Source organism: Mytilus galloprovincialis, chromosome 12, assembly GCF_965363235.1.
Source record: "Mytilus galloprovincialis chromosome 12, xbMytGall1.hap1.1, whole genome shotgun sequence".
NCBI lineage: Eukaryota > Metazoa > Mollusca > Bivalvia > Mytilida > Mytilidae > Mytilus > Mytilus galloprovincialis.
The window spans coordinates 27,610,093-27,682,181 of record NC_134849.1 but is presented as its reverse complement, the minus strand read 5'-3'; the positions used below and the strand labels follow the sequence as shown (position 1 = coordinate 27,682,181).

Sequence of the window (72,089 nt, the reverse complement as noted above, 5' to 3'; positions counted from 1 at the left end):
CGAAAGTGGAAATTCCTGTCAAAAATTGATCTAAACGTCCATTTTTAAAAAAGAAGAGCACAATAATTTGTAGCAGGGGTAAGACATTTTTTCATTAATTACTCTTCTCGGATTAGACATAATTTATTTGATAGATATTTTCGTTGATATTTCTATATATAATACTAGTACAAACGGGAAAGATATATTGAAAAGATATATATAAAATACCGAAACCAAAGAAATGCAAACAGTTGAAAGTCGTAAAATTTATTACAAATACGTAACGATATAAAACAACTGTCATATTCTTGAAATTTTCAGATTTATTTGACATGTTTACGTATTTAATCCTTATCTGTTTAAAACAAATACATTTTTTTTAAAGAATAAAATGTTAGTTTTTTTAAGTACTAACACTGAAAATAACAAGACAAGACTGAGATTTAATACAAAATTTTCGTTCTAAAGAGTATTCTAAGAAAAACATAGCTTTTTTGTATGATATATGAACTGTTGTTTTACTTTCAATTATTTGATAGCATGTTGTCTTGGTGTGTTACAACTCTACACTATTCTAACTTCCTACTTGAACGGATTTTATTATTAAAAATCTTGAATCGTACGATTAAGTACTCCTTTTAATATTCGATCTCGAGTTTGTGTTATTCTCCTAAATTAATTTGTAATTCATTTATCAAGTTCATATGAAACGTATCCGTATGAAAATCACAGTCAGTCAGGAAAATTGTCATTTTTATATTATAGTTCGTTTATGTGTGTATGTTACATTTTAATGTTGTGTTTCTGTTGTGTCGTTGTTCTCCTCTTATATTTGATGCGTTTTCCTCAGTTTTAGTTTGTAACCCGGATTTGTTTTTTTCTCTATCGAATTATGAGTTTCGAACAGCGGTATACTACTGTTGCCTTTTTTCAGAATTTGACGGAAGGTTGAATGTTAAATTTCATTCTTTATTTGTTTGTAAAATTCGAAAATATATTGGTTTTAAAAAGGTTAGAATGCATAACAATTAAATATCATAATGAGCATTTATAGTCTCATTGTCACTGGTATTAAAGAGATAATCGTAACTGGAAGTATGACTATCCCAATATGGCGACGGCAGATATAGGTATAATCTTTACAGTCATTTTTCTCAAATGTAGCATGTTTTTGACAAATGTTCCATGAAATGTACTCTAAGAGACAATTGTTTTTGGAGCCTAAACTTTAAATGTTATTATTTTACGTTTCTTTTAGTTTAGTTCATTTTTTTCCATGCTGTACATAATTTTATTTTTCTTATGCAATTGTTATGTAAAGATGATGTCTTATTTTACAATGTACCGAGTTTAAGTCTGAAAATGTTTTATGAATATTTGTACTTGTCTGTATATATATATATATTCATATATATGTTGCTAGATGCATTTGTGGATACCCCGTATATCTACTTACCACAATAACTGACTCGACAGCTGCTTTATTTTCCATAGGTGCATGTATATATTAAAAGGTTATGCATATTGTTGTCAGCTAAAAATAGAGATCTATAGTAAATTTGTCCTAGATATTAACCTGTAAGTTTCTTCATTTATTTTAATATCATCGTTAAACTGGACATTTGCATTTTAAACACACAAAATACCATTGAAATGCTGAAAGACACATTTATTATGTTTCAGTTATTATTATCCGATAAGGAAATTACGATTATCAAAGAAGAAAAATGCCATAGAGTTACGATTATCATCCCGCATTTTTCAACGGCAATTTTCAAAGCGCTTAGACAATTCCAGTGCACCGTTACGATTCAAATATGATGTAATGGTATAGAAAAACCTTGCAGCTAAGTAACTATTGTCAAAAACATGCTACATTTGAGAAAAATGACTGTAAAGATTTTACCTATATCTGCCGTCGCCATATTGGGATAGTCATACTTCCAGTTACGATTATCTCTGTAATACCAGTGATTGTGTCATATTTATTATTTAAATTTATTGTTCTGATCACATATCTATACATATAAGTGTACTATATTGCCAAAAAATAGGAGATTTAAAGTATAACGACGTTTGAAATACATGATTAGGTTAATTTATGGGAATTCCTGCTACATGTTTACAACTATTCGTAGCTTGGGTAAATAGTTTTCTCATTAAATATCCTCTCATGATTCTACAATTTATTTCTTAAACATTTGTATGAAATTAAATATAGTATGGATTTTTTTTTATTTGAAAGCATGAAAAGATAATCACACTTGTTGTTTAAATAATGAAATTCAATTTGACTGTCGACAAGCTAGCATTAAAAACATGTTTATGGAAATGCCTGTATCAAGTCAGGAATATTTCATTTTCTTTTCTGAAAAGTTATTTTATTATTTCATATCATTGCTTAGTATATTGTAGCCATAATTGATATTTTACAGCAAATATGGATCGGAACTCAAGAAACGATGAAAATGATAGCGCTGAAAATGTTCATGGATTGAGGAAAATGAAGTACTGGGAAAAATACGGCGTCAAACGTTTCCTTTACCCTGGAAGGCGCAGATATCCACCATTAGTTTACCAATCTGAAGACGGAGGAATCATTATCTCAAATGACGTTTTTGGACTGACAATCAAACAATTTGAAGAAATGTATAAAGCTTGTCTAGTCAGAAGGAAAGCCCACGAACAGTATATACTTAACTTAAGATATCCTGACAAAACATCAGATAAATATCTGGAGTACCTAGAGAATAGAACATACTGCAAAAAAGGTAATAAATAAACCTATCATACATGCCAATATAATTTGTATTTACGCCAGACGCGCGTATCGTCTACAAAAAAAACTTATTCAGTAACGCTCGAATCCCAAAAAAAGATTAAAAAGGCCAAATAAAGTACAAAGTTAAAGAGGATTGAGGACCAAAATTCCAAAAAAAAACAAACAATGAATGCTGTGTACACGATTTTGGCCATGCTTGTGTAATACATATATTTATAAGTGTGCTTCATTTAATGAGAACATTTTTGCTTATCCGCTATATTTATCAGGAATACTTTTTTTGGGATGGCAACGAGTACTCGAGTACTCATATACTCGCTCGAAAGGCCGAGTACTCGAGTACTCAGGTACTCGCTCGAAAGACCGAGTACTCGAGTACAATTTTAGTACTCGGATACTCGTTTGGCAATGCGTCTTATACATCTTGAGATATTTCTCTTCACATTTCCACTCACTTTAGTTCCTTTGAAATACCCTTTCGTAATACTAAATAAAATCAGCTAAGAACACAAATATGTTTATCCTGAGGATACTTTTTGTATTAGTAGTACCAGCAAAATCCTTTCCTTGTTTTCCATGTGCACAACTTTTAACAACAACAAAAAAGTCTGATAGTCAATCGTCTGAAATTGTTGTCAAGATCATATTTCTAAACAAAAACAGAACCAAAGTGACCTGCGGTGAACCCTACGGAACTGATTTGAAACATTTTTAACGGTGTTTGTACACGGATGAAAACTTTCATTGATTAATAATTAACACATCACAAGCCGTAAAAACTTAATTTGTCAATCAAGACTTCTATTTAAACGTGATTGGTATGAGATGTACATTTGAATTAATTTAACTACTCTGTATTTGAAACTTAACTATAATTGTTTAATTTATAATATAAAGATAGGCGAAAGTACGAGATCGAAATTCAAACTCTAAAGTCAAAAATAAACTGACAACGTCATGGCTAAAAGTTGGTCTGACAAACTATAGTGCAAAAACACTCGGAAAAAGTAAGATAGAGCATTACGAAAAGGCACAAGTAATTTGAAGTCCAATATTGTTAATGACTAATCAACGGACAAGTCATATTACAAAAAATACCAACTCCTCTGGAACAAATGATACATGTATTGTCTACTTTGTCGGACTTTTTTTTCTCAATATTTTTGATTTTATTGGATTTTGGTCTATGAACACGTACACAAACAATAATTGCTAACAAAAACACAGAGGATCAAACTATATCTGTAGTTCATTTGTCTTTCGTTAATATGTTTATGAAAGGTAGTAACACAAAAAAAACTGCATCCCACCTAAAACCTAATCTTGTCAATAGACATTCAAGGTTGAAGATTCATCCGAGTACTCGCGAGTACTCGAGTATGGTGACCTAGTATCCGAGTATTAAATTTCAGCTCTTTTAACATACCCACTTTTTTTCTATTTGAATTTACAATATGTTTGTAAAAGTCAAACTAGGACTTTGCATTTAAATCAACCAGCATACAAACGTGGTTTTATTTCTTTTCTTTGTTTGTGTGCACCAATTTCATGCAAAGTTCGTTGTATGTGTAAAAACGACACATCAAAAAACAACAACAAAAACGACTTATAGTTAGCAAATGAAATGTGCAACAATAGACAAGTGTCTAAGTATATCAGTATACAAAATAATGTGGTATGATTGCCAACGATAAGACAACTCTCAATAAGAGATGAAATCATTCACAAAGGTTCAACTACAGGTCACCATACGGTCTTCAAAAATGAGGATAGCAAATACCGCATAGTCAGTTATAAAAGTCCCCGAAATGACAAATGTGATAATATTCAAACGAGAAAACTAACTGTCTAGTTTATGCACAAAATAACGAACGAAAAACAATTATGTAAGACAGAAACATACGATTACCACTGAATTACAGGATCCTGACTTGGGACAGGAACATCAAATGTGGCTGAGGTAATCTCGTTAGACAGAACAATACCCCCACCCCCTTGTTATCAGGGACAGATAACACTTTTGATTAAATTCTTAGTGTTCTGAAATGAGAGTTAACTAGAATAGTGTACACCGAATGTGTGTTTCTTTAGCTAATTCTTTCATGTCTTTGTTTCTTTAGTTAATGCATTGGCGTGATAAACTGAAGTGTTTGTAAAATATCATTGGAGTATTTTTGATAATATTTATTTGCAATAAATAGCAAAAGCAATTATGCAATCTTCTAAACACAAAAGTCGGGACGATTTCCAAATCTAATAACTGAAACAATATGTGTTTATAAGATTACAGGTTCTGGAATGGAAATGATTTGAAGGTAAAATGCTTATACGACTATTTAGTGAAAACCTTGGGTACTGAAATAGACATACGAAAAAGACAACAACTGTTTATCATACAGGATATAATACAAAATGCAATGAAGCTAAACAGCGGTTCGAATACAATAGAAATATCGAGCGGAAGTCTAGCAGAGGGAATTGATTTACCAGGTAGTGATAGAGATATCATGTTCGTAATGAAAACCGTGGATGTAATACCGAATGTGAAGAATATCAAACATGCTATACATCGTACAACACTGCTAATGGAGACTGATAATGATCATCCTGGATTTATAAGACTCCGATTGATAGCGGGAGGGGACGGCGAAACTAACTTTATAACATGTGAATCATTTGAAAGTTCGAGAAACGGTTTATATCTATCCGTCACCAAATTTATAAATAATATAAATCAGAAGTTTCCACATCTTCAGTTATCATCACACGGCCCTTGTTTATCGGATAAACATCAAACCATTGATACTGCATTCTGTCTACGTAGTAAATACCTTCCGTTTAAAGCAATGCAATGGGCGTTCCGTTATCGACAGCAATGGCCCTCTAATTCCACTATTGATAAGATTATAGAGGATGGTTGTTTGTTAGTACCTATTGGACCAAGGACTCAACCAGATTGTGATGTATTATGGAGATTATCTTTCTCAATGGCCGAAAAACAACTTATACATTCGTTTAACCACACTCAACTCTTATGTTACGGTCTCCTCAAACTAGCACTAAAACATATCATTAACACACGCGATCAAGCAACAGGTTTATTGTGTTCTTATTTTATGAAGACGGCTTTATTCTGGGTCTCAGAGGAAGTGGATATTGACACATTCCAATTACCTGAAATGTTTTATTGTTTTACTCTCTGCATAGATAAACTGATTTTATGGGTACACAACTGTTTTTGTCCGAACTATTTCATACCTGAACACAATATGTTCTTAGGAAAGATCAATTCAGATAACAATAAAATTCTTATACAAGTTTTGAATAGAATGAAAAATCATGGTATTGATGATTTGATAAGGAACTTGATTTCCAACGACAAGGACAAGTATCGTTTTCTTTATACAAAGGAAACATCCTCTTTCATATTATTAGACTTCTTATTTTTCAGAATATGTGGGATAGGACCTACAACTCACATTTCACATTATTTGAAAGCACTAGTATTTATTGAATCGTTAATTAAATCCAAATCCTCAACATTCATTATTGGTGTTTGTAAATATCTTCATGCTGAAATAAGTCAATATGCCGCGCAAATAGTACCACCACCAAGTATAACGACTGAAGCATGCAACATACACAAATCTTATCAAAGACATTTACTAGACGGTACGAAAACAGATGCTGTATCGGGATGGTTGTTATACGCGTCGTTTTACTATGTAACGGGACAGTTCGATGTTACACTTAGACTTACTGATACAGTTCTATCAAGATGTTCACCTGATATGGTTTTAATAGGATGTGTATATTACCATGAGAGACATATAAAAAATTATAGAAATCATGTTCATTCTACAATGACACTGAATGATAAGATGAGAATAGCTACTCTAAAAAGTATTATATACTCACAGAACTCATCATTAATACCACGGGAACTACAACTTGAGGTAAAAGACCAAGAAATGTGTTTGCCGCCTACTGTTATGGCTCACTGCCTTAGATTTCTATGCTTTCATCATCTTGGTGATTTTCCGAGGAGACAGACTGCTCTACATGATTTATACAAAACAGTAAACGATACAAAGAAAAATTCCGTTTTTTTAAGTATGTTATCTAATTCGTTTACAATACTCGGAGTGTGCTATGAGGTAATCGGTGAGAAGGACATAGCATACGAGTGTTATGACAAAGCTTTGCAATGTGAAAGTGGTATATGTCCTTCAGCAAAAGCAAGAAAATTAAAGCTTTTACAGATTTGATTTAATCTGTCAGCATCAGCAGAAATTGAAGTATGTTATTTAATATCTCATGTATCAGTCAATTAGTATAATATGATCATAGGACTTACCTTCAATCTGCTACATGCATCACATTTAAAGACATGGTAAACACACCTTAGGCCTGATCTGAATTCTTACATCACTCATCAATATAACTAAAAGAATAACAACAGAAACAGATTGAAAGAGACACAAGTATAGCAGTTGATGCAAATCTCTCACCACCCTATCAACGTATCATGTCATCATCATGATAATTAGGAACAAAAATATGCATAACAAGATTATAATCATATACTTAGCGTAAAATATGTTATTCCATCAAATACATATTCTGATTCATTTACAATACCTCAAAAATTTAATGAGTTATCAGGAGACAAAGAGGAACATACTATCAGTGCTTTCAAATTTAAGAGTGATAACGAATTAGTTCCTACAATAAAATATTTTTTCAGTGCTCTGTTTTCACTAAAACCTTTTCCTTGTTTTCCATGTTGCAGATTTGGAGGTTTCGTATGCAAATTTCAGGATTATATACTACTTCTGACTATTTTACTAGTCTGATTTATATAGAAAAGAGTTTCTATAATGGAATTTAAACAAATGAAAGCTTCTCAGATTTAATTTAATTTCACCAAAATATGATGTGTCACTCGGGGTGTATGGTTTTGCGTTTCAAGAGATAGAGTAATTATTTAAAAAGAAGAACAGATGTGCATATAATTCGGCTGTTATTGAATACATCTTAGTTCGAACACACCTACTATGTTATGATGACAAGTTACACATTTTTTTTTCATTTTGCCCATAGTTTAGTCTTTTAAGTAATATGGATTTTCTTATTTTAGAAAAGATAACACCTTCGAATTAAAAAAAATAACGGAAGATGAAGAGAAATGATATGTTATTTGTGCTCGTTTTCAACGTATACAGCAAATGACAGTTGAAAAACACACGTATAAATGCAAAAGGGTGTACCCGATCCATTACAAGACTTTTTAAGAATACATTTGCACAGAAATGACATGGAAGAGCTGATATATATATATTTTTTTTATCTTTCCGTGACTTTTTTCAATTTTCTTGAAAAAAAAGTATATTGTAGATCGAAATGATTTGCACATATCTCCTTTAGCTCAATACTACACGTTATGAATGAATAAGTATGATAGTTAATACAAGTATAAGAATATGCAGCTGCATTTATCTATAAAAGACCGTAGAAATAGAGTTATGACATCTTTATACTTTCTTAAATGAAGTACATAATTCCATTTCCATCGTGAAGTTACTACTCTTAATTTCTAAACAGTATTGTCTTCGATCAATTTTATAAGATGAAAACAATAATTATAAAAAAAGTGTTTCCATATGTTTATTGAATACGGGTGTGAAGAAACATTTTGATATATCATGTTTTGTATCTCGATTCACAATGAAATATAATTATATACTAAAGAACGGATAACGATAGATTGTCCTGCAATAAAACTGTTTCTGTTGTCATGTAAAGTTTAATCTGTTCAAAAAAACTAGTTATCTTTTTCTATTATTATCACATAATGAATCGAGTAGACCTTGATTGCATTCTAACGTGTGTTATTCAACAAATCTTAACTGTTTTAGCACGTTTTGGGGTAGCTCTAACCCTGAGCAAGAAAAATGATTTACGCATCTTCAATGATGCTAATAGCAATGATATCGGGTGGCATAGAGATATGCGACTAATATTTGTCTCTATTATACACCAATTGAATCTTCTGGAGAAGCGGTAGAAAAACAATACATAAAACATTGGCATTTAACTCGTGATAATGTTCTCTATTACAGTGAACACACGTATTTGATAGTTACGTGTTTTATTCTGTTATTGTGATGTCTCAAAAGAGTATATTGTTTCTGTTCTTGATAAATATATTTTGTTTGTTAAACTGAAGATTGTGTTATTATACTATTCCAGCTTTTTGCATTTGCAGTAATAGAAACAGTGTATTTGTGCTAATACAATCTATCTTATTCTCACCAATTCACAGGTAAACAAAAGCATGAAAAAACATAAACTGTATTGATTTTCTTAGAATTGATGCGACTGTCATAAAAGTGAGAGGTTAAGCTAGCTTTAAAACCAGGTTCAATTTAAAGACACCTGCGACACGAATGACAATTTAGTTTTGTTTAATCAATCACTTACTTTTAAATATGTACATACTCTGAGAACAAAAAAAGAGTAGACAGGTCGAAAAAAAAACAAATGTTCGTATCAAACAGTTTTCAAATCCAAGACATGCTCCAAAGTAATCCTCCATGAACTGTTATGTTTTTGTGTTTTATAGTATTAAAGTAAGTTGCATTTTTTATTGAATTGTCAATACTGATACTCTCAACCTTATTCATGTTATATACGATTTTTATCCATACTGGATATCGATAATAAATATGCGAACATGCAATACTGTCAAAAAGGAAGGATACACATAACTATCAAGTATAATTCCCCTTTTACCCATAGATCTTTTCAGCCAGTATGTGATCAGTTTTTATGATGTGCATTTTTATCAACATTCTTAATATGACGTTGGTTGGAGATTGATTTGGAACAAGTTGTTTTGTATTGATAAATATAACAGAGGATGTGGTGTGAGTCCCAATGACACAACTCTTCATCCAAGTCACAATTTGTAAAATGGAACCATTATAGGTCTTCAACACAGAGCTTTAGCTCACACCGCAAGGCAAGCTATTAAGGACCGCCAAAATAACCAGTGTAAAACCATTCAAACGCGGAAACCAACGGTCTTATCTCTGTTTAGAAACGAGAAACACTTAAGACCCACATAAACCACACATAAACGTCAAAAATCGATCACATATATCATTTGTTTCAAAACGTTAAAGATTGTTTCACAATATCCCGAAATTCATTATATGTCTGTCAGCAAAAGTAAGAAAGTCTAAACTGTTTAAAAAGAAACCCTGAGCATCAACAGTTATAGAAGTATGTTTATTTAATAAGTCAATTACGTCACAGCATGTATATATGTATATGTTATCTTATATCAGTCATTTGATTATATTCTATTAGAGTAAAAACGTCACAGCATGTATATATGTATATGTTAGCTTATATCAGTCATTTGATTATTATAGTCTAACAGTGTAAGCATATTATATAACATGCTCTTTCTAATATAGGACATTGAATGATAAGATCATAAATGTCATGAATATCTTGGTGACATGTTTAAAGAACTAGGCATCACGTGCTTGATTTTATAAAATTACAGAAACGTATTTTTAATCCACCAAATACATCTGATGCATTTCCTTTACGTGTTATGTGACATGAGGATACAGACACAGTGTTTTGTTTTTTGTACATAATAACTCAGTATAATAATGTATTGAAACAATTTGGAACATTTGACTTCATGCTCTATAATAAAAAAATGGATTTCTTCAAACGAGTTGTACCTAGATGTACGTTTACTGAATTGGACAACAATTATTAAATGCTATTATAATCTGAAATTAAAAGTTATTAATTGGATACACTTAGGGCCAATGGAAATACACACATCCTATCGATAATTCGCCAAAATAAACATACTACACAGAAGGTGTCAGGGAGAACTATACTGCTATACGTATTGCATCACATTTCCGATTAATGTATCAAGCATATTTACCTGTTTTAATAAAACGAATAAAGAAGGCAGTACAAAACAACCCAAAAAAGTTGAAAGACATTTTATGAAAAACCCCGACATTTCATAATTTTTCTAATTACAAAGAATCTTCATTTTAAAACACATCGACAATGCCTCAGTTAGTATCAGAGAACAATTTTAAACGACATGTTTTTAATAACTCAGTATAAGTTTTATGTGTTCGAAGATATTTTGTTCGGATCTACATTAAAAGAGGGACGGAAGATACCAAAGGGACAGTCAAACTCATAAATCGAAAATAAACTGGCAATGACATATGAAAATGAAAAAGAAAATAGACAAACAATAGTACACATGACACAAAATAGAAAACTAAAGAATAAGCAACACGAACCCCATCAAAAACTAGGATAATCTCAGGTGCTCCAGAAGGGTAAGCAGTTTCTGCTCCACATGTAGCACCCGTCGTGTTGCTTATGTTATAACAATCCGGTAACTAGTCTAATTCAATAGGTCACATTCATGAAAGGGATTATAGTTAGGACGTATGGAACATATCCGATATCAATTTTAAAACGGTTATTCAATAACGGTCAACCAACTCGTGATGGCGTCCATAATTAACGGAATTAACCTTGAATGCTCAAGTTCAAATATTTGAAAGTCATGGATGTATTGATACATAGAAAGGAAAGAAGCTATATGACCAACGGTGACCTTAAGATAATAAATGACTTTCGGTCAAGTTTGCATAAGAGAGTAAAACCCTAGATTGTTGAACACTCACAGATTCTTTTGCAAATAGACTTGTGTAGTACAATACATTGTCAATACCACCTCAATCGTGTAGTACTTCTGTATAACTTTCAGATGAATGTACTATTTCAATACCAAAATGTCACTGTTATGATTTTGAATTTCAAGATGTCAGAGACATTGAAACTGATCAATGCGTTGCTAAAAATAAACAAAGACAAACAAACAAAAATAAGTACACAAAACACAACATAAAAAATAAAGACTATGCAACACAGAACCCACCAAAAACTGGAGGTGATCACATGTCCTCAAGAAGGGTAAGCCTATCCTTTTAAAAAAGTGTCATTCGTCGTGTTGATCATGTCAGTACAAACTCGGTAATAAGTCTAATTAGGTATTTCATGTGTGTCACACTCGTGAAAAGAGAACGGGATTGTAGTAACGACATAAGGAACATATTGGATATCACCTGTTAAACAACGGTCATACCATAACGGTCAACCAACTCGTGAGAGCGTCCGTAACATTTATCAGGTTCCTCTTGCCTGTACTAGTCTCAATAGTCTTAATACACAGTTCAGTCATTTTAAATCATTACATCTTCGGTAAAATTTCCTCTAAAAAAATATTGATTAATAAACTAAAAAGAAAAATAATGGCATTAATTCTATAGATTTTCAGTTCAAAACATTGAAGATTATAACATACACATGCGAAAGTAGCTATGTACATAACCTTCACATGCCATTAAAAGTTAATAGTAATAATAAATACTATACAACACTATTACATGTAAACACTTGTTTTACATAGATACCCTTGCATTTAGTTATAGATTAGTTATCAGATGGTTAGATATATGTAGGACTCACATAAATGGCAGGTACGAAATCTCTTGCAGATTCCTAATCTATGGCAAATGTGACGTTACAAACGTCAACAAAATCAAATCTTTGGTAGATTTTCGTTTTCTCCAAATCTATGGCAGATCTTTTTCAAAACGTCACAATTGAATAACGCCATATAACATTGTCGCCGCCGCTTACAATATAGATTCCAGATTAAGATTTATACCTCGACAACAATTTGCGGGTGGTTTAAAGGAAGATGTGACCTACTATCCGAAAGAGGAACAAATGTGTTGTACTGACTGAAGCCTGCAATGAATAAAGATACCGCTGATTTCAGTACCGGATATTTTAGGAAAGGAGTTATAATTACTGATTTATTGGCCGGCTGTAAAGTTTAAAAAGCGAATTGTTAAATAACCAGATACCAATTTGATTGAAATTGTCATCAAATAAAAAAAGTATTTACGATGATATAACATTAGATGAAAGTTCAAAATGTTCGTTTTATCGAAAAAAAATTCCCTTAGGAATCATTTACAAAATTTGCCATTTATTAGATTGTAAAAAATCTGCCATAGATTTGGGATGGCATGATGTCACATTAACTATAGATTAGGAATCTACCATAGATTTGGAGACCCCTAGATTCGATTGCTACATATATATCTGAATTCTTATTTATAAAAAAAACACAGGTTTTGTGTCTTATAGCAGACACTTTGCATTTGACCATTGAAAAGATCACATCAAAATATCCATAAGTTTATAATCATAACAGAATTATTCGCAAAAACTTAGAATTGACTTATCCTCGGTATAGATAACCCTAGCAGTATTTGGCACAAGTTTTGGGGAATTTTTCTTAATAAATGCTCTTAACTTCTATCTATTTTGATCTGAGCGTCACTGATGAGTCTTGCATAGACAAAACGCGCGTCTTGCATATTAAATTATAAGTCTGGTACATTTGATAACTATTTACAGAAATGAAAAAATATCCAAGTCGGGTTCCGGTATCACATTCTTTAGGATTGTTCAGCTATCTCGCATTTCATTATTTCTCTGTTATTACCAGATGCATTACAACAGAGATGGACTGTGCGACACTTCTTGAGAAAAGATGTTTTGATCTGGCTAAAATTAGTAAATCATTTTTTGTTTTATAAGTAACGGATCATTTTTGTTAGAAGTCTCTGTTGAACTAAACCAGAAAAAAAGTAAAATCACAAAAATACTGAGCTCCGTGGAAAATTCAAAACGGGAAGTCCCTTATCAAATGGCAAAAATCAAATAACAAAACATATCAAACGAATAGACAACAACTGTCATATTTTTTCTTTAATTGGGTTAATTTATATGTTTTATATAAAGTATGACTTCCATTGTCCCTTTCGATGAATGTGACCTACCGAGTTAGACTTTTTATCGGGTTTGTATTATTTTGAGCAACACGCCAGGTGCTTCATATGAGGCATGATCTGCGTACCCTTTAGATATGAGATAATCAAAAGTTTTTGGTGAGGTTCCGGTTGCTTTGTCTTTGGTTTTCTACGATGTGTCTTGTGTCCTATTGTATGCCTGTTTTTTTTTTTTTTTTTTTCTTTTATCTTTTAAGCCATTGTGTCAGTTTATTATTGATTTATGAGTTTGAATGTCAGTCTGGTATATTTTGCCCCTCTTTTGCCGCTACACTGATATACATTGTGTAAAAGGGCCAGTGAGGATCGTCTCCGGGTGCAGAGTCGGGTCGTTGTCTCTCTGACACATTCCCCGTTTTGGTTTTCCTTTTCATATTGATATAAGAATAAGAATATTTATTTAATATAAATAAATATGATAAACAGAAATAAGCTACATCACTACTGCATGTTTATTTCCAAACAAGTACTTATAAATCTTGACACTGAAATACTTACATTTGGAGGCTCACCGAGGAAAATTCAAAACGGAAAGTCCCTTCTTAAATAGCAAAACCGATAGCTCAAACACATTAAACGAAAGAAAAACAACTGTCATAAACCTGACTTGATACAGGCACTTTTGTTAGTAGACAATGGAGGATAAAATGTTTTTTAGCTAGTTAAACTTCTCACGTGTATTCCAGTTGCATCAAATTCCATTATATTGGCAAGGATGTGTGAACAAAACAAACATATGTAATATGTAATAATGTCAAAAATAGGGGTACAACAGTCAACATTGTGTTACTATCTTAATCACTATAAAAACAACCAAACTAGGCCGTTAGTCTTCACATTTGGATTGTTATACATTGCTATGTAGAGGCCATTTATAGCTGATTATGTGGTATGGACTATGCACATTGTTAAAGAACGTACGGCGAAATATAGTTTTTAAGTTGCGTGTCGTTTTGGTCTGTTTTGGAGAATAGAATCATTGGCAATCATACCACATCTTCTTTTTACCTTGGACAGTAGTGTAACAGTACAACACGATAAGAACAAACTATAAAAGTCAGTTGAAAAGGTTTGACTCATTAGACGGATACAAATAGAAATACTACACAAAGTGGACGTAGCCGGGGAATTGTATATCCCAACAACAAAAGGACACTAAGTACAGATCTGAGAGTATTCGAAGCAACTGACAGCTAGTTCAAAGCCAATAAAAACTAACAATAAAAATCAATTCATATAAGACTAAATTATCAATCAGTACACATCCAATACCCTATTGATTTAGTGTAAATACGTCATTCCGAAACAGAACACTTAGAAAAAAACATGAACGTGTGCAAAGTCAATATAGAGGTATTGACAGATTTTAGATCGATGGAAGTGCATACGTATATAAGAATAATATTATAAATTACAAAACCAAAAATCAATATTCAAAGATCTAATTACAGTGTTTAATTGGCAGCCTTATATACTGATTTTATTTACAGGATTGATAAGTTTACCAGGATTGCTTCTAAATTTCCGGGCACAGTAAACAACATCTGCGTAAACATGAGGATGTGTTATCTCGTTTGAAATAAGTTCTCTATAGGAACAACCAAACTTCAAAAGCAAACCTGTATAACAATGGAAGAATTTAGTAAAAGTGTTAAGTAATTTTTAGTAACGAGATGCCTTACCGACCTAATGATTTACCAGTAATACACAAATTACGTTCATTAAAATATAAAACAGACATGTGTGATATGAATGCATTATGAAAAATCTCCGAATTGTACATGATAATAATACAAGTGCTACCGATTAAGTTAAAACGAGAATACTATTTTATAATAAAATTCAGTCATGTTGTCAAAGAAAATTTGAATAATATCACGAACCAGCAACACATAAGAATCGATACATTTATAAACATTGATATAGCATTAATACCAAACATAATGATATTAATTGTTTAACAATGAAAAACTTTTGATTTAAAATATTTTGTGTATAGCTTATTTTTAGTAGAAATATAGACAGAGTTAATAATTTTGGACGAACTTGGAAATGGGCGTTAAAAAAAATCCTTGAAAAAAAAATATTTTTATGAATTTCATCAGTAGCATATCCATTTGATATCAACGGAGAAAGCTTAAGAAATACAATTTTATTCAAACCAGATGCAATGCATCTTATTGGTATATAATAAATATGTAATCTGGTTAAAACCGGCTTCAGTTGTTTTCACCTGTTCTAAGTCAGGTCCCTGTTGTTCAGTCGCTGTCGTTTTATGATATGTTTTTTTGTTAAGATTAAATCATTGGTTTTCCTGTTTACATTGGTTCACACTAGTCATTTTGAGCCTTTACCTAGCTTGTTGTTCGGCGTGAGCCGTTGTTCTGTGTTGAAGGCCTAACATTTACCTATAATCGTGAACTTTTTACTAATTGTGACTTGGATGTAGAGTTTTCATTGGCACTCATGCCACATCTTTATCTATCTCCATATATATAGCAATTTAACATTTTAAATATTATCGGAGGCATGACAATACATTTAGAATAATTAAAAGGGTACCAGTAACAAATTTATATCTTTGGCATATGTTTTCCTAAAAAAGACAATTGCTTTGCATTCTTTTTTTACCATAACTGAACTAATTGCAAGCATCCAATTATAAAATAGTACCCTTTATTTCACTATTGTCAATAATGTAATGTTTTAAATAAAAAAATATAGTTAGATGAAGTTTATCCTCATTATATTAATTATAGATCAATCAACCTAATATTATTCTTGTACAACTCCAAGCTTTTTGAACTTGGTGCTCTTAATGGTGTTTGTCTATCTGCGGCCCTTTTTTTACGGATTGGTCGGTCGATTGCATTTTGCATTGTAGGATATACTGTCCAAATTGTTTTGGTGATTGCTTTAATGATCACTATCTATTAGAAAACCTCCGCCCTACCTCTTTGGAAAAGCAATTCCGAATGTTACTTTCATATAAATTGTATATAAGAAGATGTTGTATGAGTGCAAATGAGACCATTCGCCATCCAAATAACAATTTATAAAATAAAACCATTTTAGACCAAGGTGCGAACTTCAACTAGGAGCCTTCATATATACATGATTCGACTTAATTTCCTTGACAGCTCCGATTTTATCTGCAAACTTGTAGTGCTAAGAAAGAAAAACTATTGATTCGAAACGGAAATGTCCGAAATCTCGAATTGAGCATTAATTTTGTGCTTTCACTTCATGGTTCAACCCGTGAATCGTTTTTTCTACAGCATGCACAATGTACCTTTGAAATCTGTTAACGAACATCTGTAAGACGAATAATATAAATAATTGGATCTAAAAGTGGATTAATTATTACCAAAAATATTGTGTAAAAAGTCCATCTAATGATGTTTTCCGAACGTCCATAGAATTTCCGAATAAAACGCAATAATACAATTTGGTACGCTAACAAATAGTGTGATCGACATCACTACAGTTAGTGTTTTGAGAGCCCTCATCGTCATCTGTGTCATCATTGTGTTGCTAGAGGAACCCGGGCGGTTATTTTGTCTTATGTAGATTCTCACAACAATCACTATATACAAGAGTAATGTTAACATACATATAAATGCCATTGGTATAACTAATAAAATTGAGAATGGAAATGGGGATTATGCCAAAGAGACAACAACCCAACCATAGAAAAAAACAACAACAGAAGGTCACCAACAGGTCTTCAATGTAGCGAGAAATTCCCGCACCCGGAGGCGTCCTTCAGCTGGCCCCTAAACAAATATATGTAAGCTATCTTGATACAGACATAACTCGTATTACATGCTAATAAACTCTTTTGAAACAGGAATATTTCAATCACTGTTTGAAGAACCGAACCTAGCTGACATGCAATGCATCCAACGATAACTCCTTTATTTGAAGTAATTCCTCTAACAATACTTATTTCTACAGCAAATGTTGCATTCAGACGCTCTAAGCAAATCAGAAAACATTGGAATAAAGAAAATATATATGTCCCTGCTGTTAAGTTTTCTATACTAATACACACATACTTATATGCTATATCAAGTCTGGTCTCAATTTCCGTTACTAAAGTGTAAATGATTACATCAACAAGAAATATTATGTCACTTATACATGTTATACTCAAATTTATAACTACCTTTTCGAATCTCGACATTCGTAATTTCATATGACTTGGACGTGTCTTAGGGTGTTCTTATGGCACGTCTTAGTACTAAGTCAGTTTAACGAGTGTCTTAATTTAAAAATAAAATATAACAAATTTGCTCCAAAGTCGGGATATATCCATAGGTGTCTTAGAATGGTCTTGGGATAAACCTAGATACATATATATATTACAAACATAAAGGAATCTGATGTACAGTAGCTGGCATTTGTTTATATAAATAAACGTGTTTCTCGTTTCTCTTTTTTTTATATAGATTATAGACCGTTGGTTTCCCCGTTTGAATGGTTTTACACTAGCAATTTTGGGGCCCTTTATAGCTTATTATTCGGTGTGAGTCAAGGCTCCGTGTTGAAGGCCGTACCTTGACCTGTATTAGAATAAACAAAATATCCTTAGTATAACTAGTTTATGTTTTTTAAAGATTCGAAAGTCTTGCATTGTTAAAAATTTGTTGACCAATTGCTTTAATAAAATACTTCCAAATCTATCATTGATTAAGGTGCGTTTATATTATTCTGTGTTAGTTTTTGGAACACAACGTATGTTTGATAACCCTTTGGTAGCTAAAAAAGAACTAATCTAAGGCCGTGTTCATATTGACCTAAATTCTGTGTTGTGTTAGTGTAACTCACACATAAACTAAACATAATTGCGTTCCCATTGATAACACTCAATGTTAATATGCAGTTTAAATCATGTTTTGTCTACATGCAGTCGATAGTCGATGTAGGCCTTGTGTAGGTTAAGTGTGCACAATGAAACTAGGCATTCAGAACTTTAATTTTCCCATGTATATTTAAAAAAAGAAACATTTTTTTTTTATAAAATTGATACTTACAACACTTATTAATAAAGTTCTTTACCGAAATATTTGTCTAAACTTGATATATTTATTTGTTATAAAAACACTTTACGTAGCCTTATTCACCCCTAATCAAGACTCATCCATCATCATTGCCGAACACATAATTCATTTGAAAAGGTCTTCCCGAATCGATTAGACGTACATACTGACAGAAATATTTGCCACTGGTCTGTATACTCAAACAACGATTCACTTATAAATGCATTACTGAAAAAGGGTGAGGTTAATTGTTTGTTTGTGTAGTACATGAGACCCACTCCCTTTGCCAAATACTCCCTGGAGACAAAAATAGCATTTGAAACAAACAGAAGAGATAGAAATGTAGTGATCCTTAACATCGCAATTCTTTTTCTTCGTCTGTAAGCACGCTGATGACGATCCTATGTTTTAATGCGTAATCGAGACATCTTTAAACTACTGCAAATCATCTAAAATGACTTTCTTAAAGGAGCAACCACTTTACTTCCAAAAAACAAGGGTGGGGGGGGGGTTCTGAGTCAGATTTTTTTCTCGCGCGAATTTTATAATTAGTTCTGTTTCGTAGGTGCCAATTCAACATTTAACACTATAATGTATGGGGAAACTTTGGATTCAGAATATTTGTTCATTTTATAATCATCTGAATGGCCCGATTTAAAAATAAATCAAATTGTGGGAAAATCCCCCCCCCCCCCTTTTTTAAAAGTCGTTTCCTCACTGCTAGAAAAGTTGTTCGAAAATTTGAATTCGGTTCTACGTAATGAACATTCAAATGACATATAGTTTACAAGTGTGAACAAATCTTATGTACAGGTAACTAAACAAGGTGTATAGATGTGAACAAATTTAATGTGAAACTAGTGTACATTACATTAAACCAAATGTAAACATGTTTACTGTACACGGCGTTTGATATGAACACGGCCTTATACATATTTTATTATGATCATCTATAAATACACCAGTTCTAAATACATTGAGATATTCCGGTCATTTGGTGAAGTACTTTTAGAAATTAAATAATAAATTAAATACAATATATAGTATGAAATGGGCATCCATCGCATCTCACTCAACAGTATGTTTGACGATGTCAAGTTATTTCGCTAATTTTAATTAATTCGTACTGCCCCTTTTTTAAGATTTAATACAAAACGCTTTTAAACGACACATCCCATATAGCCTGCTATGACGCGACACTTTTTTTTTGTGTTTCTGCTATTGATGGTCATCCAAAGATGCATTACTTTATATTGTCAAATATAAAATTATGTATAAATGTATTGGTATATTTATATTAAAATTTTTCATCAACCAGTATTATACAGAAATGCTAGCATCATTCATGGGTAAAATTGTATAAACGTTATAGCACGACGGCTAGTTTCTAGGCTTCATTAGTCAAATAGCAAGATCACTATCCAATTAACAACTTATTGATATATCGTTTTGTGAACATTAAATTGTTTATTTGTCTTCACAGCAGGGATTGTGTTATGACTGATAAAAAAATGACCAGCTACTGACTTTTGAAGTTTTTTTCTCAAGCGTATTTTGGAAATTTATTCTGTTAATAACTGTGGCCAAATCTTATATTTGCTATGCTAAATTGTATACAATCGAAGAAAATCAACAAAACCTATATTTTTCCATAACACATCGTTTTCTGGTAATAAAAGGAGACACGGGTAATATGTTCTCTTTAGAAAAGGGGAATGTGAAGAAAACATTTTGTTTTTTTTAAGAACGAAAGAAGATGTGAAATATATAATACATGGCCATAATGATTCGTCACGGCCTACAATTTTTTGCTGTATATATTACATAAAATGTACAGGTTTCTTGTCTTCATATAAAAAATGAGGGACCATTTCTTGATGGATTTTAATCAATTTGGTAACAATTGACGCAAAACTATTTTTACAGTGGATGACCGTGAGGGCATTCCGGTGTATTGCTATCGCCTAGATTTCTATTACGTAATATTCGTTTTGGGTTTTTATCCGATCTATAAACATGATAACTACGCGGATAATAACGAGTGCAAAATAGCATTCTTTATCGATTGTTATAAAAACAACTCTTCAATGAATACTGATAATAAATATTTTTGTTTAAACCATTAATTATGAAAATGTGTTGTCGTTCGATAAATATGTACAAGTAAAAACAATTATTGATAATATCTATATGCACATGTATCGAAAAATTGTGTCAAAGCATGCAGTTGAATATCTCAAACAACGTTTTGCGACACTCCCGACAAGCACAAGTTGGTTTTTTTTTATCCGGGGAAATATGAATGCCTACTCATATTAAATCTTTTAGAAAAATCGAGTTTCAACAAAAGAGTGTCCACCATGCACTTGCACTGCACTATTATTACAAAAGTAGAATAGAATGAATATACAAATGGATGAAAAATATGTACTGTATATATACATGTAACTGTTATTTGAATATAATACATAACAACAAACAAGTATATACTGATTTGTATCACTACAATATAATACTAGTACGGTGAGGTTGAATTTCCCGTCATTTATTCATTATCCACGCAATAAAGTGTATCAGAAAATTTTTTTTGTGTACATTAAGCTCAGTTTTAAGTATAGAGCCGTGTGATTTTTTTCTGTGACAAGTGATTTTGGCCATCCACAAGAACTTGCGGTCATCCGATGTGCAGTACTTCGGTACTTTGATTTTTTTTTGCTATTTGGTTATTTTGTTGTGAAGCGTTATCTATCAACTTCTGCTAATCTAAACATTTACGTAACCTTTGTCCGAAAAAGCTGTAATTTCTTACGAAATTAAATTTTAAAAAATACATTTATTTGCGCGCGTCAAGAGAAGACAAAAATATATAAAGAAAAAATTATAACCAAATAAACAAATACACTATAGACAATCCTGTGTTTCAACACATGGTTTGTGAAAATACAACTGTAATGCCGTCAAAACGTTGTTGTATATAATATTCATAATCACTGACCGATGTATTTATGTTTAAAAAATTAAAACCAGAACTAATACAAATATAAAAGCATTGGAGAGAATGAGGTATGGGATAAATGCAATAGGAATTTTAACGTTCTTCTTTCCCGTACACCAGCAATTGTTGAACTACCATGGTATAGGCATTGTTTAACTGTTCTAACATCAAATGTCACGGTATTGCATTAACTTTCTTTTTATTTTTTTCGATACTTTTATAAAATATTTATAAAAAGCAGATTAGAAGACTTGTTTTTACTCTTTAGAAATTTTTATATTCTTTCCAGTCATTTCAATTTTTTGTTTGTTACTATAGAACAAATTTAGCGTTATATGTTTTTATACCGATTAGTTTTTGTGTGATATTGCATGTAATAAGAAACACTTTACCAAGATACACAAATAATGTAATAATCAATAACAGATAAATTGTACACAGTATAAAGTACGGAATAAGTAAACAGACAAGTATCTTCCAAATAAAAGAATGCGGATTAAGTAAAGAAGTATGCTAATAAGGAAAGATTGTGTAATGCAAGCTTACGGAAGCCTGGAGCTGCCTTGTGTTATTGTTTATAACTAAACCATATTTGATAATTATTGCGATAATGTTTTGTATATTGCAAAATGACGCCTTATTTATCGCAATAATTCACTGTATCTAACAACAAGGCACTTTATTTAGCGCAATGATTTGTTAAATTTAACACTAAGAAGACTTAATTATCGCAATATTTGCTATATATATACCACAAGTCGCCTTATTTATGGCAATATTTCGTTATATCTAACAACAAGACGTCTTTGTTATTGCGATGATTTTATTGTGTAAAAACAGTACCACTTATTTAACGCGATTTACAATTTTTTTCGCTTTAAATTTCGGAAGTTAAAGCTAAGTCATCATAATTATGGCGATAGCACATTTCGATTTACATATGTAGCGTGAGCAGCCATTCAACGGCCATTTTCGTTATGATCAACACCCGATCAACTAGACCATTTTCTCCCGTATGAATCATTTGTTTAATAATTTCTTCATTTGACTAGAGAAGACTAAGTGGACCTACATTCAAAGGAAGCTACCCCTCATTCTGAACAATGCTTTTGGTAAGTAAATATTTCATGGTATCAACATAATAGCTACTGTTTGTTCTTTTTATACCACCCACTTGAAACGTGGGGGTCATGATATAGTAATCGTTACCCCCGTCCGTCTTTTCGTCCGTTATGGTAGTCATGCAGGAGGTACCAATCTTTTATCTGCAACTCCGAGATCATCCTTGTCCATTGAACAAAACTTAATAAAACTTTCACAAATTCTTTATAATATAATGCCTCTGTGCACCTTTTATTTCATATATTGATTGAAATTTATATTTTTTGGGGTTTGCCATAGCAAAACATGGACTTTGCCATCCCTTATCAACGGGTATTCATTTCTTATTCGCAACTGCAAGATCAACCTAAACCACTGAACCAAACGGACGGACAGACGACAATTATATACCATAATAGGTCCGTCAAAATTTTGACAGGCGTATAAAAAACAGTTCAACTACTTTTACAAGGCGAAAAGGAAAATAGAATCGTGAAGCCATGCAGTAAACAATTTTTATTTTAATCTGAACATGCACATTAAATATTATGTTATGTATTTTACATTAGACATATTCATAGAACAACGCCATCTATTATGAGAGTCCGAGAAACTATAATAGTGGACAGTTTTCCTACTTATTTCACGTGTTTCTGAGTCATAGTAAACTCGATGTAGCCTACAATGCATTGTAGTTCATTGAGTCGATTGGTCAGTATTCTAAGGCCATATCAGCCTTCTGTTTTTGGAAGTTACTACATTTTACTATGCAAAATATTTTCACGTCAGAAAATCTAGAGTTCCCGACCTGTTTATAACAGGCATATATGGTTAACCATATCAAATCATATACAATTTTACATGTGTCATCAAAATTTTTTTTGAGTAGTGCTTTCTGATCCAAAGGGAAATAGATTAAATAAATTGTTTGGTTCCGATTCAGCCTGAAAGGAAGAAAGGAAAATAATCAACTTTAGTTTTTACACCTTGCATGCATATCAAAATGAGCAAAAATACAGTTTCTTTACATTTGAACTACTAAGAGCATGAATTATTTGAAATAGATTTGTATTGCTCATGACTTTCCGTTGTTTAATTTAAAATGTTTTAAATTATTACTTTTATGTCAAAAAACCTACCACAGAGGAAGTTAGAAATAAGCAAAAACAAAAAGGCGCGGATGTTATTAGTTATCAAAAGTACCAGGATTATAAGTCTGGTCAACAAGGTAACTGTGATTAAGAAACGGTTGAAAGTACAATCCCAATTTTCCACACAAACCTTTCTTTAATCAACATTAACATCGTGATAGAATTTCAATATGATCTGTTTGGTAGAACAAAATTGACCTTAAGTCATTTGAATTTTTCAACATTCATACACATAATCCAACATTAACCTCAAAATAAGACCTATAAAATTGGCATTGAAGAAAAAAAAATTTATAGAAAGCTCGTACGAGTTCGCTAGCAACCCTTTGCGGGTTTTTAATTTGATAGGTGACTTTTTGTTAAATATTTGTTTGTTTTGAGATTGTGACACAAGTATGACTGCTATACCAATATTGTGACTATTTGACCTATTATGTCTGTTTTGTTCATACATGTACATCGTTTTATATATAATGGAATTTGATACGACTGTCATACAAGTGAGAGGTTTAGCTCTATAAAACCAGGTTCAATCCTACATTTTCTTCATTTGAAAATGCCTGTTCCAAGTCAGGAATATGGCAGTCGTTGTCCATCCGTTTGATGTGTTTTGTCATTTGACTTTGCCATTTGATAAGGGACTTTCCGTCTTGAATTTTCATCGGAGTTCAGTATTTTAGTTCCATTTGATAGGATAACGTCATCAATTTTTATGGCATCAATTGACAATTGATGTTATGATAATGTACACACAAGTGCATACGATGCATGGCAGATTTTAAATTTATGATTTGAGTTTTCTCTCAGTTTCATAAGAATGAAGATAACAATATTTATTTTAAGCTCCACGGCATCAATTGGTGATTTGAAGATCGCAAATACCCGTTTACTGGCTCTGTCAACGCGTTGCCAGTAAAGATAATTTGCGATCATCCAATCGCGAATTGCTGCCGTCGCAGCTTTAAATATAATACAGTTATCTACTGATAAATATCTTTGCATACATTCATTTTGATCCAATCTTTAAAGCTATCTGAACATCTTCCCCAAGTTTATCATACATCGGATAAGACCATTTCAGTGGATCAAATGCAATAAAATAACAGTCTAATATTCTAAGTTGTACACTTTTATGTTTCAGATGGTACTTGCTCTTCTCCTGTTCTGCAAGACCAGTGCTATTCCATATCCAGACATAGATGCATCATTAGATGAACTAGTTGTATACTATACAAGTTTTTCATTTACAACAAAAGAAGTACTCGGGTTTTTACTAAACATACATCATATAATGCTGAGCGAAAGATCATTTTATAGAATTAAAAAACGTTTGAGATTGCAAAAAATAGGAGTTGAAAGTGCTATTGCTGATATTGTTACAAAAATTCTACAGTTAAGAAATGCAGGATATACCAATATAGGTTATCGATCTTTATGGAATGTACTTCGCTGCCTAGGCGTAAGAGCTTCACAACTCACGGTTAGACTAGTTTTGAAAGCTATTGACGGAGACGGCGTTTTAATGAGACAAAGACATAGGCTTACAAGAAGACGATACTTAAGTAACGGACCGAGCTTTTGCATCCACGTCGATGGATATGATAAGTTAAAGCCGTTTGGAATATCTGTCCATGGTGGAATCGACGGTTTTTCAAGAAAGATACTTTGGCTGAAAGCTACAAGTTCAAATAAAAATCCCCGTATAGTTGCAGGACATTTTCTTGAGTATTTGAAGACAAGCAAGAGGGTTCCAAGGGTAGTACGCATGGATGCAGGAACTGAAAATGTTATAGTTGAACGTATTCAAATAGCTTTGAGATCATTTCATACTGATAGCATGGCAGGACATAGAAGTGTTTCAATAGGAAGATCAACGGCCAACCAAAAGATCGAAATGCTATGGAGTTTTCTGATGCGAAATTTCACAACATTTTGGAGGAATTTGTTTAAAGATATGGTAGATGAAGGTATACTTAACAATGCCGACCCTGTGCATCTTGAATGCATACGGTTTTGTTTCCTACCACTTATTCAAAGACATTTAGACATGTTTCTACAATCATGGAATTCACACAGAATAAGATCTCAAAGAAATGTTGAATGTCCACATGGTATACCTGACGTTATGTTCTACCAACCTTTTATTTACGATAAATATGACTGCTCTTATGAACTGCCGTGCGACATAGTTGTATTGGATTACTTAACTGATATATACACGGATGCTGTTCTACCTAGAGGCACTAAAGAAGAATTTAGACAATTAATAAATACTCTCACGTTTTTAGATATCGGAGAATTCGATGTCATTGAAACTCCAACACAGGCCAAAGAATTGTTCAACTTATTATCAGGCGTAATATCACAACATTTGTTAAATCGATAGACATTTACAGATTTAACATTTATTATTCATGATAATTATCTGTTATGTCACCATGTTGTCGAATATGTGGACCCGAATATATACGCGCATAAGATGTTTGATCTGTTGATGCAAAGAACATTAGAGTGCATAATGTGTACATACTAATTTTCTTGTTTTTCGTTGATTGTGCTTCTTTTTTTGTCAGAATCGATGTAAATATTGAATGAAAATGTTCTGTTGTATTTAGTATTATATAAAAAGAATAAATGCCTAGACTGTTAACAAGTCTTTCCTATCCCCGAGTCATCATTAAATTGATAACAGTTCGACACATTTAAATATATGCCATATTGGTCTATTCCGTCATGATGTAGCTGAGTATCATTCAGTCATTTTTCATATCTGTTACAAAAACCAAACACTTTTCCATAAAAATGACCATCGAGTTTAACGTGTCATACATTAACAAAATATTAAGTACAATCAAATCTTATTTGGCAATTGCTGTCAACTCAACCAATCCGTTTCATTCGTAATGAACTGGACAGAGTGTAGCTAAATTAAAGAGAAACACAATGTATGATATAGTATGTCTGTCGCTAACGTCACTGAGTATAAAAGAGGGCATGGTTTCACATAAACCACGATATTTGGAAGGTATATAACGTCACAGTACCCAAATTGCACCGAGTACCAAAATTGCACCTACTAGTATTCAACAAAAATACTGTGGAAATCTTACTTGTTTTATTTGAGTCTAAAACCTTGGTATTTTTCGGGGTATTTATATGATTTGATACAATACACGTCATTTAACATTGCTGAACATATACAAAACTAGTAAAAATCACCAGATTTGTTTTTAACCGACCCTCATTGTAAATTAAAGATGTAAGTTATGATATAAGACAGACTTAATTGTATATATGTTTTGTCCATTTATTTCCTGATCGATGGGATCAATGCGTTCAACGTAACATAGTCACCAAACTTTGACTTATTAAGTGAGATACAAATATCTTTATAGCTGCTTTTCATTCGTCTTTAGAAGCTTATGTAAACAGGTAAATGCATGAACAAGTCGAGAAGAAGAGAAACACGTTTGTTTCTTATTACAATGCCGATTGGTTACTGCAGTATTGAAAAACACATCTTTCGAACGTAACAAAAATTAAGAAACCTTCATAGCATCAATTTAAGATATATAATGTTCATTTGTGATTTGAGTGGGTTTTCATTTTTCTAAAGTACGATTTATCCCTCCTTAATTCAACGTCTTTGAATCTATGTTGTTTTATGTCTGTTGGTAGATCAGTGCAAGACCAATTATTCAAATGTTTCCTTATCATCGGAATGGTGAATATTCGTGTCAATTCTTTTATATTACTGCACAATAAAACATACTTTGGTTGTATGTAGTCTAACAAATCTTTAGATTTTGTCATTATCCACTTTCGATTCCAAGGTATCTAGGGCATGTTATTGTAGTTTAATACACAGTAGATATAAGCTGGTATTGAAATAACCTGGCAAATGAAATGCCTAGAGTCATATTACCTAATGTTGCTTTATTGTTAAATAGATTTGTCTGTTTAAGCCGTTTTAACTATTTATGTTTTTTCAACCTGCATATTACGTCTTCAAGCAGCCATCCATAGACTTATCAAAGAAAACATGTCATGTTTTACTAGGGAAACAAGTGTGGACACAGTTCAGAGTGGATAGATTGTTTGAATGTTTACCTATGTTTTCTGAGAAAAAGAGTTCTCTCCTTTATTCAGCATTAAACTGTTCTATGTTCAACTGTAGCAAAGCGACACTCTACATTTGGCCTTTGTTAGTCTTGTATGATTTTTAATTTAGTTTCTTGTGTATAATTTGGAGTTTAGTATGACGTCCATTATCACTACTTGTATACATATTTTTTAAGGGGACAGCTGAAGGACGCCTACAGGTGTGGGAGTTTCTCGCTACATTGAAGACCAATTGATGGCCTTCGGCTGGTGTCTGCTCTATGGTCGGGTTGTTAACGCTTTGACACATTCCCCATTCCTTTCTCAATTTTACCTGTACCAAACACTAAAATGTATTAGTGTGTTTTTGTTTCTAAGTTATACTGTTAAAGACTGTCACGTAGGAGAAATTTTATTTGCTTATACAGGAAATGAATGAATTATGACCGGAGCGGGCCCCCACTTAGGCATTCAATTGGCTCCCATTCATGAAAAATTCTGGATCTGCCACTGAGTTTGTCAAATTTTGTTCTAAAAAAAAATACATTTACATAGTAATGGACTAAGCTTAAAGCAACGCACTTTACTAATACATTTACAGAAAGAACTCATGATCAATACAGTGATATACTAAGTACTGAAAATACACGACATTCATGTACATTAGTTCTTCCTATTTAAACTATGGAACGCCACGACTGCCTTATGTTAATAATCAGCATTATACGCAGTGTTCACAGCATTATATGAAGTGATCACAGCATTATATGTAGTGCTCACAACATTATACGAAGTGATCACAGCATTATATGCAGTGCTCACAGCATTATATGCAGTGTTCACAACATTATATTAAGTGCTCACAACATTATATTAAGTGCTCACAACATTATATTAAGTGCTCACAACATTATATTAAGTGCGCACAACATTATACGTTTGTTGTTGTATGATGAGATTGATGTATGATGAGATTTATGAATGATGAGATCATTCGGTAAACTTCGTTTTTTAGCGGAGATTACCGAATCCATAATTGGTAAATAACGGTAATGCCCAGCAAACAAATTTAAAAAGTTATTAAAATCATGTTATCATAAGGTAGCATACAATATTTAAAACTGATTGAAATAAGTAAGGAAAAGATGAAACTGAGAGGTGAATGATTGAAGTAGTTCTGTTCGTCGTAAGAAATACGAATGGCAAAATGATAGTTAAATAATAAAAAGTTTATTTAATGAAATATCGAAGGAAAATTTGTATGATACATTCTCGAGTTCATTTCCAACTGAAGAAATTTAGCAAGGTGCCACTTTATAGTCCGTACTCAGTTTTAAAAAGCTTAATTACCTTTTAAATAAAACAGTCAGCTTTCTATAACACATAGGTGCCATATTACGCTAGCTTATATATGTCATGATAGAGTCATTTTTGGCATAGATTTTCAGAATTTGGCATTTTTACATGAATAAGTATCTAACAGATATGGAAAATGCAGTTTAAAGCATTTCACTGTAGGTGTTAAACATAACTTTACATCAATTATTCCATTTCAGTTTTACAAGCTTTTTAGCCCGGCAAGTACTAACATTGTCTTCTAAATATGATCAGCAGTCTTATATAGAAATTTAAACTTTCATAGAAAAATTTACCCTTTCAAGACCCTGTTTAACATTTTCATTTAAAGTTATCATCTCTTATGAGAATTTAGTTTGTGGGGATGAATAAAACGTTTACTACGTTTGTTCGTCAGTTTGCACGGTACATATATATATAAAAGTGGTATGCTTGCTAATGTAAAAACTTTCCACAAGAGACAAAATGACATCACAGAAATTTTAAACAGCTAAACGGCCACAGTACGACCTTCAACAATGAGGAAAACCCATACCGGAAAGTCAGCTATAGAAGGCCCCGAAATGATAAACGAAAAATATTCCTAATTTATGTACAAACAAACGATCGAAAAACTAACATGTATATAACACATTAATTAACAAACGACAACCACTGAAATAAAGGCTCCTCCTGACGGCCACATATATGCAAAATGAAGCGGGTTTTAACATGTTAGCGGGATGTTGGTATCCTCCCTCTAACCTGGGACAGTGGCGTAACAGAACAACATAAGAACGAACTATGAAAATCAGTTGTAAAAGGCTTGTTAGTTTTCTCGTTTGAATTGTTTTACATGGTCGTATCGGGGCCTTTTATAGCTGACTATGCGGTATGGGCTTTGCTCATTGTTGAAGGCCGTACGGTGATCTATAGTTGTTAATGTTTGTGTCATTTTGGTATTTTGTGGATAGTTGTCTCATTGGCAATCATACCACATCTTCTTTTTTTATATTAACTCATTAGATAGGTACAAATATAAATACATATGATCTAACAAGAAAATAGAGTTAACGTGCATGTGGGCGGGTACTTGTATATCCCAACAATAAAAAGACACTATAAGTACTGATCTGAGAGTATATATAACTAATATAGTACCATGCTGTTAATTAAAAATAACATCACTCCAGACCCTTTTGTTTTCTACATAATTAATATTGCCAATAATTAAGAAGTTCGGGGTCGAATCGATACCAATAATATATCCAACATTATATGTACGTTCCGCATCTGACAGGAGTACCACGAAACGCTGTATTTAAGATTTTGCTATATACACGCAGGGGCGGATCCAGAACCTTGATGTCTGGGGGGGGGGGGGCACAATGAAACCAAAATTTTAGATATTTTAGAGATGTATATACGGTATATGCGAGTGTGAGTGTTTTGTTTTTTGGTTGTTGTTTTTTTTCTAAGGGGGTTGGGGGTGTTCGGATCATCGTTTCTATATCTCTATATTCAGTTTAGATCTTTGTTTTTACTATTTCACTTTATACTTTCTTTTCCTGCCAATTGATCTTTATTATATTTGTCCTCAACATGCATCAAATATTTGCCACTGGACGTTAAACAACATACAATCAATCAATATTTTCTTCATGACCTCTATATTTATTTGGTCTTGCTCTCTAGACTTAATTTTTTGTACATTATTCTAATATCTGTAAAACACCTTCATATCCTTACAAATGGTGACATTTTTTTAGCCTCATACATGTACATGGCAATTGAAACAAGAAAAATAAACAAATATAACTGTATGCTCGGACATTCAAAGAAATGATTAAGTCCCAGATTCAGTTACAAAATAGATCTTAGGAAAATAATTTAGCATTTTATTAATGATTTTTTTATAAGAAAATGTCAATTCATCATGTTTTTCCTAGACCGGTGAAAAAAAAGGGGGGGGGGGGGGGCAAATCGTCGATTTCCCTTGAACATAAGAGGGAAGGAAACAGGACATTCCATTTAAAAAACAAGCGTGTATGGTATCAAAAAACAAATGATTTGATTTGTTGCTGAATAAATTCACCAAAAAGTTTTGAAAGTTTTGAAGAGAGAAAAAACATAAATTCTAAATAAAATGGTATTGTGAGTACTGTATTTTGGAATGGAGAGGAACTAAGTACCTAAATATAGATGTATACCAACATAATCGACATTAAACATATAATTTCTACCTATTCTTTAAAAACACAGATCAAAAGTTTCACCTTGTAATCGATCTTAATCTGTATTGTATTATAAACCAATAAAAATTCGTACTATTCCAATCGACATGTAAATGTATTTTCCATAATTTAAGCTTGCAAAGAGACATTTAAAACACACAAAGGTGTCAATTTTTACACAACCATCGATAAGTTGTCATAAATCACGCATGTGGACGCTGGCATTAATTAACGGCCAGTTTAAGAAGTCAAATCAAGCTGTGATTCATTTTCGCTCTAGATAAGAAGATTCAGTAGCAATAAAATTATGTTAGAAATTATTTTTTTGGTGACCTGAACTGGGGGGGGGGGGGGCACGTGCCCCCTGTGCCCCCGGTAAATCCGCCACTGTACACGGGTCGTAATCACAGGGTTGAAACTACTTAATTCAATCATTGTCACATTGTTTCCGATTGTAGTACTTTAATCAGTATGACTTTCTAAGATGACAATAAGAATAATAAAAATCTGGACTTAAAATAAGGCGTAAAGGTACAGCATGTGCAGTTTTCAATTTGTTAGACGTTTAAACAGCGAATCAAAGATTCAATTTTATTCATAACTCATAAAGGACAAAACTGTTGATTAAAAAATACTCCTTTCCAGAGACTTTTGTTTTCCAAACAAAATCAATAATACCAATATTAAATTGACAAGTTCCAGGTCGACGGGTTCAAACAGAAAGATGTTAAAAGCAGAGAAAACTTCCTCTTATAATCGGCATGACTTTATCAGATGACAATACCAATACTAAAATAAGGCTTACGCATAGTTATATTCTTTAATTCAGTTACAGACCCGCGATATCACGGATGTGTTCTAGTAAATACATATATACATATTAAGTTGTGAATATGGTGAAACTAATCCTCAAAATAAGTTTAAAATGCCCTGGTGTGGAATAAACTTGGGTTAAATTGATCATACTTCTTAATTTACTTATTTCAATCAGTTTTAAATATTGTATATTGCCTTAATGATCACATATATAATAATAACTGTTTAAATTTGTTTGCTGGGCATTAATTTACCGTAATTTACCAATTATGGATTCGGTAATTTCCGCTAAAAAACGAAGTTTACCGAATGATCTCATCATTCATAAATCTCATCATACATCAATCTCATCATACAACAAAAAACGTATAATGTTGTGAACACTTAATATAATGTTGTGAGCACTTAATATAATGTTGTGAGCACTTAATATAATGTTGTGAGCACTTAATATAATGTTGTGAGCACTTCATATAATGTTGTGAACACTGCATATAATGCTGTGAGCACTGCATATAATGCTGTGATCACTTCATATAATGTTGTGAGCACTACTTATAATGCTGTGATCACTTCATATAATGCTGTGAACACTGCGTATAATGCTGATTATTAACATAAGGCAGTCGTGGCGTTCCATATTAAACCACAACTATGATTTAGGTAGCACTCCACCGTTCGGTGTGTAGATTCGCATTTTGGTAACTTTTTCAAATATAAGAGGTAGTGTTCAATAAGATTCTTTTATGGATAGCTGATGATAAGATGATTAAAAAGGCCTTCATAGTGAGCATCAAGAGTATTTAATGTATGAAATATGGCTGTTTTCTGTATGAAAGTCTGTCTTTGCATATCAAAACCAGGCAATGGTTTGTCAATTATTGTTATATTTTTACAACTTTTTGTTGCACGAACTTTGTGATTAATTTTGCGACAAAAATGGGGCGAGAGACACCCATTTTTTATTTGATCATTGGGTAGATTATTGTCAAATAGTTTCTGAAAAGGTATCACTCAGAGGCATTAAACTTCTAGTTTGATTCAAATTTTGGGGGAATATGTGATATTTTCACCCTTCTTTTTGCAATTTAATACGTAAATTAATGCAAAATGTTCCCATGGATACACAAAACAGGAATTATATTTCACTCTTTTAACTTTCGAAAATAAAATCTATGAAAGATACATTTGAACGTGTATAACACAAACAGTTAGGTTAATGTATTTGAAAAATAGGAATAGAGGATGATGAAACATTTTGTGGTTCAATTTTAATTAATGTTTTTCTAACTGTACAGCGCTACCTTGACATAAATGTAAAACTACGTGCATCAGAAGTCCAGCAAAAGACATGCAATAATCATATTATATGTTCGTACTATGGATAAACATTCGATTCACAGCAAGTAATTGTTCAATAGGAAAAATACTGGCCAGCCCAACCGTACTAGTTAATGGGACTTGTTATGTTGACCTGTGCCACGGTCCTTCTGCAAGAAAACCTTTCGGAGTATCAAGTTAAAAATAAAGATCAGTGTTGCTTAATTTTAGTGGGTTTAAATCACAGCACATCATGATCATGATCGCTGCCATATCGTATAGACTTGATAGCAAATGATAAACATATGAAAAGCAATAACTTTCCTTTGCATACCTTTAAAAGTCAATCCTTGTCACTAAATAATTGAAAACATACATTTACTATTACGTTTACCCTCCTCGTTTACCCTTATACGATTTCAAAGTTGTAACACTTCGTTGTTTTGGTCCCCCTTGAGAGTTTGTGTCATTGGCAATCACACCACATGTTCTACTTTTATTTTGTTATATGTAGACATTATCAAATAACCACATACATCATATACGGAATGCATCTTGCAACCCAAGAAACCAAATACAGAGTGAGACTGTGCCTAAAAAAAAACCATATACACCCTATACAGACCGTATTTAACACCACATTCACCATATACAGACTTCATCTAATAACCAAAGACACCATATACAGACTGTATCTAACAAAAACAGACACCATATAAAACAACTTCTATTTTGTTATACGTTGACAGTATCTCACCTACCACAGACAACATATAAAGACTGCATATAATAACCAAAGACACCATATAAAGACTACATCTACCTACCACAGAAACCATATAAAGACAACATCTACCTACCACAGACACCATATAAAGACTACATCTACCTACCACAGATACCATATAAAGACTACGTATAATAACCAAAGACACCATATAAAGACTACATCTACCTACCACAGATACCATATAAAGACTACATCTACCTACCACAGATACCATATAAAGACAACATCTACCTACCACAGATACCATATAAAGACTACGTATAATAACCAAAGACACCATATAAAGACTACATCTACCTACCACAGATACCATATAAAGACTACATCTACCTACCACAGATACCATATAAAGACAACATCTACCTACCACAGATACCATATAAAGACTACGTATAATAACCAAAGACACCATATAAAGACTACATCTACCTACCACAGATACCATATAAAGACTACATCTACCTACCACAGATACCATATAAAGACAACATCTACCTACCACAGATACCATATAAAGACTACGTATAATCACCAAAGACACCATATAAAGACTACATCTACCTACCACAGATACCATATAAAGACTACATCTACCTACCACAGACACCATATAAAGACAACATCTACCTACCACAGATACCATATAAAGACTACGTATAATAACCAAAGACACCATATAAAGACTACATCTACCTACCACAGATACCATATGAAAACTACATCTACCTACCACAGATACCATATAAAAACTACATCTACCTACCACAGATGATACCATATAAAGACTACATTTAACAACCACAGACACCAAATATACACAGACTTCTAACTACCACAGATACCAAATAAAAACTTTATCTACATCCCACAGACACCATATAAAGACTACATCTACCTACCACAGATACCATATAAAGACTACATTTAACAACCACAGACACCAAATATACACAGACTTCTAACTACCACATTTACCATATAAAAACTTTATCTACATACCACAGATGCAATATATATATATATATATATATATATATATATATATATATATATATATATATATATATATATATATATATATATATATATATATATATATATATAACTCGTCTAAACATCAACCCAACAATGTTAGATCTGTAAATTTGCTTTCGCAAATTTTTGGTTCTTCCCTCGCCGGGATTCGAACCCATGCTATATATATATATATATATATATATATATATATATACAGACTGTATCTAACTTCCACAGATACAATATATAGAATACATCTAACAACAACAGATACATATAAAGACTACATTTAACAACCACATACACAATATATTAGTATATACAGACTTTATCTACATAGAATCATATTCAAAACAGTGTGGTCCTGGCCATTGATTGGCGACCTAAATTATCCCATTGACTGGGACAGATTAGGTGAACGTTTGTCGGTAACAATCACTGCTCACTATGTACTTTTTAAAGACACTGAATATGTGGGGTCACCAAAGGTTCTCAATACCTAAATAAAGCAATTCGAAAAACTAATCCGGAATAATACGATGTGTTGATTTATATCAATAATATAAATTAAAACATAAAGGTTATTCCTGAATAATTTTTCGAATTATTTTATTATTAAAGGCGTTAAGAACCTTAAGTTTGGTGACCCCACAGTTTAAATTCAATAATAAGTAAGAAGTGAGCAATTGTCGTTACAGACAAACGTTCACCTAATCTGTGACAGTCAATGGGACAATTTAGGTCGTCAATCAATGGCCAGGACCACACTGTTTTGAATATGATTCTACCACAGACACCATATAAAAATTAAATCTAACCACAGACACCATATAAAAATTAAATCTAACCACAGACACCATATCTATACAGACTTTATCTAAATACCACAGACCCCATAGTAAACCTTAATCTAACAATCACAGACACCATATATAGACTACATCTAACAACAACAGATATGTAAAGACTTAATCTAACAACCACAGATGTCATATATATATATATACAGACTTTAACTAAATATCACAGATAGCATTATATATGTATATGAAGACTACATCTTACAACCACAAATAACACGCATATATATAGACTACATCTAACAACCACAGACAACATCTTGTAACCACAGACACCATATATACAGACTGTATTTAACAGTCAGAGACACCATACATACAGACTGCATAAATGTGTTAGTAGAATATCCGGATGGTATAGGCAAACATGTACTTCTAGCGTCCCCAATAGACTTTTATCTTGATTGTGAGCGAAGGGTGTCACCAAAGGTCACCTCTCATAATCCCCTTAAAACCCGTGTGCATTCATCATTCGGAACCACATACTTTTATTCTTGAATTCTTGATATTTTTTTTGTTCTTTAGTTCTCTTCGCTGCAAGCAGTTCTGGGGAGACAAATGTCTTCCGCCTCTTCCTTTTTAGCTCACCTGGCCCAAAGGGCCAAGTGAGCTTTTCTTATCATTTGGCGTCGTCTGTCGTCGGAAAACGTTTACAAAAATCTTCTCCTCTGAAACTACTAGGCCAAATTTAACCAAACTAGGTCACAATCATCATTAGGGTATCTTGTTTAAAAAATGTGTCCGATGACCCGGCCAAACAACCAAGATGGCCGCCATGGATAAAAATAGAACATAGGGGTAAAATGTATATTTTGGCTTATATCTCTGAAACCAGAGTTGAATTGTCTATCAGGTAAAGATCTTTCTGCTCTTTATAGTCAATTTTTATCAATTTTCATATTTTTTTTGTAAATTTTTACAAAATATCTTCCACTGTAATTACTGGGCCTAGTTCATTATAGATAGAGATAATTGTAGCAACACAAATGTTCAGTTAAGTAAGATCTACAAACACATCACCATCACCAAACCAACATTTTGTCATGCATTTATCTGTGTCCATTGTTTAATATGCAAAAAGACCAAGGTGAGCGACACAGGCTCTTGGGAGCCTCTAGTTTATATTTAGTTTGGATGGCAGATGCTCATAACAAACATGGTGTCGTTTAGTCTAAATTACATTAATAAATCTATGAATGCAGATATACCAGAATGTGAGCAGTGTTTTTAAATATTTTTTATGGTATGAAAGCCTTAGTAGGACATCCCTGTACGACGTTAAGATGGATAAATATAAGAACTACACGTACACAACCAGTTGAGGTATTTTAGGGAAGAGATTATGACTGATGGTGTTAAACTCTACGTTCAACACTATTGTGCTATTTCGTGATAGTCGGTTTAAATTTATAGATGAATTCGGAGCATGGGAAAGGGAAGAGCTAGGGCATTATTGTTCATTCGAATATGTCGCCAATTATGTCTATTTTTCAGCTCTTACAAGGCAACCATATATGAAATCTCCTATCTCCCAACCTAACAAATGAATAAATTTAAAATGGTTTCCTCTTTATTAACAAAAGTGTAATTTGATTGACTGTTCGTTGCAAAATTTAACCCCTAGTGAAAAATATGTCATGCTTGTTCTGGAAAACAAGACTTTAAAAGTCAGATTTATAATTCAAAAACAAATAGCTGTGATATATTGCTAATTAAGATATAGAGTGGATTCAAACAATAAAAGGAAACTTTCACAATGGTAAAACCCGATACAGTAAAGTCGTCTATAAAAGGCTTGACATGAAAAGTGGGAAACAATTGACACACAAAAAACTGGCCAAATTAAACATAAAAAACATTTACAAAATATTAACTGTGGGTCGAGACATGAACCACCGACAACCACTAAACTACAGGTTCCTGGCTTTTGCCAATACATACAGATTCAAGATACAAGGGATTTATATAAAAAAAAAAGAGAGAGCGAGACAAAAAGTCAATACATGAAACGTCTCGTATACGTTGTAAACTTGCAAATAGATCCATAATATACAATGAAAGATTTTAATCAAAGTATTGAAGTAGATCGCAAATTCTTGTGGATGGTCAAAAGCACATGTCATTGCAGACCATATCTCTATACCTGAAATTGAGGTTAATGTACAGAGATATGTTTATTTTTGAGAAAAGTTCGTAATAGAAATAATAGTTGGGACGAAAAGATGATCTTCAGAGACCACTAGAGAAAAATGAATCGGAGCAATTTCCGACATTTTTGCTGTATACAAATATAATTGTAGATTTTCGTTGAGATGGACAATGATAATCTGTTTACCGCTATTTTACCTATGACGTTGTCAATTTCATGTCAATTTCTTTGGCAACACCACGTGACTCCTTAGTTTCGAGCGATAATTTTCCATCTCCAGCGAGGAGCACGATATGAAAAATTATCACAAAAAAAGACCAAAGGAAAAATCCACAAAATATCGATAATCCAATTTAGTTACTTTATATACCTTTGACCCCATTACATTTGGATAGACAAGATGTCCTCTTTTTTTCCTAGTCAAGAAAAAAACTTTGACGAATTCTCGGGCAGTTTTAGATTATAGTTATTAACACATCAAGTAGTCTGATTTGTTTAACAAAATTGAGTGACGGGAAAGCACACAGAAAATGTCTTAAACCGCACTTTCAGGCATGCCTACCGGACGTATTTTCATTTTAATACGTCACCTAAAAACACAAATCTGCCATTTCAGATGGCAAATTGATTGTTTGTTTAAGGTGGTACCCAACACTTTCACTAATATTAATTTGGGTCGTTTAATTTTAATAAAATTTTGTCAAAGTATTTACTTTGACCCTTTGTTAAAATATGAAAATTTCAAAAATTTTTGAACCAACTGTTTTGTAAGAAAAATTACACTGGTTATATATCAGTTTGACAAACACCAATTTTGATCTTTGAGAAGCTTATAATTCCCTTTAAAACACAAGGTAATTAAAACGTTTAGCTGACTTTACAGAGTTATCTCCCTGTAGTGTTAGGTACCACCTTAACCAGCTGTTAACTGATCTTCTGTAAAATATCTCCAGAAGAGGTGCAGATTTATTTGTTTGGACTCTTCACCAGAAGACATTATGGAGATGTGCATGATAAAAGGCCAATAAAAAGCGACCCTATTCCACGACATACGACAAGACCACTATCCACAATGAACATAATTTAATTGGCACTCATTTACCCCTTATCCACTAGACACCTTCTAGAACGATTCCTTTTTTATATCCATAATAACAGCGGCAGTCTTGGTAGATGGCCACTTCATTGAAAGTTACCCTGCACTTCAAGCCAGTTTGCAAAAACTACAATTAGCTGATTCTTGAAATGTCATGTTCACATTCCACCTAACATTACTGAAAAAAACTTATATCAAGGACGTATATTGTTAGCTGTACGTCCTTGCTTATACACATACAACCCTATTAGTATGTAATGATCCTCTATCATACAAGTACTATGTATGTGTACATGGTCTCTGATCCTTTGAGTAACTTAAACCTTGATTTTCTTAACGTCCTGTTACCAGCTGTTACGTTTTATGAAATCGCCACTATTGTTTGCACTGTTATCAGACTCTTAAATATTTGACCTATAGTTGTATTGAAGAGATAGTTTTATTTTTTTGCGATGACATGATTTTTTTAATTTTTTTCTCTTCAGCCCATGGCAGATCCTCAAAGTAGTGTTTGTGATACTAATTTTCAAAATGAAGTTAAATTCATCTGAATTGTTGGTGCACATTCATTCTCTTTTTTATTGGAGCTGAACCCTTGTTAAAAGGTGTCAGACCACCAATTAAAAATCCTTATCTGTTCAACCAAATTTTGCAATTTTCACAGCTTTCTAAATATTTTACCTTAAGTTTAACTTCAAGGAAACCAGGTATATCCTGAATTGTACATGTATCACCTTTCTACATGCCAATTTTCAACTAATGTTTAAAGTCTTGTAACAAGGTAGACAGACAAGACAGGTACTACCAAAATAACTCCCGGTTTTCTGGAAATCTGAATTTAGTGTACTATGTAGCGCATTAATCCTGAATTTTTAATGCAAACTCATAGGCAAGTGAATTTTGGCTCAAAATGGTATAAATATATTTCCCTTTCACCAAAAGTTTCATTTTTGCAAATTTGTTGGTTAGTTTAAGTAAACAATGACATCAAAAGCACTATTTTGTGTCAAAGTAGGACTACTTTTACATACGTTCTAAATTGGAGGGAGTAATTGGTGGTCTGACACCTAAAAAGAGTAGTAACTCAAAATTTCAAATGCATCTTCCTAGATTCAGTATTCAAACACTAGTGCTATATTATCTTGGAGCAGAACATTTGAGATAGTTTACCACTTCTGATTTTAGGCAGACGCCTTAAGAAATTGTTGCTAAAGCAAACTGTCCAAAAGCCTTGCGAATGTTAACACTTGATCATCGATGATGCATTGAACTGTTCAGTCATACTATTTCATCCAAGTTTAAAGGAAATCCGTCAAAAAACAAAGGTGCTATCCAGGTTACAAGCATAATGCAGGTATAAAAAAGATAAATATTTGTACAATTTCTTTTATATGAAATCATTTGTTTCAGCTATAAACAAACAAAACATAAAGACTAGATAAGTATTGTTATGGCTATATAAAACATGGAAAAGACAAGTATCAATCAAAACATGCAGTAATGGCATACTATGTACATTTTATTAGTCTAATATTTTTTTTATAATATACTGGTATCAAAACATAAATGCTTCAAATATGTACTTTACAAATATGAAAAACTATTTTCTTAACCATGGACTGCAGTTTATTAATATATGTATAAAAATACTATAATGCTGTTAACACAATTCGAGGTTCCCAGATGAGTGAGAAAAAAAAATGGCAGATGCTACATCTTTCAGTATATTAACCAAAAACAGCAAAATTGAAATTCAAGGATAATTTGTCAGAGCTGCAGTTGAAGTTGCTTTCAGGTACAAGTAGATATTGTATTGCTTAGTATCTTTGCTGTTTGACAGTTATTAATCATATATCTTTTGTACTCCCAATAATGTCTTAAAATCATCATTTCAGGGGCAAACTATATAATTTGTCCTTTCCCATCTATATTCTGCATGGTTGTAAACACTGTCTTCCTAATAAGATGTGGCAACTTACTTTGATCGTCCTAATCAAATAAAGGTTTCAATACAATAGTTACTGAAACAGCAATTTGCCATTTCAAGGGTAATATTCCTCATAAAATTTGACTATTTTTTGTTCTAGTTTTACAAGGACATCAACCTTGTCAAGCTTGATATTTTTGTCATAAATATCATGGTCAATCTCTGATTTAGTTCTAAATAGTAGCCAAAAAAATTACAAAAATGGAAAAATGATTCAGAAGCAATTACTCTAAAATGAGTCAACTGATTAAAACAAATGTTATTGGTGGATTTCAAAATAGTTCAATTTATAAATGTAGACAAAACATAACTTTTTTGTTTAAAATTGATGAGATAAATTGGTTAATAATATGTTATATTCGCAGTATGTTTTAGGTACTAGCATCTTAGAAAAATTCTACATAAAACATCATCATTTTTTAAAAAAAAATTCAATGTATAGATTCCAGTAAAAAATAAAACAGAATCAAAATATATAAAAAAGAACAAACTTTTAAAGGTCATTCAGAAATCATAATATGCTGCACAAATCTTCAGTGCTCACAAATAGAATAAAAAAAAACACACATTACAAATCTTATGACCTTCTGCTAACAAAAAAGCAGGGGTCAGGCAATATAAAACAAGGTATAAATCATCATGTCAATGTAACATTACTAAATGTGATATCATTCTACACAGTAGTATAGAAAGTTGAAAGTATAAAACAAGGAATAGATGCAGCACAGTCTCCACTCTTAAAGAGTTGGGTAAAATTATAAACTTAGTTAATAAGCAAAATAAAAATATTTTCATTATGTTAATCTACTAGAATATTGTATCCAACTTTGCTATATATATCATAACAAAAACTAACAAGTAAAACATGATTTAAACCATCATTTTGGTAGTTCTGTCCTTTTAACTACATTCTGACAATCATTCACAATGAAAAAAATGTTACACTTTAGTAGATAAAAATAGGTTCATAACAAAAATATTTGAGAACTGCACTGTTCCATGCTGATTTTAAAAATAAATATTAGTTGCAACATATCTTAAATAGCAGTGTTTTAATCCAGAAACATTTCTTTGACATCCTCTATTGTTCCCCTGCACTGCGGGCAATCCTGGCCCATGCCCTCTATTTGCAGGGCACACTCTAAACAAAAAGTGTGAATACAAGGAACAATCACAGCATTCCTTTCTCTATCACAGCAAATGGAACACCTTCTATCAACAGGCACCAAAACCTGAAATATAATTATTGTCAAATTACTCGTATTTATATTCTGAATCCTCTAGATTTGCAACAATGACTGGTACATAAATATAAATGGTTTTAACTTTAGAAATAAACATGTATCATGAAACAAACTTACTACAGCTCTGATGTATTTTGTCATTTCCACAGTCCATGTTGGGCTGTCCACCTCAGTCTACTCTGTTTCCACCTAAGACTGTGAAATATTGAATGCAGAAACTAATATTTTGTTTCAAGGTTTTCAAATTATTCAATAGTAGCAATTTTGATAATTACAAAAGTTGATTGCACACCTATTTCTGTGGCAAGTTTCAGAAAGATTAGCATTTCCAAGTTGTTGTCTAGAAAACCGTTGATAAAAATAATATCACAGAAACAAACATAAATAATAGGTTGTTCCCACTTTGTCGGGTGCAACATAATGCAAAAGAAACAGTAGAAAAAAATTGTCAACCGACTCCAGTCATTCATGAGAAATATCTATAAATCTCACAACTATGATGGGGGACATAATAAATACATGCTAATTTATATAGCTTTGCATATTTCTGCTACTAGCAGTGAAGTATCTTCTTGACAGTTGTACCCTACATTCCATAGCAATAGTGTCTCTATATTGTCAGAAAATTTTTAATTCATTTTTACTGTCCCATAACAGGTAAAAAATTCTCAGCAAGCCTCACACTCCTATTTTTCACTAAAGCTTGTAAGGTCTCAGCTATTTACTTTTTTGTCATTTGCGATTTTTAGGTTTGTTGCTACTAGTATTTGACATCCATTGAACAGACAAGAGCTCTGTTATAATGAATTATAAGTGATATGTATCATGTGTTGAGTTGCAGATGTCTAAACAAATACTTACAGTAGGTGTGCCAGCAGGCACATGCATAATGGAGTCTGTCCAAGTTGCTGTTTGTGTCTGAGGAGTTCTTGTATCCATTTGGGATTGAGGAGAATTATTAAAGTTTGTCCAGGAAGTCTGCATTTGATTTTGTGGAGTCATAGCTGTTGGTGAACATCTACCAGCATTAACTGTATAAGGACTAGAACTTGTTGATGCTACAAGACCTGGATCATTTCCTTCATCTGCAGATGAAGAATCTGTCACACAAAATACATCAGCAATCTGCAATAAAATTATGCAAATTTTGGAATTATGGTACATGTATCTTTAAACTGGACAATGTGTGCAAAAACGGATGTCCTGCTCTCTAAAACATCTGCTTCTAAATCACCTGTTCAAAATTTAAAACATTTCTTAAATGCTTCATTAAATTTCCACAAAGGAAAGGTTTAATGAAGTCAATGTTGTTTTTAAAAACTTCAACCACAGACTTTACCAACATGTTGTTGGCAAAAATTTGCATCTAGAATATATTTTGTCTATTTTGATTACTAATCAGGTAATATAACAAGTACATTTGTCATTAATTCTAAGTATATATGTCCTTGTATATAATAAAAAAATTGCATGAATCGTGATTTCCATTTCCTTCTTAAATACATATCAGATGACTAAATTGATACTAGATAACATGTTGCACCTCTGACATCATTATATTTAATTGTAATACATAAAAGCTTAACATATTAACCATGAACTTGGATGACATAGAACATATATTTTTGTTTTTGATAATTATTCTATGTTATTGTTAGTTTTTAAACAGCTACTAGTATGAATAATGCACAATATCATGACCATATTTACATTTTCCTTAGCAGTTTTTAGTACCTAATTCAAATATTTTGCAAAAATAACTGCCAATAGACTGCCAGAATAACTGTGAAGGATTAGAAAAACTGCTAATTTTTGTATATGAAGTAACTGGTTAATTTTGAATGGTTAAGAACTGCTAGGCAACTGAAACTACTACATATGTGAGATGGGAAGGCTAAGAAACTTCCAAGCATCTTCTTTCCACTTTACTTGGGATAAATTAATTAACTTTTGATAAACTGAAAATACATGTGAAGATGATGTAGGTTTAGACAAATAATCATTCTTGTTTCTTACAGACCTACCTTCTTCCTGGTTAAAAGATAAATCCTTGATTTCTGGGTGGAACATCGTACTCCATACTCAAAGATATTAGTAAAACTTGGTATTTCCTCCCCATGGCTGTTACCCAGCTGAGTTACCATGGATGACACTCTTCCCCTGAAGTTTTTTCCATTGTGGAAGTAAAGATTTTCCATTATTTTCAGTGTTTCACCATAACTCGAGCTTGATGGAATAGTTAAGTCCGATCTGGGTAATTGTTGAGTTGTACTACTTCTTACTTGTTTAAATTTTCTATCAGCGTAATCGTAATGCATCCATCCTGTAGATACACTTACAAATTGGGGCATTTTAGACTTTTTTGAACTATTCCTTGATTCAGAAACAGATGTTACCTGTAAAGATACAAGACATCACATATATTTAATGAATGGCTATTATTTAATTTGAATTTATTGAACCATAAAACTAATTGTTGACTCTTCACATTGAATAATCCGCTAAGCGGATTACGTAAAATGTGAAACGTTTAATATTAATATTTTGACAATAACAACGTGCACACATGTTGGCATATGAATACACAACGTCAGAGTGGGCGTGTCGCCATAAAAATTGACAACATTGAAAATAAAACTAATAATTTTAACCAATCAGAAGACAGTAAATATCCAAAATTTATTTATTTTTATTTAAATTAGAAGCTATCTACACTTAAATTTCACTCTGTATGTATCGTATCAATTGGTGTTTCTATCTTATTGCAAATATGATAATTTACTATAATAATGATCATGCACAGGAACTAGAGGCTCCTAGCAGACTGAATATAATAGCTCATCTGATATCTATCTGCACTTCTAATAGCTACATTAATGCCTCAGGGAAATATTGGATAGTGATTAAGTGCCAGACTGCCTAAGAATCAGGCAGTGGTGAAAACATGACCAAAAAACCCCACCCAATTTGACATTGATATCAGTTCATAATATGTAGTTATGCACAAAAAAAAAACCCATTCATTTTCATTTTCTGTTCTGGTAATAGAAGATACAATTTGGTTGAAATACACTAGGAATTATTAAATAAGGGGAGATAACTCTGTAATTAGTTATCATTCTAACCAATTTTCTTACCAAGTTATTTGATATTACCAAACACACACAAACGAAAGACTTATACTTTTTTAACTCAGGATGATGGTTAGTATTAAATAGCATGATTAGCTCAGTGGGTTTTTTCTAATCATGTTTTAATTTTTACCTAAATTGCCCGATTCTTACAAAGACTGGCACTTAATAATCTTTCTCTATGTACCGTATCAACTGGTGTTTCTATCTTATTGCAGGGATGATTCCAGGTGTTTTCAAATGGGTCCCTTGAATATCAAATTGGGAATTTTTATCCCAATTGGGATTTTTTTATGCATACAATCTAAGACGAAATAATATAATTTTCCTGTAAAAACAGAAAAATGAATATTAAGTTAATTTCATCTGTACACTGATTGAAGAAATTATTGGATTCAGACCAGGGAAGTTGTAATACATGAATATCATTGCATATGATGCACTTTCATCTTAACTTTGGTAAACAAGGCCTATTACAAAAACATATATACCAAAAGTACCAGCTAACATAAACCTATGGCAAGCCGTTTAGCTATTTATTCGATTTCAAATTATCTCACAATATATAAAGACCGATTTTTGTTTTATTTTCCTCTTTTTATTGGGAATTTATTTTTACCAAATTTTTTTTGGGGCCGCTGGCCGATTTAAGGGCCGTAAAGCGGCCCTAAACTATATAGTGGAATCATCCCTGTATTGCAAATATGATCATTTACTATAATGATCATGCACAGGAACTAGAGGCTCCTAGCAGAATATGATAGCTCATCTGATATCTATCTGCACTTCTAATAACTATATTAATGCCTCAGGGAAATATTGGATAGTGATTAATAATCTCTTGAAATGTGTGTTGGTTAGTGTATAGACAGGTATATACTATGAAACTAAGAGCGAGGGTGGTAAGATGACAAAATAAACGGACTTAAAGTAGGCAATTATTAAATTGCAGTGAAAGCTTTTCATTCTTGCTAACATTTTTCAATTTTATATAAAAACTAAAACTATGAAAAATTTTAAAACATATAGATAGTTTGCAGTAATCATGGTGGTAGATCAAAAAAGGGTGTGGTGGAAAACGTCCTTTTTGGGATGATCAATAATTTTGAACGAGGACATACAGTTGGACCCCTCCCTCTTTATCATGGGTTGGAACCCCTTTTATAAATGGATGGATCTGCCCTTTGTATGTACCCATAGGTACAGTGTCTAGTGGATAGTTTACATGAATGAAATATCTGTCACTGGACATTAAGCAGCCAATAATCAATCCATTGATGACAAAATAGATCAAATTTCTTTAATTTCCATTCACAAAGACCATGGTATACTCTCATTTTGTGTACAAAGTATTTGTTTTTATAACTCAATGAATAGTTTTCATTATACAAGTTATGTATATATATACTTTATTCTGAGTAATTCTTTAATTTGTCCACATTTAGAAGAAGTTTACTTATTTTCAATTGCTTCCTGGAAGGCAATTCACCGACATATTTTCTGTATGCATAGTGACCTGAGCTTTACCCTCCTCGTAAAAATCCAGTGATTGCAATACGCATGGATCTGTCATTAAAATAAACAATTATCTGATTGTACATATTAAACATGTGCTCAATACCCATGCTTTTTGTTATTTGTTTACTATAAGGTGACAATCAGTAAACTTCGGCTTAAAAAACCTGCATTTAATGAGCAGCCATATTTGCTAAATCATAACAGACAGAGAGAAAAAAAAATAACGATTATACGATATATTTGCGTAAAAAAAGAGAAAAACAGAGGAATAAGTTTATGATATATACTGTACATGCATTGGTTCAAGAATTGGATAAACATTATTTTTCACCACTCTCTCGTTTCTTATGACTTTAAAATTAATAGAAGGATGTTTAAAAATTAATTTGAAAACTAATTGCAAAGTAATTAGTTTAATTTGGAACACACAACATATTTCTCCAAACAGCATGCAGTAGTATTATACCATACACTGAAATCTTATCCGTGTGGTCATTCATGCGTAGTTACTTAGTACATGAAAAAAGTATGTACTTTGAAAATTACAAGGCAAATTCAAGCAATTTGATTTGACGAGGAGTTGTAAATATGAGCTAAAAAGCCACCAACTTTTAATTTATCTCAAATAAATGACCAAAATTAGGTGAACAATTTTCCAGATCCTTGCATTTGGTCACTGCCTATATTTTTAAACATTTATTATTAATCACTTTCACTATCAATTTGTCTGCAATGTATCATAAATTTTTGAAGTAACAATAAGAGAATACCAGGAACAAGAATGTGTCCACAGTACACAGATGCCACACTCGCATCATTTTCCATGTTTAGTGGACTGAAATTCGAATAAATTATCTACTTTGGCATTAAAATTAAAAAGATCTTATCAAAGGGAACATGTATACTAAGTTTCAAGTTGATTGAACTTCAACTTCATCAAAAACTACCTTGACCAAAAACTTTAACCTGAAGCAGGACAGACGGACGAATGAACAGACGGACAGATAAATGGATGGACGAACGGACGGACAGACCAGAAAACATAATGCCCCTCTACTATCGTAGGTGGGGCATAAAAAATCAAGCCTTACTAGTATTATCAATAACTTACAGCTTTTCTTTTTGCAACTTTTAAGTTTTCTATAAAACTGAGTAACTGTTGTGGATCTAAAATAAAGAAATACATGTTTTTAAATTCATCATTTTGTGAAAACTAACATTATGTATAAGCATCTGACATAACTGACATTATTAGGAAATGGATTCATTGAGTCATCATATAAAAAAAATCACATTAATTTTTAGAAGAAAAAAAAATGAAGTATACCTGCTGACCGTCACAACTTGTGAAGATAGTCAGTTAGATAAATTTGTTATATGGTGTGCTGGTGACTTAATACCATACATATGGGGTCAGTATAATATATGGATCATGATGGTAATTGTTGACAGAAGCTGACAAGTGCTATACCAATTTACGTCAACAAATATGTGTAGCCAAATAAAACATGTGGACGATATATATGTAAACTTACCATTTAATGGAGGTAGTGGTGGTGACCATATCTCATTTCCTTGTAATATCATGATGCTGGTATTTGGATCTAAGAAAAGAAAGCTATCTGAATCCACTTCCATACCATCATCATATAGAACGACCTTTATATTATCTTCTTCATAGTCATGAAGGTTGAACTTTTCCCTGCCTGTTAGAAATCAGAAAATTGTATTACAGAAGAGCATATATTATGTAAATGAGATTTCAATTCAAGAAAAACACAGATGCTCCACAGGACACAGCTTTATACAACCACAGTGGTCGAACCCTAAACAGTTGGGCCAAGTATGAACACAACATTTAAGCTTGAATGTTTGATACATCTCTGAATTTGGATTGTGATTAAGTAGTTGACACGTCATAGGTTCCTGACACAGAATGAATGCATGTGTGTTCTAATGATCTTAAATTATTTATTTTTTTGCTACTGAGCTATAAACTATGCTGTTGAACTAATACATGAAAAATAAACAAAAGTTACGAAGCCAATAGACCATGACTGAAGGACCAAAGCCAAATAATCTCCATGGAAATGAGATGTGCCAATGCTCATATACAACTACATACCAAATATCATTGACCTACAACTAATACATGTAAAACTAGAGGCTCTCAAGAGCCTGTATCGCTCACCTGAAACAACCTGGGTTTTTCAATTCATATAAAACTAGAGGCTCTCAAGAGCCTGTATCACTCACCTGATTCTACTTAGGTTTTTGATAGCATATATATATAAAAAAATATATACACTGTATATGGCTAAAAGTAACAACACAACCTCATAAGGATTGGAACATTCAGGCTATGTTTGATATCATTCAAAAGTCCCCCACTGGCAGCCATCTTGGATGATGGATTTGCTACAAATTAACAGCACTTGGTCAGCACCTCATGAGGAATGTTCATGCTATGTTTTGTCTTTTTCCATTCAATGGTTCTCTAAAAGAAGTCATTTGAATGCATTTCCCATAGGGTCCTATGTTAAACTAAGTCCCCAATGCTGGCAGCCATCTTGGATGTTGGATGGGCTACAAAGTAACAACACTTGGTCAGCACCTCTGACATAAGGAACATTCATGCCATGTTTGGTGTCATTCCATTCAGTGGTTCTTTAGAAGAAGTTTAAAATGTAAAAACGATGGACGAAGGATGCCAAGTGGTGAAAAAAGCTCATTGGCCCTTTGGGCCAGGTGAGCTAAAAAGCAAAAGTTTTAAAGTCAATAGACCATAATTGAAGAGGCTGTCCCAACAAATCTCCACGAAAATGAGATGTGCCAATACTTATTCAACTGCATACCAAATATGATAGACCTACCACTTGTGGTTCACCATAAACTAGACTTAATCACAAGCTAACACATTGATTGTTGACGCCATCACCGCCATCGACACCGCTGACGCTGGAAACAGCATACCATATATGTCTCGATTTGTGACATCGTCAAGGCGAGACAAAAAAATGCTTATTTTGGCCCTTTTTTTGCCCTAAATTCCTACACATTTGAGACCATAACCCCCATAATCAATTTAACCTTCTACCTGTGGAATTAAACATTGTGGTACAATTTCAGAGCAATTGAAATGCTTATACATAAGTTGATATCCTGAAAGTAAAAAAATGCTTGTTTTTTGCCCCTTTAGAGCCTGCAATTTCAAAACAGTAAGGACCATCAGCCCAAATTTCAATCCCAACCTTCCATTTAGGGTATTGGACCTTTTTATACAATTTCATAGAGATCCATTCACTTTAACTAAAGTTATTGTCTGGAAACAAAATAAGTCTCCAGTAACAACAACGCAGACAACAACATCATACCATTTTATGAACGAAAATTTGTTTTGCGGTCTTAAAAAAAAACTACACAGATTTGAAATTTGTATTCAAAAATAATTACACACAAATCAAATTAACCACAAGTAAAATGCGCAAAAATATAGTGTCCTGATATTTAGGTTCATTTGAAAAGTTGCTTTTAAACCATCAAACACTAATTCTTGTAATATTTATTGTGTAAAATTTGCCTTGTCAAAGTTAAAACAATATTGATCAGACAAAATACCATGATAAGTTAACATCTAACATGACTCTAACTACTAAACCTGACAGTTTTTAAAGAATGTATATGTATACTGTAAGATGCCTTTATTACTCTCAATTTATCAAAACTAAATATCTCCAAAATGGTAACAGCTATCTGTAAATTGTAAGATGTTTTGTTTTCAATTCACCAACATAGAATCAGGCAATTATGTGCACAATGCCAATGGATATATTTGAAAATAAAATGCAATTCTCAATTTGACATGCTTGAGAACTGGAAGTCACAGATACATTGGACTACCACAATTCAACTCTATCAGGATGTGTTGACCTTTTGAAAGGTCACAAGGTCATTTTCATCTTTTCCTAGTAACTTTTTTGAACAAAAGTTAGAGAGTAAATAATGGTTCTTACAATGTGTATTGAATTTCAAGGATCTTCAAGGGCTACCATTGATATGCTGTATGTATGCATCTACAAATATGTTATAATATCTCTTTTTTTTGTTTTCTTAATTTAGATAGGAAAAAGTTGACAATTGAAAAACACTTAATAGACCACGGTATAAATATATATACTTACATTTGATGATAAGTTGGTTGTATGAATCTGCTCCTAATAGCTTTCGAGTTCTTCTATTAGAAGAATAAACTTTCAGTGGAATCTGACTCTTAAGTCTACCATCCTAAAATAAATAACAAACTCCACTTACTACAACTTGACACAAAACCAACAAAATGACTACACAAAATTTGTTAAAAATACCTTTTGACATAATAAGTCATTTACAATTAGAATTAGAAAGAGGGATAATAAATATTAAAGGTTTCTCCCTGTTTATCTTTTACAGATATATACATGTAGTTATACACAAGGCTGCAGAAAAATTTATGCATATTAAGTGGGGTTGGAAAAATTTGGAGTGATAATTACAAACTATTTACTTTAATGATAGAGGTAACACGTTTTTTTACCAAGCTCATCAGACATATCATATTTTATGATCTTTATGTAATTAAATCTTGTGAGCATAATATATCCACAGTAAACCTTGTATATTTAACCTGTACTTCTGATAGTGATACATTTAAAAGGTGCCTGGCCTGCCTTTTGTCGATTTCATGCCACCAAAACTTGACCAAGTGAAAAAGAAAAAGTACATGTAAGTCCCTGTTTCCTGGGGTTGAACACAAGCAAATCTGGGGGTTCCCTTATGACAGTTAGTACCCAACTTTTCATGACTTAATTGAGCTCAACCTGTTAGATTAGAAAAACATAATTTGTCATGTTTGTCAAAAATAAGCGATTTGAATCGCATTTGTATGAAAAAAATAATCTGCCAAGCAATAGAGCAAGGAATTAGAGAACAAAAAGTTTGAAAGAGGACATTTTCCAGAAAAAAAGAATGTCAATTTTAAGTGAAAAGAAAAGAAAGTGTCCATGCATATAGAAAGTGGATGCCCCACTCAATCGCACTATCATTTTCCATGTTCAGGGAACCGTGAAAATGGGGTAAAAGCTAATAATTTGGAATTAAAACTAGAAAAATAATACCTTAGGGAACTTGTCTACTAACATGACTAAGTTTCAAGTCGATTGAAATTCAACTTGATCAAAAATTACCATGACAAAAAATTTAAAACTGAAGCGGGGCAGAGGTGGAATTGTAACGGTTTATTTCTTCCTCTGTGATGTTTTATCCTGAGGATGATTTGTCACGGTAATTTTTTTCCAGGCATGGTATTTCACAGGTAGAATTTTTCCATAGGAGTGAAAATCTATCTGTGTTATGCGGGTAGAATGTACCGGTATATATTTGCCGTATCATATTTCACAGAACCTTGTGAAATATAGTCCCATTAACTAGTAATTAAGTTACCCGCAATCAATATATACCTGACTTTAATTATAAAAGGTTTCACAAAGGTAGAACAAATTTGTATAATTTATCAAAGGGAGGTAATTATGAGCAATTTATATTTTAAAGATATTAATATAATATATTCCTGAATCTATTTCATAGTGAAATATTTCCTTGAATCTTATTTTTTATATATTATAGTTTATATAACAAGATGACTTACAACATGAATTTTTAATAAGACAGATAACATTTCACAGGTAAATACTATCCAGTTGTTAAAGTTGCTTTTGTTCCAATATATTGCTATGCTATAATTTATGATCTGATTTTCATATAATCAACAACAACATCTTTGTCCCCAGACTATTTATATAGTTAAAAATATTATCATAATCAAATTCTTCCATTACTGTTAACAGTAGTAATGCAACTATATTTTTACCTTTACATTTTAATTATATTTGTACTAAGATCTGAAAACAACTCACTTTTACATGTATTTCACTTACCTTATTTAATCATGATATTATTTCACAATTATTATTTTTAAAATTATTTCTGGTTTTCTTTCTTATGTTTAATGATAATTTTCTTTTTAAAAGAATGATATTTACTTGATTTATTTCAGGAACTTTTTTCAATGATAATTTGTGAAATAATTCCCATTACAATACATTTAAAAAAAAACAGGCTTAATTCAAATACACAATTTTTATTTCATAGTATTTGTAAAGTATAAGTTTTTTCTAATAACTATTCAATAAGTTAACTTCCCAGATAGAATTTCACGGCAAAGGAAAAAATATCTCAGGGAAATGTTTTCCTCATATCTCAGGGAAATGTTTTCCTCCAGATAAAAAAATAACAACAACTACTGTGACATTTTTTCCTCCGGATCAAATTTCACCCGGATATAATTTTGCTTTACAGAATTAGATAGGGGACCAGGGGACACCCTTTTCTGCAGTACAACTCTAAATAATTATCAGTACTACATGGCCCAAGACCATTTATACCAATGTGGTATACTTTTTGTAACTTTTCTTTACATTTAAAGTACATTTAATATATATGAAAGAATAATTTAGGCTTTAAAAACTTCAAATTGGCTGAGAAAAATGCATATTTATATAAGGCTTCCCTGAATTGGAAAATCTCTATTTTCAAATATATGCTTATATAAATTTGACTTTGGTATAATTACAGTACATCTATTCTGATAAATAAAATGAGTGTGCAGATGTTATTTATACTTAATATATATATAATATTCAAGAGCATTTAAACAGGAATTTTTTGCTAAATTTAAAATTTTTAGGCCAAAATCTTGACAATTGAAGAATTTATTTAAATAATTATAGGTCAAAAATAAACACCCAAATGTCAATACTAAAATGACACCAGTTTCTCTTGTATGACAAATGGCCATGAAACTTGTCAAACTATCTCATTATTGCCTAAGCTTAGGTTATGAAAAGCTTTATAAATCTATAAAGATTGGTCAAGTCTTTCTGTCCTATTTATAGGGCCAAGGACACAGTTATCGTCCTTTGGTTACGAATATATAATATTCCCTAGTGTAGACAGTGTATAACTTGCATGTTTTATTTAATACACTTTCCCAATTTATTTCTTGATTTTAAATGAATCTTTATGTGAAGTAGTGAATTGGTCCAGTTCTAAAAGGTCAAAATTTATCATGTCTGAAGCTGTCAAACTGAATTTTAAACCCCCTTAACACAGGCACCTTAACACGTAATTGTCAATATTTTGAGTTAGACCTGGTAGAAGTTTTTATAATTTTATATTATTTGTCTCACTGGCAGTACACTATACTGTAAAAAATCTTTTCGAGAAAGAGCTGGTGCGTTTAAAAAAAGTATTACCGGAATGCCGCGTTGAAAAATAAATATTATATTTTCCCGCGCTATGCACGAAAAAAAGTCAATTATACCCCCTTTATTTAATTTAGGCTAAATGGCTGGTCCCTTAGGGTCGTATTCCCCTGAATTAGCGCCGGTTTGCCTGTACTTACCTGCCCGAACAAATTAGACATGATCTGATGATCGATCAACAGAAATAATTCTAGGGGATGACGTCAATAGAGAGAAGAACGTGTAGAAATCACCGAAATGGATCGAAAAGTAAATACGATTTGATTGGGTCAAAGCCATCACGTGGTAACCTAGCTCCTATGGATCAGGTCCGATCAGGGGTTATAGTAGATTTCATGGGGGGGTGCGAGGGTCCATGACGGATCATGGCGTCACGTCTACTGTTAATGATGATCGGTCCATTTTCAACAAAACGCCACAGAAAAGTCCTGCGTGCGATAAATTATTCGATATACCATGCAGGGACCTTCTATTCTAAGTTAGTATAGAAACTGGGAAGGCCCTGGTTAAAAATACGGTTAACTATCGAGGCGACCCTAGAAAGGGGGCCCATAGAAGGTGAATAAAATCCATAACCCTAAAAGATTTTGTATATCAGCGACGTCATGACACGAACTTCAGGGGCGGATCCAGGACCTAGATGTCGGGGGGGGGGGGGCACCATGAACCATTTTTTTTTTTATGTATATGTATATTATATGCGAGTGTGAGTGGGTGCTAGGTTTGTTTTGTTTGTTTGGGTGTTTTTTGGTTTTTTTTTTTGTTTTTTTTTTGTTGGGGGGGGGGGGGGGGGTTCAGATATCATCGTTTCTATATTTCGATATGTTTTACGTTTTTTACTTTTTCACTTTACTGCCTATTGATCTTTATTATATTCGACCTAAACATGCATCAACTATTTGCCACTGGACGTTTAACAACCATGCAACAATAAAACAATATTTTCTTTATATTTCATCACCACTATATTATTTCAACTATATTTTTTGGCCTCGCTTCAAGACTCACTTTTTTCACATTATTCTAATATCTGCAAAACACCTTCATATCTTCATGAATGGTGACCTTATAGCCTCATACGTGTACGCGGTAATTGAAAAAAGAACAATAAAAACAAATATAACCGCATGCTTCGTCTTTTAGAGAAATGTATAAGTCCTAGATTCTGTTACAAACTAAATTTTAACGAAAATCAAATAGCATTTTATTAATAGATATAGGAAGATGTGGTGTGAGTGCCAATGAGACAACAATTTAAAAATTAAACCATTATAGGTTAAAGTACGGCCTTCAACACGGAGCCTTGGCTCACACCGAACAACAAGCTATAAAGGGCCCCAAATTACTAGTGTAAAACCATTCAAACGGGAAAACCAACGGTCTAATCTATATAAACAAAATGATTATTTAATAGGAAATGTCAATTCATTTTTCCTGGACAGGGGGAAAGCATTAGGGGAAAGGGGAGGGGAAGTAAACAAATTGTTGATTTCCCTTGAAAATAAGAGGGGAATGAAATATGACATTCCGTTTAAAAAACATATATCTTCTTAGTTATCAAAAAATAAATAGTTTAATTTGTTGCTGAATAAAATCACAAAAAGAAAGTTTTTAATTCTGTTGATTTTTGCTCCCGTCAATCAAATTGTCTGCAATATTTTTTTAAGTACAGTCTCACTCTTAAATCTTCATTATAAACAGCTGCATTGTTAATAAAAGGGTGCGCATATATATTGTTTTTATATTGGCTACATATTATGTCCTTGGACAAGCTGTACTTGGCCACTGATACATTGTACCTGTCTTGGGAATTTGGCGTTGTCTCATCATCGACTCTGAAGTGCCTGTGTTTAAAACTTACGTCTGCCATCTTTCAGTCTGAAGTGTGGGAATATATATTAAAATCAAAATCTTGCGATAACTAAGGCGTCTAGAGCAAATCATTGCGATAACTAAGACGTCTTGTTGTTAGATATAGCGAAATATTGCGATAAATAAGGCGTCTTGTTATTTATAGCAAATAATAACGACAAATAAGGCTTCTTCGTTTTAATTATAGCAATACATTGCTCTAAATATGGTGCCTTGTTGTTAGATATAGCGAAACTATTGCGATAAATAAGTCGTCTTATTACATAAAGCAAATTCTTGCGATAATTAACTCTTCTTACTGTTAAATATAAAAAATCATTGTGCTAAATAAAGTGCCTTGTTGTTAAATATAGCGAAATATTGCGATAAATAAGGCGTCGTATTGCAATATACAAAATATTATCGCGATAATTATCATATATGGTTTAGTTATAAACAATAATACAAGGCAGCTCCAGGCTTCCGTACAAGCTATTGTATATTATAGTGTTATTAACTGGCTGTTTCTGTATTGGCACTGGTATAGATTCAAGGTTTGCTATATAGGCTTCGAGACCCGTAGGGTCGAGGGCAAATACAGCTGACAGAAAATCTATAAATAATCCAACTTTTTCAATACAGAATTGTTCTGAATGCTGTATTACATTCATTAAATGTGAATGTAGGGCCGATATTTCCAATACGTACTGGCAATGATGTGAATATAGAGCCAATATTTCCAATACGGACTGGCAATGATGTGAGTATAGGGCAAATATTTCCAAAACGTACTAGTACTGGCAATGATGTGAATGTAGGGCAAATATTTCCAATACGGACTGGCAATGATGTGAATATAGGGCAAATATTTCCAATACGGACTGGCAATGATGTGAATGTAGGGCCAATATTTCCAATACGGACTGGCAATGATGTGAGTATAGGGCAAATATTTCCAATACGTACTAGTACTGGCAATGATGTGAATGTAGGGCAAATATTTCCAATACGGACTGGCAATGATGTGAATATAGGGCAAATATTTCCAATACGTACTAGTACTGGCAATGATGTGAATGTAGGGCAAATATTTCCAATACGGACTGGCAATAATGTGCATATAGGGCAAATATTTCCAATACGGACTGGCAATGATGTGAATGTAGGGCCAATATTTCCGATACGGACTGGCAATGATGTGAATGTAGGGCCAATATTTCCGATACGGACTGGCAATGATGTGAATATAGGGCAAATATTTCCAATACGGACTGGCAATGAATCTTGAATTACATGCACAATATAGATGTATGTTTACATGTAATTAAGGATTCATTGCCAGTCCGTATTGGAAATATTGGACCGGGCCGAAAAGCAATATATATAGATCACGGGATTTATATGACCAGGACGACGTCACCAGTATGAAACATGCCATTTTGGTAGTATAAGGACTGTTTTAATCGTACTTTTTTAATAAAACAAAATACTACGTAGTATATCTTGAAATTGCAATCTTTACATTTCGATATAAAGATCAACACAAAACAGTCATGATTGTTTTATTGGTTACTTAAATAGTAAATGGATGTGTAAAATGATGAACAAATCTTGTGTTAACTAGAGCGTAAAGTGCTTTTCAATAAAGTTATTGTATGGTATTTTAATTAAACTAATAAATATTATCAAAGAGCCCTAGAAATGGACCTCTGTTCTAATATCATAAATAGGAACACTATACAAGTATATGTTCTTGTGCTGTGACACACGCTTTAACGAAATTCTTTGACAACTGATTGTTTAACGCCACTTTCAGCACTCTGTGTTATAGAAAGAGAAGAAGACGTCTATTTCCATAAAACGGCTCACAAAGAGCACATTACGAAATAAGACATTATTCTAGGCACTAAAGTGCACAGAGAAAGCAACAGACGTTCGTCAGGAAACTAACACTGGCAATACATTTTGTACTAGTATAAATTAGTATAAAAAAATGAGGACACTAATACGGAAGCGTATATTACCCTCGTTTTAATACTTATAATCCAAGATGGCGATATAACTTTTAGCGAGAAAATGCTTTATTTCTCATTACTGCGATTTATTTTTTTCGACAAAATGCCTAACAAGGCATTTAGGCGCTTTGTTTTTTATCGCCTTAAAAATAAATCGTTTTAAATAACGCGACATATTATCAAAACGAGAAAAAAAATTACGATTAATTTATAAGTCAATAAAAATATCATGCAATAATAATAAATTGCCTTTTTTTTCTTATTACTGCGATTTATTTTTTTCGACAAAATGCCTAACAAGGCATTTAGCCGATTTGTTTTTTATCGCCATAAAAATAAATCGTTTTAAATAACGCGACAAATTATCAAAACGAGAAAACATTTTAAGATTAATTCATAAGTCAATAAAAATATCATGCAATAATAATAAATTGCCTTTTTTTCTTCGATATATTGTTTTATAAAGCAACAAATTGGTTTAAATTAAGGCGAGCAACGGGAAAGTTTCAGCTAAATCGAGATAAATATGGCACGATTTTAACCTGTTCATTTTCATTTTGATTTTGGAAGGATCAGGTCGCCATCACATTTGAGCATTTTATTTCAAGCAAATGGAGGTAAGATAAGAAACAATTTATTAAATGATATCTCGCCGCGATATAGCCTTGTTGTGCTCATGTGGCGTTAAACAAACAACAATCAATCAATCAATCATTAAGTTATTGTTGTAAAAAAACTTCTATAAAAAGGCTTTTCCACGTGTCTGCCGTAGTATACACACGTTATGGGAATTTTGTTTTTGATGCAAAAAAAAAACACAACCCTTTTTCTCCAGCTGTGAAAGTAAAATGGTCGCCTCATAAAATAATCAGGTTTAACTATAAATTAACATAGGGTGTCACGAAATTTACGTTGGAGAGAGCCAGTCGAGTTCTGATTTTTTTAATTCACAGTTGCGGCAAAATAAGATCCTTTGATGTTTTAATACTGAGTCACTACGAGTTCATTTGAACTATATAGACCCCCTCCCCCTATATAAAGTTCCAATGACTGTTCTTGTGACTCTTGTTACTTCGAAGTGTTCAGCGAGAAAAAAAATCTCGTGCAGTACTGAAAAAATGAAGGGGCAGATTAATTATAATTGTTCGGTTAATATAAAAAAGAAGATGTGGTGTAATTGCCAATGAGACAACTCTTCACAAGAGACCAAATGACACAGAAATTAACAACTATTATAGGTCACCGTACGGCCTTTAACAATGGGCAAAGCCCCTACCGCAATGTTTTTGTGTGTGCAATAAACAGTACAAAGACGACAAATTTTGTCAACTGTTTTCTGTTCTTTAGTCAGGTTGTTGTCTCTTTAGCACATTCCCAATTTCCATTCTCAAATTTAGTAAACAAAAATTTCCCTCTATGATCTATCCTTATTTTCCATATTTTTTTTACAATAAATACTGACATGACGTATTGTTAACTTCGTATTAAAAATAAGCTGTTTTAGTCCGCCATACCAGGAATAAATAAATGACTGTCTAATCATGTTGAACATTACAGCCATCGGATTTGACTATGTACGTTCAATCAAAAACTTTGATTACCTTTCTTGCTGGCTGAAGCGTAACATCGTTCTTAGGTTTACCTTTACTACCCTAATTTGAGAGTGGACTAATCAATTTATCGTCTGTTGGACTAAACTACTTCAAAATAAGGGTAATAAAGGTAAACCTTATAAGCTAATAACGACTTTACGCTTCAGCTAGCAAGGTTGCTAACAAAAGATTTTGTTTGAACCTGTACATACTCAAGTCCGATTGCTGTAATGTCTGTATTATAAGCTAGTTTAAAAAATGAGGGAAATTTGATGTCACACGCCAAGCTGACAAACTATGGCACTTTATAATGTGATTAAATCTTTTGATCTGTTCTTGTATTTTACAGGTCAGCTTAGAGATCCCTTGCAATTACTGTAAGTATAATATGTGTATGAACAGAGATGTGGTAACGTTATATCATCGTATATGGCAAGCAGTTCTCGTCAAAACTATGTTTAAAACATTTTTCGAAAAATTAACACACTGAGAATTAAAAAAAACCACAGATTAAAAAACCTGAAAACACACACTAAGAATAAAAACATACACATTGAGATATCAAAAAGACGCACTGAGATTACAAAAATATAAATAACACACAGTGAGCTTTGAAAATTACACACTGAGACTTCAAAAATTACACAATGAGATTTATGTACATGTTGTGTGCAAGTTGTAAAAAGTAAAATAACAAAAAATCCGAATTCCAAGGACAATTCTAAAGAGAAAGTCCTTATTATCACATGGCAAAAACAAGGGGATGGCTCAAACACATCAAACGAATGGAGAGCAACTGTCATATTCCTGACTTGGTACAGGCATTTTATAATGTAAAAAATTGTGGATTAAACCTGTTTTTAAAGTTTTAAATACATACAGATGCATTAGAACTCTCGAGTTTCCTAATAATGTCAATTAAAGATACAGGAGATTTACGGAAATTCTTCACATCTTTACTAATCGTAACTTAAACAGACCTTGGACTGCTGATGACATAAACTTAATCGAAATAACAATTTGAGCCATGAACTCAGGCTACAAATTAAAAGCGAGTTCTGTCTCCTAGTTGTTTAAGATTGTAATAGATACAGATTAGATATGCAAATTAGATCTGTGCGCAGAAAAAGTGCGCACAAATCTCATTGTGTAATTTTCAATTCTCAGGATGTGTTTTTCAGTTTATTTCATCTCAGTAATTTTCTTTCTAATTCTCAGTGTGTAAATTTTTCGAAAAATGGTTTAAACATACTGAGTTTTGACGTGAACGGCTTGCAATAAACGTGGCAATTATGGGTATCCCATACCTTGTTTCCATATCAAACGTGGAATATTAGTAAAATTAATTAACATGAAAAATATACATAATTAATTTATCAATATCTAAAATTGGTGAATGTTGCATACTCATTTCTGAGTAATTTACCTTTGAACCATGGTCTCCAATCATTGGAGTTTTTTAACATAAAGTGTCTTGAAACTTTATGTGAGTCACTGAGTGGCTTGATATATATTTCAGTGCAGATATCTAGCTTCTACTTCTTTTAAAAACAGCGACAAAAAGACTCAAGTCAACATCATTGGAGGTTTTATTATGTTATATTTTCCATTTGTAAACTCAGTTAAAATGTCAAAATATATCTATAACTTTTGAAGCTATTGATACATTTTAATTTTGTTTTAATTTATAAAATGGCAAATATAACAAAACAACGCTCTTCGGTCTTCACCTGAGCACTCGTACATATAGAATAAAAGTATATTAGATTCTTGAAAAAATAAGTATGACATTTATAAAATATAGGTGTTTGCAATAATTCACTTGTTTAATATTTTCAGCTAGTCTATTAGACCTTCCTGAAGAATTAGTGATAATGGTACTTAGTTATATTCCTGTGTCGGAGTTACTTTATACAGTCTGTAAAATATGCAGAGGTCTAAAGGATGTTGTGCGAAAAATGCAAAGCTTGTGGACTATTGTAGAATTTGACGATTCCTATACTATAGACATTGCAATGATGGAAATGATCGTGAAAAATAATCAGCTTGTATGTCTCAATCTAAGTAACCAAAATATTACTTTTGGGTCACACAGATTTACCAAATTGATGCTAAAGCTTACTCCTACTATTCAAGAATTGTATGTAGAAGAAACACCGCTAAACAATCTTGCATTTGTAATGTCCTTGCGAAATTTAACCACCCTTGATATAAGTGGGACATCAATAAATGATAACCAAGTAGTAATATTGTCACATGCTTCACAACTGAGACACCTTTATATTTCATTCACTAAGGTTACTGCTGCAACCATTGCAGATTTGTCTCGAAATTTCAAATTTCTTGTTATTTTTGATGCATGCCAAATTTATTTTATGTTTACTGATATTTGTTTGATTGTATCATCATGTGAGCAACTTAGATTTTTACATGTTTCATTCTTTTCACAGTTTGACATAGATCAAGCTGTTCAGTATGTAAATCAACAGCTTTCAATTGAAAGACAATTGAAGCTGACTGTATTTTAAGTTATATATTGTCGCATATATAGGGTATGAACTTTAAGTTTATATATGTACAGTGTATAGACATATTTTGACAACAAATAAGTAAAACTACGCCACTACTCGGTTCAAGTAGAAAAATATGTTTTTTATGACGTTTTTAGACACATATCTTCTTGCACCAGTTGATACAAGTTTATCTTTTAAAACGTATCAACCCTATGTTCTTACTTCAAATCCTAGCATTTAGTGCTGGTCGTTTTGTCCTAAAACTGCAAATACAGATACTTGAATGGTTCAAACAATATTTTTATGTTTACCAAAATACTAAAATCATATGATATGAATCAAATATCATTTTTTGCATTTATATTTTTTTTTAATTGTCGAAGTTCAAATTATTTGAAAATATTTTTATATGGGTATTTATCTGTGGTCACTACGATAAAGATATATATGTGTATAGTGCATATATCTTAAATGTGTTGCATCAAATTTGGAGAGAGGAAATCTCTTATTTTTTAATTTTATTAACAAAAATGCATTGTTTGAAAGAATTCACGGCAATTTTTGAAAGCGTGAAATAAATTATGAAAGTGCTGCTCAGAGTAGGATTGGGAATGATAATCTAAAATTCAGATTTTCAAGATATTGTTTCTCCTTTATTAGTTACAACTGCATTTACTGGTAGTATTAAACTTCAGGGATTTTTTCTATATGTTTGTAAGATGTATGTAGATATGTTTGCTGAATTTGTAAATAAACCAAAAAGGTAACTTCCATGTTCGTTGGCTCATATTTTGTTTTCTGCAAAAAAAGTTGTGAATTTGCGAGATCTGCAACATATTCAGAAAATAGTAATGTAGAAGGAACTGATAAATTAACAAGGTCATAACGAAAGTATTTAAGTACGTGCAGTTGCGTCAACAAAAAGTCATCATGAAATGTACAATACAATATGAACCCCTAATTTAAATAGAATGAAAAGTTGAACTTAAAACTGGCTTTATTCTCAATCTGTGACCTCCAACATGCTTGCCTCATTATAAGCATGTTTTAGTTACGATTTTGCTTTTGAAGTATATAACCGTTTACTTTTTTTTTCAGAACATATTATAAAATGGCTGAAACTGTAAATCCTTTGCGTTACCCAGGTGACACTGCTTCAACGGATGAGTTAGTTGCTTATTATTTTACTTCTTCATATACGGCTAAAGAAATAGCTGGATTTTTACTTTTCGTTCATAATAAATTTGTTAGTGTTAAGACAGTCTACAGAATGATGAAAAGACTTCGACTGAGAAGATATGGTGCAGAGAGTCCATTGATTAATATCGTTCAAAAGATAATTCAACTGCACAAACAAGGATACTCTAATATTGGATATAGAGCAATGTGGAAAATACTTAATTCTTGCTGTGGCATCAATGCTACTCAGGAAACGGTGAGAATTGCACTGACAGCTATACATTATGATGGTGTAGTTGCAAGATCTCGACGTCGACTTGTGCGAAGAAGATATTGTAATCTAGGACCAAATTTTTGTATTCACATAGATGGATATGATAAACTCAAACCCTTTGGAATATCAGTGCATGGAGCAATCGATGGCTTTTCTCGAAAAATCATTTGGCTAACTGCAAGTCATACGAATAAAAACCCACGTAATGTTGCGCTTAATTTTGTAGAATTCCTTAGACAATCCAAGCGTGTTCCACGATTGGTTCGGTCAGATGCTGGTACGGAGAACGTTATTATAAGGTCGATACAAATAGCGTTACGTGCAGTTCACAATGATAACATGTCAGGGTACAGAATTTTTTCTGAGGGGCGATCAACTGGGAATCAAAGGATTGAGATGCTGTGGAGTTTTCTGTGTCCTTACTTCACCACATTCTGGAGAAATATGTTTAAAGACATGATAGATAACGGAGAGCTCAATAACACAAATCCAGTTCATCTAGAGTGTGTACGTTTTTGTTTCCTGCCAGTTATACAACAACATTTAGATATTTTCAAAAATATGTGGAATAGTCATAGAATTCGGTCACAACGTCAAGTTGATCAAAACTATGGCGTCCCGGATGTTATGTACAACCAGCCACTACTTTATGACGCTGTCGACTATTCCTATGACATACCATGTGACGAAAGTTTCTTTGATGACATTACTAGGCTCTACACCAAACCAATGCTGCCCAGAGGCTGTTCAGAAGAGTTCTGTCAATTCATCCAGCAAATTACAAGTGTGAATCTGGATGATTTCAACGTCGTGGACACACCACAGGAAGCAAAAACACTATTTTGTATGCTTACTTCTGTTCTCCCTTGAGATACGAATCATAAACCTTTACTATTTTGAAAAAAAAGTGTTTATGAAAGCTGTGTTTTGCTAGGTTTTTGATTATTGATTTTAGTTTATTTCTCATCAACGTGTGAAAATGTTCGAGATATATATGAATTCATGGGTATCGACTTTTATTATTCTATCAGAAATCAGTTTATTTTGGAAAATTGTTAACCAACCCACATTTCTGTTTTCAATAGTGAAGAATTAAGTAAACTTATATTATCGTTATGAAAATTATTTGTTATTTGCCGCTGTAAGTAAAACAGCAATCAATTTAATAAAGACATATAAATATATAACAAAACAGTTATCGTTATGCCACAGACCGTGATGACGACAGCCTAATACATTCCATAATGTACAAATTGTTATATAATTAAACAATATACTAGGTGTCTAAATCGCTCATTCGATGAATCTCTGTTATTGGGCTGTGAAATTGAGGCCAAGATAAGGTCACACTTTAACGATTTCCGGTAATCTAACTTTACTCATAGGAGCCTGAATCGCTAACCTGGTTTTAATAGCTATATATATATATTTATATATATATATATATATATATATATATCAATTTGCAGGAATTGACCGAAAAGCAACAAGAGTGGACACACTTATATTTGTCGCCTGTTCTAATATTCTCATTTTAATTTATGTTGATAATACAAAAAAGATTTTTTTTCTTCAAGCATTACTTTAAATTAACATGTAAGTGATAAATGTAATGCATTAAAGTCGAACTAAACCCTTTCACACAGACATGTAGGCTTTACAATCATTCCTAACATCGAATTCCGTTAGCATATTGCTAAAATTTTCTCAGAAACAAACCTCATAGAAAAAAATGAACCATGAAATGATGTCAAGGTAAAATGACACATGCCGGACAGATTGGTACACCCTACAATTATTAAATACGCCATACATAGTTTGACTATCCTAAAGTATCTGAAAAACAGACCAATTCAAAGAAATCCAACATTGGCATATGAACCATGAACGTAAGGTAAAAGTTCGACGAAACAAAAATATTAATTTTAAATTACCCATTTAGGTTGCAAAATCCCGGCAATTTTCCCAGGAGTAACGAGAGTTATTGCCTGTTTTATGTATACTAACAGCATTACATTTTTATCCTATTAAGTATGCAAAAACAGCGTTAAAAATACACAATTCCAATACTTGAAATTCAGCTGATTGGTTGATCTGTCGTGATCCCAAAGATTCACAAAGATACATATAAATACATTTCCTCCGCTGAAATGTAACTCCTCAGTGAAGCTATTGTAAAGGTAATATATTAATGTTGACGTAATCTTCAATATCAAATGACGCTGAAACTGTATACCAAGAGAAGAGAAGACAATGAAATGGTTAAAAAAAACATGAATGAGACTTCGTAGACTTGAACCATTGTGCACCTCTTATTGGATCTGCTTATCCTTCCGGAGCACCTGAGATCACCCCCAGTTTTTGGTGGGGTTCGTGTGTCTCAATCTTTATTTTTCTATGTTGTGTTAAGTGTTGTTTGTCTGTTTGTCTGTGTCTGCTTCTTTTTTAACCATGGCTTTGTCAGTTTTTTTTTTTTTTTAATTAATTATGAGATTCAACGTCCCTTTGGTATCTTTTGCCACTCTTTTTCTTATTTCGTTTTAGTTCAATATAATTTTTGGGATTTCTATTTAAAAAACATGGACTTTGCCATTGCCTAAAAATGAGGGTACCAATGTTGTATCCGCAACTTCTCCTGAACCACTTAATATTATTTGATAAAACTTTCTCAGATTCTTCATGATGTAATGCTATTGAGCACCTCCTATTTTGTTTTTGCTCAAAATAATTTTTGGGTTTTCCCCTGCAAAACCATAGACTTTTCAATTGTCCAAAAAACAATCAATACCCAGGGATTCTTACATAAGGTGTAATTAAGAGTAAAATTCAAATCGGAAAGTCCCTAATCAAATAGCAAAATAATAAGCTAAAACACATTAAATGAATGGATACCACCTGTCATATTCCTGAATTGGTACAGGCATTTTCTTATGTAGAAAATGGTGTGAACTAAACCTGGTTTTATAGCTTGCTTAACCTCCCACTTGTATGACAGTCGCATGAAATTACATTATATTGATAACGATGTGTGATCAAAACAAACAGAGATAAAAGAAAAAAATGTCCAAAATAGGGGTACAGCAGTCATTATTGTGTTATAATCTTAATCACTATAAAAACAAACAACTATGTCATCAAAGAAGCGGGAAAAGACATACAGACACAGCACACCAGCAAAAAAGACAAGCATACAAATTTCACCAAAGCACAACAACACTATATGACGGGATGTATAAGTACCGAGCCACGTCAAATGGCCATTATCAAAAATTTACTAAACAGTGAAGGTAACAATACACAGTTAGAAGATTAGTTTCGCATTTTGGCCATGTGTAAGCATAAAAGATTTTGTACAATAAAATTGAATTTAGATAGTTGAAGAATAATATAGCCTTCCAATATAAAAAAGAATATATGGTGTAATTGCCAATGAGACAACTCTTCACAAGAGACCAAATGACACAGAAATTAACAACTATTTGTCACCGTACGGCCTTCAACAATGAGCAAATCCCATACATCATAGTCAGCTATAAACGGTCCTGGAATGACAAATGTAAAAAATTCAAACGAGAAAACTAACGACCTACAAATAAATGTACAAGAAACATATATGTAACACAGCAACCAACGACAACCACTGAATTACAGGCTCCTGACTTAAGACAGGAACATACATACATAATGTGGCGGCGTTAAATATGTTAGCGGGATCCAAACCCTCTCCCGAACCTGGGACAGTGGTGTAACAGTACAAATAAAAATCAGTTGACAAAGGCTTAACTCGTCAGATGGATACACATAGAAAAAACAAAAAAAGAGTGATAGTGGCTGGGCACTTATACATCCCAAAAACAAAAAGGCCATTAGTAAAGATCTGAGAGTACTCACAGTAACTGGCAGTAGGTTTATATGTCTAGAATGTTTTAGCATGTTTTATATGCTATTTTGATTTTCACATCCGTACCGCCCATAGGTCCGGAAATTACTGTAGTATTTTTCAACAAAAATTTGACCCTCGATCTTTTCAATTCAATTTTATGTAAAAACGGGGAAAAAGGTATAGTTTTTTTTTACACGTCTATAAATAAATGTCTATAGTTTCAGGAAAGGTATCAATAAATAATGGATTGAAATTCAACTTTGAACCACACTTTGGAGACTTGTTCATCCCCTTTTTGCAATATTTTGTATTAAATAGATGTAGATTGTTGCCATAGTATCACCAAAAAGAGATTACATTTCACCATTATAACTATGCATAAGAATAATAGTTACGCTAGGTCATCCAACAGAAACGGTTGAAAATGTATATCTAAGCGAAAAAAGTACATTATTTCACGAACGTTACATATAGTTGATACAGGGTAAACAGAATAAAAGTGATATTTTTGCAATATTCGTGCATAAAACATTTTAAAAAACATTGTTATCATTGTTTCAAACTGCAAAGAAAAAAATGTAAAAATTAGAAAACTTTGAAATCTGCTATCCGCTTACAATTGCATTGGGTTACATCTGGTCACCTTATACACATATATATATATATATATAAACAAGTCTAAATTGAAAACAACGTTCAAACCTATGATTGCCTTGGATAAAAACCGCAATTTTTATACGTGTGCATGTAAAACAATTTCTTGGTAGAGGGGTCTAAATACAGCACAAACATCATTTTCCAAAAGACCAAAAAAGTGAGAAAGAATATTTTAACAAAACGCATTTGACTAGCAGGTCGAACAACTGATGTTCTTAAACTCTGCTGACTGCCATTGGCGATTTCCAAATAAACGGATCACCAGGTGTTACAAAATGGATCTTATTATTAATTTATTATCAAACAGAAAACAACAAACTTGCGGAAAAGATGGTATACCGCAAACATAAGGTGCAAAAATTTGTACACCATATCCGGATTTAGACAATTGATGTCTCTTCAGTGATGTTAGGAATCGAAACGGTATTTGGAAGGCCATAAAACTTACCTCAATTTAGGATAGACTCTTGAATTTTGAAAGAGTCAAAATAGGATGAACGGATCATATAAACCCGAAGGCAAATATAATACAAGCCCAAACGAAAAAATATAAACAAGTCTAAATTGAAAACAACGTTCAAACCTATTTATATATATATATATACTTTGGTAATCTGTGGTCACCTTACACATATATAGACTTTAGTTAAATCTGGTCATCTAACACAGCTATACTTTGGGGATACCTCTCGTCAAATTATACAGATATATACCTGGGTTATCTCTAATCACCGTACACAGATATACTCATGGTAACATCTGGTCACCTTACACTGATAAAAGACATGGGTTACGTTTGGTCACCTTACACAGATAAACACATGATAACACCTCACAGAGATATAGTCTTGGGTTACCTCTGTTTACTGCACACAGATATAGACATGGGTAACATCTGGTCACCTTACAGTAATATAGACTTGGGTTATCTCTGTAACCTTACACATAGATAGTCCTGGGTTATCTCTGGTCACAAAACACATATATAGTCTTGCTTTACCTCTGGTCACCTTACAAATATATATAGTCTTGGGTTACCTCTTGTCACCGTACACATATATAGACTTGGGTTATCTCTTGTCACCATACACATATATCAGTCTTAGATGACCTGTGGTCATCTTACACATATATAGACTTGGGTTACCTCTGGTTACAGATATAAGTCTTGAGTGACCTTTGCTCACCGTACACATATATCAGTCTTTGGTGACCTTTGGTGACCTGTGGTCACCTAACACAAATATAGTCTTGGGTTACCTCTGGTCAGCGTACCAAGATGACCAGAGGTCACTCAGTTTATATATGTGTAAGGTACATATGAACGGTGACTAGACGTTACCTAGTATTTATCTGTGTCTGTATCGAGATCTATGTAAGGTGACCATAGGCAACCCCATTCTATATCAGTGTAAGGTGACCAGATGTAACCAGTCTATATACATGTAAGGTTGCGATAGGTAACTTATGTCAATATCTCTGTAATGTGACCGGATACACCTCAAGTCTATATCTAGAAATGTGTAAGGTGGCCAGAGGTAACCAAGGGTGTGTTTGGATATACACCTGAGGCGGCCTATGGTTACCAGTAAGTACCTTTAGTTTGATATTTTATACACAAAATATCAAACCATAGGTACCTATGGGTAACCATAGGCCGCCTCAGGTGTATATCCAAACACACCCTGTGTATAAAATATCCAACCATAGGTACCTATGGGTAACCATAGGCCGCCTCAGGCGTATATCCAAACACACCCCAAGTCTATATATATGTAAGGTGACCAGAGGTAACCACAGTCTATATCTATGAACGATATTTAAATCTGTGGGTGTGTTTGGATATACGCCTGAGGCGGCCTATGGTTACCCATTGGTACCTATGGTTTGATATTTTATACACAAAATATCAAACCATAGGTATATATGGGTAACCATAGGCCGCCTCAGGTTTATATCCAAACACACCCTGTGTAAGGTGACCAGAGGTCACCCAAGTCTAAATAAGTGTAAGGTGACCAGAAGCAATCCTTCTATATATATGTTAGATGACCATTGGTCACCCAAATCTATATACAAATAAGGAGACCACAAGTAATCAAGGTCTATATCGGTGTAATGTGACCAGATTGAATCCAAGTCTATACTTGTGTCTTTATCTAGATACGTGTTAGGTGACAAGAGGTAACCAGGTCTTTATATGTGTATGTTGACCAGAGGTAACCAAGTCTATATATGTGTAAGGTGACCAGAGGCTACCACAGTCTATTTCTATGAACCGTGACCAGAGGTTAACCTAGTATATATCTGATTCTTTAACTAGATCTGTGTAAGGTGACCAGAGGTGACCAAAGTCTATACTTGTGTTAGGTGACCAGAGGTAACCCAAGTCGATACTTGTGTAAGGTTACCTGATGTAACCATAGTCGATATACATGTAAGGTGACCAGGGCTAACTAAGTATATATATGTTAAAGGTGATCAGAGGTAACCCTTGTATATATCTGTGTAAGGTGACCACAGGTAACCTAAGTATATATCTGTATTGAGTAACCAGGGTTTATCTTATTTTATATATGTATCACTTAACCAGATTTTGATAAGATGTTTTGATATAAGACCAGACATAACAATATATCGTCTGTTTCTGTGTCAGATGCCCAGATGTTGCCAGTCCCCCCCTTTATTGTTAAGTTAAATGGTTGTTTTAAAATAATTTGCTGTTTATATGATGAAATTAAAGAAAATAAATATATAGCTGTGTAAGGTGGCCAGAGGTAACCATAGTCTGTATGTGTTAGTTGACGCTTTGTAATCAATACTTTGAAACATCATTTGGTTATACCTTTCTCGTATGATAAAATGGTTATCGTTTAAAGGGATATACAGACATTGACTGGTTATCTGTTATCTCCAAACACCGATTATTTTTTACATTGCCCTTGCTAATACACCGATATTGACATCGGTTACCTCTGGTCACCTTACGGCAGAATTCTATTTTTAGAACCTTAATATTACTACGCAAATAGCACTTTTTCAGAGGTGACCTGTGGGCACCTTTCAGCGTAACTATTATACACGTGTATAACTATTGGAAATCTATGGACGATGCTCTTTCCATAAAT

General features: G+C 32.6%; 3 protein-coding genes across 3 annotated transcripts in view; 2 read left to right on the top strand and 1 right to left on the bottom strand.

Moving 5' to 3' along the window:
• Window positions 1-7,513, top strand: part of LOC143055193 (uncharacterized) — a 7,557-nt gene extending 44 nt beyond the window's left edge. The window contains exons 1-3 of the mRNA XM_076228332.1: window positions 1-78; window positions 2,418-2,753; window positions 5,048-7,513. The exon at window positions 1-78 is cut by the window's left edge and continues 44 nt beyond it. Of these exons, the coding sequence (XP_076084447.1) occupies window positions 2,423-2,753; window positions 5,048-7,032 (2,316 nt within the window). The 5' untranslated portion in view covers window positions 1-78; window positions 2,418-2,422 and the 3' untranslated portion in view covers window positions 7,033-7,513. The remainder of the gene's footprint in view (window positions 79-2,417; window positions 2,754-5,047) is intronic.
• Window positions 7,514-25,222: 17,709 nt separating this feature from the next.
• LOC143055188 (uncharacterized) lies at window positions 25,223-26,674 on the top strand. Its single transcript, XM_076228327.1, has one exon. The coding sequence runs from the start codon at window positions 25,333-25,335 to the stop codon at window positions 26,425-26,427; it is 1,095 nt and encodes a 364-aa protein (XP_076084442.1). The 5' UTR covers window positions 25,223-25,332; the 3' UTR covers window positions 26,428-26,674.
• Window positions 26,675-41,129: 14,455 nt separating this feature from the next.
• On the bottom strand, window positions 41,130-55,481 carry LOC143055197 (uncharacterized). Its single transcript, XM_076228336.1, has 7 exons — window positions 55,138-55,481; window positions 51,821-51,923; window positions 49,175-49,345; window positions 48,751-48,806; window positions 45,015-45,386; window positions 43,852-44,115; window positions 41,130-42,978 (listed from the first exon to the last, which is right to left on the bottom strand). The coding sequence occupies exons 1-7, from the start codon at window positions 55,156-55,158 to the stop codon at window positions 42,799-42,801; spliced, it is 1,167 nt and encodes a 388-aa protein (XP_076084451.1). The 5' UTR covers window positions 55,159-55,481; the 3' UTR covers window positions 41,130-42,798.
• Between the last annotated feature and the right edge of the window lie 16,608 nt (window positions 55,482-72,089).

Bases quoted from the DNA above. Each gene is read 5' to 3' on its own strand.
- LOC143055188 (XM_076228327.1), top strand. From the start codon at position 25,333: ATGCTGAGCGAAAGATCATTTTATAGAATTAAAAAACGTTTGAGATTG.
- LOC143055197 (XM_076228336.1), bottom strand. From the start codon at position 55,158: ATGTCTAATTTGTTCGGGCAG. The intron at 48,807-49,174 runs GTAAGTTTACAT...TCTTTATTTTAG, and splicing joins ACCACTACCTCCATTAAATG to ATCCACAACAGTTACTCAGT. The intron at 42,979-43,851 runs GTAAGTATTTGT...ATTATATTTCAG, and splicing joins TGCCTGCTGGCACACCTACT to GTTTTGGTGCCTGTTGATAG.